This window comes from Polyergus mexicanus, unplaced genomic scaffold, assembly GCF_030449975.1.
Source record: "Polyergus mexicanus isolate NDT 795.1 unplaced genomic scaffold, iyPolMexi1.0 SCAF_28, whole genome shotgun sequence".
NCBI classification, from domain to species: domain Eukaryota; kingdom Metazoa; phylum Arthropoda; class Insecta; order Hymenoptera; family Formicidae; genus Polyergus; species Polyergus mexicanus.
Genome location: NW_027223348.1, coordinates 367,971 through 438,411, shown reverse-complemented (window position 1 = coordinate 438,411; position 70,441 = coordinate 367,971). Strand labels below are relative to the sequence as shown.

General features: G+C 47.7%; 7 protein-coding genes and 3 pseudogenes across 7 annotated transcripts; 3 read left to right on the top strand and 7 right to left on the bottom strand.

Annotated features, from left to right (window-relative positions):
- Positions 1-15,450: 15,450 nt before the first annotated feature.
- Positions 15,451-16,430, bottom strand: LOC138943623 (serine/arginine repetitive matrix protein 1-like). Its single transcript, XM_070314592.1, has 2 exons — positions 16,222-16,430; positions 15,451-16,180 (listed from the first exon to the last, which is right to left on the bottom strand). Exons 1-2 carry the CDS (start codon positions 16,428-16,430, stop codon positions 15,451-15,453), a joined length of 939 nt encoding a protein of 312 aa, XP_070170693.1.
- A 3,150-nt stretch (positions 16,431-19,580) lies between these two features.
- LOC138943622 (uncharacterized) lies at positions 19,581-20,405 on the bottom strand. Its single transcript, XM_070314590.1, has one exon. The coding sequence runs from the start codon at positions 20,403-20,405 to the stop codon at positions 19,581-19,583; it is 825 nt and encodes a 274-aa protein (XP_070170691.1).
- A 204-nt stretch (positions 20,406-20,609) lies between these two features.
- On the bottom strand, positions 20,610-21,587 carry LOC138943621 (uncharacterized protein DKFZp434B061-like). Its single transcript, XM_070314589.1, has 2 exons — positions 21,403-21,587; positions 20,610-21,339 (listed from the first exon to the last, which is right to left on the bottom strand). The coding sequence occupies exons 1-2, from the start codon at positions 21,585-21,587 to the stop codon at positions 20,610-20,612; spliced, it is 915 nt and encodes a 304-aa protein (XP_070170690.1).
- A 2,058-nt stretch (positions 21,588-23,645) lies between these two features.
- LOC138943620 (uncharacterized) lies at positions 23,646-24,482 on the top strand. Its single transcript, XM_070314588.1, has one exon. It carries the CDS (start codon positions 23,646-23,648, stop codon positions 24,480-24,482), a length of 837 nt encoding a protein of 278 aa, XP_070170689.1.
- Positions 24,483-32,883: 8,401 nt separating this feature from the next.
- LOC138943619 (uncharacterized) lies at positions 32,884-33,875 on the bottom strand. Its single transcript, XM_070314587.1, has 2 exons — positions 33,407-33,875; positions 32,884-33,146 (listed from the first exon to the last, which is right to left on the bottom strand). Exons 1-2 carry the CDS (start codon positions 33,873-33,875, stop codon positions 32,884-32,886), a joined length of 732 nt encoding a protein of 243 aa, XP_070170688.1.
- A 4,360-nt stretch (positions 33,876-38,235) lies between these two features.
- Positions 38,236-40,156, top strand: LOC138943618 (tropomyosin-like). Its single transcript, XM_070314586.1, has 2 exons — positions 38,236-38,974; positions 40,053-40,156. The coding sequence occupies exons 1-2, from the start codon at positions 38,236-38,238 to the stop codon at positions 40,154-40,156; spliced, it is 843 nt and encodes a 280-aa protein (XP_070170687.1).
- A 126-nt stretch (positions 40,157-40,282) lies between these two features.
- Positions 40,283-44,076, bottom strand: LOC138943617 (uncharacterized). The gene is made up of 3 exons (XM_070314584.1): positions 41,782-44,076; positions 40,885-41,088; positions 40,283-40,768 (listed from the first exon to the last, which is right to left on the bottom strand). Exons 1-3 carry the CDS (start codon positions 44,074-44,076, stop codon positions 40,283-40,285), a joined length of 2,985 nt encoding a protein of 994 aa, XP_070170685.1.
- Positions 44,077-49,947: 5,871 nt separating this feature from the next.
- On the bottom strand, positions 49,948-51,046 carry LOC138943616 (uncharacterized; annotated as a pseudogene).
- A 1,540-nt stretch (positions 51,047-52,586) lies between these two features.
- LOC138943614 (uncharacterized) lies at positions 52,587-53,915 on the bottom strand (annotated as a pseudogene).
- A 14,162-nt stretch (positions 53,916-68,077) lies between these two features.
- LOC138943613 (uncharacterized) overlaps positions 68,078-70,441 on the top strand; it is an 11,119-nt pseudogene continuing 8,755 nt past the window's right edge.

Genomic DNA, 70,441 nt, shown 5'->3' with positions numbered 1-70,441 from the left:
CCCTCGTTTTGTCTTCCTGGGTGCTTGGTACGCGATTTTCAGACGTTTCAGCAGTTTTTCTGCTTGTTCTCTGTCCTTTTCTGCTATCTGTAGCAGGTTGTGGCAGGTTTCTTTCATTTTTATTTGCCATGGTTTATCGTAGCATAGAGCTCTCGTCTGTGCCATATAGTTTTTCAATTGGTCATGTCGATGGTCCATTGCGGCGATGTCTAGTTTTATCACCATTTTCCATGTGGATTCGATTTGGCTTATCTTGCCCAATTTTTCGAAATAGATACCCGGTTCATATTTAAATTCTTTTATTTCTCCTTGGGTATTGGGTTTGGTTTCCTTGCAGGTGCTCCATGCAATAAGACTCCTGTAATAGAAAGCTTTGTATTATATTATAATATTTTCTTAGAATCATGCGGTGCACTTCCTTTTTTCTCTGGATGCATATGCAGCTACTTTTGTTTTACCTAACTCTCTCCAGGCTATTTATTCATCCCCTCCGATGGTGCACCACCTTGTCGTGGTGGAGGGGCTCCCCTTCCATTCCTGGAAGGGGTCTAAGAGTGCACCAACTCGATCGTCGTGTGTTTCTGCATTATTTTTCTTTATTTTTGGATGAATGTTTAATTGGATTGTATTGGGGTATTGTGGGGGGTTATTGGGGGGGGGGTTATTGGGGTTATTTTTCTGGGGGCTTGTGTGGGTTGAGGGGGGTATGTGGGTGTGTGTGGGTACTGGGGATGGGTGGGGAGGGTATTGGGGTTTCGTGGGAAGGGGGGGAGGGGGTGTGCATGGAAAGGGAAGGAGAGATCGAGCGAGGAGAGGTAGGTAACCTCGGTAAAAAATCCCGGGCAGGTCGGGCTCGTCAGGCGTGGTGAAGCCAACCGACCTAGGTGAAGGAAAACACCGAAATTAAACCGCCTTTCTTGATACTAAACATGGATAGTACAACCAAGGAGCATAACCTTACCGCCGCAGTGGGCCTCGGAACCCACAGCGGCCGGCGGGGGGGGGGATACAGTCCCGGTTCCCCCCTCGTCGTCATCACACGACGGGCCACCAGGGGTATTGCCGACGAGTGCCCCTGGCGAGTTGGCTATCGTTGAGGGTAAAAGGAGGAAGGGGGTCGCACGGGGGATCGACCGACCGGGCCCGGTTTCGTCGAAATCGGGACTCCGGTCGCGCTCGGTCTCGGCCGCTAAGTCGCACCCCTATAGTAGGGACGAGGCGGGTCGAGGCAAGAGCCTCACCCGCTCGAAAGAGAGGGAGGAGGACTCCTCGCGGGGGGGCAGCGGTTGCGCCACCCCCGCCCCCGCATCAAGGGCCTCGCTCGCGAGCGAGGACACGGAGGGGTACATGTCCCCCGAGGGGGAGAAGGAGGTGAAGGAGGAGGACCTCCCCAAGAAGCGGGGTCGCGGGCGGCCGCCCACAACGGGCGAATTTGTGGGCATTCGCGAGAAGCGCGAGGTAGAGGCCGCTCGCAGGAAGGAGAGGGAGAGGGAGCAGAGGGCCCTATCGAAGGATGCTCCCCTCCCACCGCCTAGTAGGGAATTGCGGGCCTACGAGGCGAAGTGCGCGGAGGAGGTGGAGCTAGCCCCCACTCCGGACATCGCGGCGCGTAGTCTGGAGCAGGCGGCCGCCGTCGACCGGATAGCCGTCTGCTCCGGCAATTTGCAGGGCGGCCTCCAGCGGGAGCTGAGGCGGGCCGCGGCCCTGATTAGGGTAGCGTCCGGCACCCTGGCGGAGAGGGCCCAGCGAGTTGAGGGGGAGGGGGAGCTGGCGGCTCTCCGTAGGGACATTAAGTCCCTCGGAGACCGCAACGCGGACCTCCAAAAAGAGGTCCGCGAGCTCCGGGGGGAGTTGGCGGCGGTTCGGGCCGCCAAACCTTCCCTCCAATTGGCTCTCCCCGGCTCGCCCGGGGGGTCCTCCCGCAAAAGGCGGGGGGCGCCCCGGGTGAAGTCGATGGAGAGGCTGGACGCCCCGGTGAGGGTGGAGCGTCAAGCGGGGCTGAAGGGACAGAGGTCCCCAACGTTGGGGGGGGGGAAGGGACCTACGTCCCCAGCGTTTTGCGGGGGGGGGGAAAGGGACGTACCTCCCCAACGTTCTTCGGGGGGGGTAAGGGACAGGGGTCCCCAACGTCCCCCCCGAGGGGGGGAACGGGACTGCGGTCCCCAACGTCGGCGGGTGGCCGGGGATCGGCGGTGATGAGGCCCCCCTTGGGGGGTTCCTCTGCACCGCTCCCCGTGAGTTACCCGCCGGGAATAGTCGGCGAGGGTGAGCGGGCCTGGTACGATTGGTACACAGAGCAGATCGCCATCCTCGTCGACATGCGGGCGGCATTAGGCCGGGGCGGACCCCCTAGGGGGCCCGCTTCGATGGCCGGTCGCCCGCCCGGGAGAGACTTCCCGCCTCTCCCCCCTGCCGGCGCCGGGGCAGGGGAGGAAGAGGAGGAAGCGGAAGAAGTCGCGCGGCGCGGCGGGGGGCGGGGGCACGAGGCCCCCGCCGCCCGCGCCTCGCAGCGCACCGGCTCCCCCGGGGGGGCGGAGCAGAGCCCCGCCCCCCCTAGCGATCCCAGGCCGGTGGCTAGGGATCGGGAGTTCCCTCCCCTCCCCCCCGCAGTCCCTCGCCAGGACGAATCCTGGTCGAGGGTTGTGGGGCGGAGGGAGAGGACGGCTCGGGGGAGGGCCGCGCAGGCGGCCCAACCCCCGGCCGGAAGAAGAGCCGCAGGAGCGGCACCGTCCACCCAGCGCGCTGGGGGACGGAAGCGGCCGAAGAGTCGCCAGCGAGGCAATGCCTCGAGGCGCAGGGTGCCCCGATCGGCGGCGGTCACGATAACGTGCGCCGACGGGGCGTACCAGGCGACCATGGCCAGGGCCCGGAGGGAGATCGATCTCCCGAAATTGGGAATAGACTCCCTCCGGGTCCGGGAAGCCGCGACCGGGGCCATGATCGTGGAGCTGGCCGGGTCGGGCGAGAAGGAGGGACCAACGGCGTCGCAGAGGGCAGATGCCCTCTACGCCGACCTCCACCGGGTCTTCGCCGGCGACGAGGGGGTCCGTCTCGCCCGCCCGATACGGAAGGCCGAGCTCAGGCTCCGGGGCCTCGACCGGTCCATTGCCGCCGCCGACATCGCGGCGGCCGTGGCCGAAACCGGGGCCTGCGAGGCGGCGGACGTGCGGGTTGGGGACATAAGGTTCCCAGCCCGCGGTCTTGGCACCGTATGGGTGCAGTGCCCAATTAGGGCCGCCAACAAGATAGCGGCGGCCCGGGCCATCCAAATAGGATGGTCCAGGGCACAAGCGGAGCTGCTGGACAAGCGCCTCCTCCAATGCTACAAATGCTTGGAGAGGGGTCACGTCCAGCAGCATTGCAGCAGCCCCATCGACCGCAGGGGCTGCTGCTACAGGTGCGGCGAATCCGGGCACCTGGCGCGCGACTGCGCCGGGAAAATCAGGTGCCCGGTTTGCGCGGGCTTGGGGCGCCCGGCCGACCACAGGGTGGGGAATGCACGATGCACCCCCCCCCAAGAAGCGGCCGGGCAGGCAGCGGGAGCCCCTCCCGCCGGCGGGCGCCGCGGGGCCGCCTCGGTCGGTCAACTTGGCCGAGATCACCGCGGCGCCCGACACCCGCAAGCGCGGGGCGGAAGACGTGGGGACCCCAACAGAGGCCCCCAAGGAGAAGAGGCCCCCTAGGGCCCGGACGACGACTGCCGTCACGCCCCCCGCCTCGATGGCGGAGGTGGTGATGGCGGAGTCCAGGGACACATAAATAAATAAATGTCCCTGGGCATATTACAGGCCAACCTGAACCACGCCCGCCGGGCGCAGGATCTTTTCCTGCACAGCCTGGCGGAGCGGGGGTTCGGGCTGGGGATCGCGGCGGAGCCCTATCAGGTTCCGGAAGCCAGTCCATGTTGGATTGGCGACCGGACGGGCTCCGTCGCGATCACTTGGAGGCACGACCCCACCCTCCCGCCTTGCACACCGGTCGAGGCCGGGGCGGGAGTGGTGGCGGTCAGGTGGGGCCCGTTTCCGTGCTGGGGGTATACATCTCCCCCAGCGTGGGCCTCGCCCAGTTTGAGGCGTTCCTGGACGGGGTGTCGGACTGTTTTCGCCGACAGATGCCCCGTCCAACTATCGTGGCCGGGGACTTCAACGCGAAATCGACGCGTTGGGGTTCCCGGTACACGGACGCCAGGGGCGAGGCCCTGCAGGATTGGGCGGCGGCACTCGGCCTGTGTTTACTTAACACGGGGTCGAGGAGCACCCTAGTGCGGCGGCGGGGGGAATCGGTCCCGGACTTGACCTGGGCCACTCTTTCCGCCGCACGTAAGATCGTTAGTTGGCGGGTAGCGGAGTGCGAAACACTCTCGGACCACCTCTACATAGAGGTGGTCCTGCACGCTGCCTGCCACGGGGTGCTCGGCCGCTCCCAAGGCCGGGGAGATGCCCGGCCACGGAGATGGGCCCTCACCAGGCTGAGCCCGGACAGGCTGAAGGCAGCCGTCCTTGCGGCAGACTGGCCGTGTCCCGGGGGGGAAGGGCGGGGGATCACCGAAGAGGTGAACTGGTTCCGGGGCGCGTTGCGCGACGCGTGTGATTTCGCGATGCCCCGGACCAGCCCCCGCCCGCGACGAGCCGCGTACTGGTGGAGCGCGGAGATCGCCGAACTTCGGCGATGCTCCGTCGCGGCCAGGCGCCGCTTTACCCGGGCTCGGCGTCGGAATGACGCCGAGAGGACGGCTGAGGCGTATGAGGGGTTCCGTGCCGCAAGGAACGCCCTCAGCGCCGAGATCAGAAGGTCCAAGGCCCGAGCGTGGGACGAACTCCTACGCTCGCTGGACGCAGACCCATGGGGGCGCCCATACAAGCTTGTGATGAACAAGCTGAGATCTTGGGCGCCTCCAGTGACGGAGTCCTTGGAGCCCCAGGTCCTCGAGGATGTCTTGGGGGCCCTCTTTCCAACCGAGGGCCCCCCCTTCGACGCGGGTGGCCGCCAGCAGGAGGCGGCCATCCCGTGGTCGGAGGACCTGGAGGTGACAGAGGACGAAATGGCCGGAGTGATCCGTCGATTGAGGCTCAGGGGCAATATGGCCCCGGGCCCCGACGGGATCCCCGGCCGGGTCTGGGTCCTAGCCTTGGACCACCTGTCCGGGCGCCTGAGGCAGTTGTTCAACAACTGCCTCAGGCTGGGTGTATTCCCCCCAGCGTGGGTGAGGGCCAGGTTGGTCCTCATCCCAAAGGGGAGCAAGCCTAGCGGCGCCCCTTCTGCCTATAGGCCGATATGCCTGCTGGACGAGGCGGGAAAGCTCTTGGAGAGAGTATTGGCGGACCGCCTCGTCCGGCACCTGTCTCGGGAGGGTACGGACCTCCACCAGGACCAGTATGGGTTCCGCGGGGGACGATCGACCGTGGACGCGATCTTGCGTGTGCGGTCCCTCGCGGAATCCATGATGAAGGAGGGCAGGGTGGTGATTGCGGTGTCCTTGGACATCCGCAATGCTTTCAACACCCTGCCCTGGAGTGGGGTAGGGGAGGCCGCTGCCACCTTCGGCCTCCCTCCCTACATGGTGGAGGTCCTGAGGAGTTACTTCCGGGACAGGTGGCTGGAGTACCCGGACAACAGGGTACTCCTGCGCAGAAGGGGCGTGTACTGCGGGGTTCCGCAGGGGTCAGTATTGGGCCCCACTCTGTGGAACCTCGCGTACAACAGAGTGCTGGGCGTTGCTCTCCCCCCCCAACGGCTGCAGGGTCGTCTGCTATGCAGACGACACTCTGCTTTTGGCCGGGGGAAAAAGCTGGGGGGATGCGGTATACACCGCCAACGTAGGGGTAGCGTGCGTTGTCCGCGCCATCCGTGGCATGGGCCTGCAGGTGGCGCCTCACAAGACTGAGGCGCTATTCATGCACGGGGGGAGGCGTAGAACCTCCCCCCCCGAGGCCTATGTCACGGTGGACGGCATCTCCGTCCGGGTGGGAGACCACTTGAAGTACCTTGGTCTCTACCTGGACGCGGTCTGGAGCTTTGGCGAGCACTTTCGGCGCCTGGCCCCCAGGGCGGAGTCGGTGGCATTAAGCCTTAGCCGACTCCTGCCCAATCTTGGGGGCCCGGACGGCCGGGTGCGTCGCCTATATGCGAACACCGTCCGGGCGGTGGCCCTGTACGGGTCACCGGTGTGGGCGGACGCCCTGATGGCCGACAGGCGCGGCAAGATGCTGCTGCGCCGAATATTTCGGAGGGTGGCCATCAGGGTAGTCCGCGGATATAGGACGGTGTCGCACACGGCGGCCACATTATTGGCCGGGACGCCGCCCGTCGAGCTCTACGCCGACATGTACGCCTTCGTGTACAGGCGTACGCGGGAGCTCGGCGGGCTGGGCGTGACCTTGACTCCCAAGGTCAAGGCCGCCGTGAGGCTTCAGGCTAGGCGACGCGCTTTGGAGAGGTGGGACGAGCACCTCTCCGACCCCCGTGATAATACGGGGAGGCGCGTCGTCGAGGCCATCCGCCCCCACTTGATCAAGTGGGTCACGAGGGCGGGTGGCGAGATGTCGTACCGTGCGACACAGGTATTTATGGGCCATGGATGCTTTGGCGCGTACCTGTGTCGCATCGGGAAGGAGGACAGCGCACGCTGCCATCATTGCGGGGGGGGACGAAGACACGGCGCAGCACACGCTGGAGGTGTGCCCAGCGTGGGCGGAAGAGCGCCGTGTCCTCGTCGACTTAATAGGGGTTAATGACTTCTCGCTCTCGAGCATCGCGGGTGTTATGCTCGAGAGCGAGGAGTCCTGGGGGGCGGTCTCCTCCTTCTGCGAGGCAGTAATGCTGCAGAAGGAGGAGGCCGAGAGAGAGCGGGAGCGACTCCCCGGCGGGCGCCGGGGAGCTCGCGACCGAAGTGGGGCAGCCGTGGGATCTGGGGGGGGGGACGCGGGAAAGGCCCATTATGGGCGGGACCCTCGGACCCCCCGCACCCCCCGGACAGAGGGGCGCGGCACGTCAACGCCGCGCTCCACGGACCTCCCGGGATAGGGCGACGGGGGGGGCCGGGGCCACACCGGCCCCTGGCACCCCCGGAAACCCGCCCCAGACAGGGGGGAGGGCGCGGAGGGGGGGGCGGGCCACGATCGGACCCGGCCCCACCGAAGACCCCCCGCGCCAGCGCAGGGCCCCGACGAAATCGGGGGGCGTCCGCTGACTCGTCGCGGACGTCACCCCCGAGGTCGGGCCCGGTGGTCGGAGCCCAGGTGGGGTACCTGGGCCCGACCACGCCCCCCCCGGGACTAACAACGGGAGGGAGGCGAGAGGGGCGGTGGTCCCCCTCTCGCCTAGATAGGGAAGCCGACGCCCACGTCATTAATGTGGGCACTGGGGGAGAAACACCTGCTCCCCCAGCGGGTTAGGCTTGTGGGCGGGGGGCCTCCCTGAAGTAGTGCACATGCCAGTTTCCAGGGAGGCTCCCAGAAACGCCCGAGAAGACCACCCGGAGGGGTTTTAGTGGGTATTCCCCGGCCGTTTGTTTAGGTCGGGGTGAGCCCCACATAACCCCGCCTCGAACCCCATCGAGGCGGGGTATGCGTAAAAGCATTTCCCCTCCGTCACAAAAAAAAAAGGCTATTTATTCATTCTTTTATTTAGTCTGTCTTTCGACGTCGTCCTGTCGTTTTTTACGAGCGTTATATACGATTGGTGTTGTGCAGAAGTTGTTTTTTTTTTTTTTTTGTTATGGCTCCTAACTGCCACGAGCTGTTCTTTAGCGCTGCTCAGGCTTCTGTTAGGGGTCAATATCCTTTAGTGGACGTGCCAGACTTGTCAGACCATTTTGCTCGTTCCTTTCGCGATTAACTCTCGGCGCCCGCGCTTGTTCGCGACGTCGACTTGCTGGATCTTCCAGATTTGGTAGTCGATCATGACGTTGCGTTTGTGCCGGAAGTGCCAGTGGACGCGCCGCCGCCCCATATCAATCGAGGTCGCGGACTTGAGTTCCGTTGGGATCCGGCGCCTCGTTTTATGGGTCGCGGTCGTTTCCTTAACCTTGAGCCTCGTCCTGCAGGTCGTGGTCAGGCCCTCCTTCAGGCTATGCGGGAGTGGAATCTGGGTCGCGGTGCTGGACGTGGTCGTGGAGGACATTAAGGTAGGAACTTCTTTTAATTTTTTTGTTTTTTGTTTCCCTTATCATCTACTCTATTTTTATTTTATTCATGCGTTTTTCTTTTTTCTTATCCTTCTTCCTCCTGCTTTTTTTTTTAATTTTCGATGAACGGTTTCAGTCGGTTTATGTGGACGCGTATGGTTTTCCTTCCCCTTTTTATCGTGTAGTTCACTTCCGAATTCTTTTCGATTATTGTGTAGGGTCCGGTCCATAGGGAATCCAATTTCTTTGATCGTTCTCGGCGAACTGTTTCGTCGTACAAGAGGACTTTTTCTCCTACCTTAAGTTTAATTTCTTTCGTCTTTTTATCATAGTTTTCTTTGGTTTTTATTTTTTCATTTCTTAGATGCTCCTTTGCAACTTGCTGTGTGGCGCGTAATTTTTCTTTTAATTCTTGCGCGTAATCATCGTATGTATACGAAGGCTTAGGCGGTTGCGACAACGTCGTCGGTAATGTTGCTCGGTGCCCGTAAATTAATTCGAAAGGTGTGAACCCTGTCGCCGTGTGTGGTGTTGTATTGTACGTAAACATCGCGTAGGGAATCCATTCGTCCCAATCCGTTTGATCGGAATTTATATAATGTCGGAGGTATTCGGCTAGCGTTCGGTGAGATCGTTCTAGCGCTCCGTTGCTTTCCGGATGATACGCGGTTGTTTGAATCTTTTCGATTTTTAATAGTTTACATGTGTTTTTAAATATCTCACTTAAAAAATTTGTTCCTTGATCCGTTAATATTTTTTCTGGGATACCGTGTTCAAAGATTATTTTTGTCGCGAATTCTTTTGCGATTGTCGCGGCTTCCTGGTTCGGTATCGGAATTGCTTTACTAAATTTTGTTAGATTATCTTGGAACGTTAAAATATATTTATTTTCATTATTAGTAATCGTTAGTGGACCTACGATATCTAAAGCACATTTTTCAAAAGATTTGTCGGCAATGTCCGTTATTTTTAGCGGTGCCTTAATTTGTTTTTTTTTTTGACAAAATTCGCATTTTGTTATATAGTCTTCGACATCTTTTGTCAATCCTCGCCAATTGTGCACTAGGCGAATTCGATTAATCGTGCGTTCTTTTCCTTGATGTCCTCCCACAGGTGCATCGTGATATTCGTATAGAATGCGTCGCTTCTCGTCTTCCGTGTATTTTCGCGTTATCTTCATGTCGGGGCTCTCATCCTCCTCGACGCTGTTGATATCCGCCATCCGCCGTCGACTTAGTGCGTCAGCGTTTCTGTTCGCTGTCCCGGCCTTGTGTATGATCTCGTAATCGTATTCTTCTAATTTTAGCCTCCATCTAATTAATCGAGATCCAGGGTCGGTTACATTAAATAACCATACGAGCGATTTATGGTCTGTGACTATCGTAAATTTTGTCCCGTATAAGTACGGTCGAAAATGTTTAACGGCCCATACTATTGCTAATAGTTCCTTTTCGGTCGTATTGTAGTTTTGTTCGGCTTTTGCTAGTATTCGAATGGCATAGGCTATTGGTTGATCCTGGCCTATTTTTCCTTGCGATAATATCGCTCCGATTGCATAGTCTGATGCATCGGTTGTTACTATGAATTCCTTTTCAAAATCTGGATATTTTAATAAGGGTGCCGTCATTAATTTTTCTTTAAGCATTTCGAATGCTTGTTGTTGTTCCTGAGTCCACTCGAATTTATTTTCCTTTTTCGTTAGCTTCGTTAGTGGTTTCGCAATCTTTGAGAAATTTTCAATAAATTTTCTATAATATCCGGCTAATCCTATAAAAGCTTGGATATCTTTCATTTTTCTAGGCGTCGGGAAATTTCACACGGTTTCCAGTTTAGATGGATCCGGCGATATTCCGTTTTCCGTAATTATATGACCTAGGTATGTTACTTCTTTTCGTAGGAATTCGCATTTGTCAGGCTGTAGCTTAAGATTATTTTCTCGCAATCTTCGTAGGACTTCGATGAGTCTCTTGTTATGATCTTGTAAGCTCGCTCCGTAGATTACGATGTCATCTAAGTATACCAAGCATTTTATTCCTTGTGTGCCTATCAGTATTGAATTCATTAGCCTTTGAAATGTGGCTGGCGCATTTTTTAATCCAAAGGGCATTCTATTGTATTCGTAATGTCCGTGAGATGTGGAAAAAGCAGTTTTGCCTTTGTCACCTTCTTCCATCGGAATTTGGTGGTATCCGGATGCTAAATCCAGTATTGTAAAGTACTTGGCGTTTCCCAGCTGTGATCTAATATATCTGTTATATTCGGTAGGGGAAATGAATCTCCTATAGTTAGATCATTTAATTTTCTGAAATCTACGACTACTCGTAATTTCGGTTTTCCTGACGCATCGGCTTTCTTAGGGACTACCAATAACGGTGCGTTCCATTGACTCGTGCTTGGTCGGATTATTTTATTTCTTAACATTTCTCGGACTTGTCGATTTACTTCCTCTTTATGCTTCTCCGGCAGGCGATAAGGCCGTACATTGACCGGTGAGCTATCTGCTTGCGTTGCAATCTTATGCGCGACGGTATCTGTGCATGTCAGTGGTTCTCCTTCGATATGCATCACGTCGCTAAAATCCTGGCAGATTTCCATTATTGTTTTCTTTTCTTCTTTATTTAAATGTTGTGTACGTAATAATCGTAATACCTTTTCACTACGCGGAATTACTTCCTCTTTCTCTGGCGTTCGTATTACGTTAATTTCTTCTGTTTCACTTCGTTTGATTTCCTCTATACTTACTTGCGGCATTAGCATTTCGATTGTATTATCCGTTGTATTTATAATGCTGGCTGCACATAGGTAATTCGTAGGTTCTACTAGACAATTACTTATGAATATTCCTGGTATCGTTTCTTCTGCCTTTATCACGCCTATCGTGTTCTTGTCAGTAGCGACCTGTATTATAGTTTCGCTACGTGGTTTCAGCGTCATTTTTAGATAGGGGTAGAGCTTTAAGATATGCTGTCCTACCTTTAATTGTTTTGTTTTATAATTGCAAGTGGCTTGATGTTTTCGTAGGAAATCAACTCCTAGTATTCCGTCATATTCTATCGGAAAATCATCCTTAACAACGTACATAGTGTGCTTAATTCGGCGCTCTCTCAGAGTTATTGTCGCCTTAAATTTTCCAAGTGTACATATCTTATGTCCCGTTACGCCGGTGAGCGTTATTTTTTCTTCTTCTATTAACGTTTCGCCTTTTAAATGTTTCACTTTAATTAATGAGATTGCGGCTCCTGTATCGAATAGTAAGTTTATTTTTTCGCGTTTCGCTTCTCGCATTGGTAATGTGACGAGGTCCAATCCTGTCTGTATATGCGGCGTATTTTTGAAGTGTGATACTTGATATTCCATTGCAGGTCGGTGCGACTTTCTTTCGTTCCTTTCCTCCTCATCGCTATTTTGCGCGGAGTTAAATTTCTTTTTTCTTGCTCGCTATTCTTGCGGTTTTTATTTTCCGGTCGCGAATCATATTGTTTGATTCGGCTCGATTGATCTCTATTGGATCGTCCGTGTAATAATCAACATTCTTCGCGATCATGTCCGGATTTTTTGCAATAGTGGCAATATTTATTTACCGTATTTACGCGGGGTTGTCTATCGGGTTTCGGCAATGAGAATCGATTTGTATATCGGGTAGTTCGACAATCTCGGCCGTAATGCCCAATTTTTCCGCATTTTTGACATTGCACGTTTATTTTATTTTCTTGTTTATAGGTCGGTGTGAAATTTATTTTGCTTCGCGTACCGATCGCGGGTGGTCCTTTAACCTTTTCTTCCGCGCTGGCCGCTGCTATTGCTTCTTCCAACATAGCATATCCTCGCGATCGAACAATTGTTTTAATTTCGTCCTGCAATCCTATCTGGAAATTCTCTAAGGCTTGTTGTTGTATTATTTCCATTATTGCGCGTTTATTATCTACTGTATGATGTCGTCCTTCCATCATTGATTCGTATAGCTCCATGGCTAATTTGTCTGCTCTAAGTCCGTAAGTTCGTGCGCTTTCTCCGTTTTTCTGTTTTAGCGTATTGAATTCAATTTGTAGATGTGTCGTACTCTTTTTACTCGCATAGCAGACCTCTAATTCATTTTTTAATTGTGCGAAGTCTCGAATTTTTCGCGTTTGGAAATCTAGCATCGCTCTGCCTTTTAATTTCGTGCATAATACTGCTTCTAATAGCGTTACTTCATCTAACGGGTCGATGTGTTCTACTGCATATGTAGTCGCGCTCAAAAATTCTTGTAATTTATTGGGTGATCCGTCGAATTCCGGAATCATTCCACGAGCCTCTTTTAATGGTAAAAATCCGCGTCCTCTTCGATGTTGATCGCGTCGTAACCTTGAGATGACCGTACGCGCGATGAGATGAAAATGCCGGGACCGCCCAGCGCTGAGCGCGGAGTGCGCGTAACACGATTCCGCAGAATCGTTGGAGGACAGACGATCACAAACGGAAAGAGAAAGAAAAGAGGCAGGATTATGCACTCAACTGAACCCTCTAAGTTTATTTCAGGTCACAAAATTAACAATAGCTGGACACTTGGTCGTGATACTCGACACGCAGCGGAGAACGAGATAGCGATGGCCGACTATATCGTGCGAGATTGACGGCTTAGACGATCATCGGAAAGCTTCCGTTTCGTGTCCTTTTCACTGCCGAGTAATAGCGCGACAGAGATCTTGTCGCGAAAGCGATTGATGAGATTCTTCGCAATTAGCGCGAACTGGATTAGCGCCCGTAATAACAACTACTTTCGACGCTGAGACGAACCTAGGCCGATAGACGCGGGCACGAGACACAGCGAAAATGTGTGGTCGGCAGGCGAAATCGGGCGCAAGACTGACGAAACGATGGGCAAATTTTTACGGCATGGAATTCCGCCGGTTACTGTCGCTAAATTTCGATGATCTCATTGGCGGTGAGAAACATCGCGCGATCGTCTCGGCGTATTGCTAATGATACGAAAAACCGGCAAAATCGTGAAAGGAATAGCAAAAAAAAGGGGGGGCCGAATGCGAAAGAAAGCGAACGCGGGTTAGTTGTTTACGCGCTCGCCCGCTACCGAATTTCCGATCCAAAATATTTGCCTTAGCTATCGCGATATAATTTTGATGAATGTTCGAGAATAATTTTTAACGGGCAAGTTTGAACAGATGTCGTACATCCTCGGGTGTGAACTCGTATACGGTCTCGGTTCTTTCTTCCGGCGGAGTTCTATGCCCGTTGTTTTGTCGGGGTTGCGGTCCTTTAATTTTCAAATCGTATATCTCGGCATGCATACTTCTAATTTCTCGTCTAATTTCCTCTTACATTTCCCGCAATATTTCCCTAAAGTCGTCGGTTGCTTCGTCCGTTTTTTTCTGCGGTTTGTGTTGAGCTCGCGCGGTTGATTGTGTCGCGTTTCTAATTGCTTTTTCTTGTAATCGCTTAATTCCCTCATCGATATCTTCTGATGTGATAGGTTGCGATCCGGAAGCGTTTGAGTTATACATGTCTCGAATGCGATAGATTTCGTCGGGGTCAAAGATACTTGAATCGTATGACGTTAGTGAGAATTCGCGGCGGTGTGTCCACTAGACGCGCTTATTGATGATTCGACCTCAACATCTAGTTCTATATTGTTCGCTATTAAACTGTTATCTAATTCGCCAAATGGAAATTCGCGTTCGATTACAACGTTTGCTCCGAGTTCTGGTTCGGACAAATTCTCGCTTGAATTTAATGCGCTTAGATTTCTTCGTACGTTATCGCGTATATCCCGGAGTGCTTCTACTGCTTCTCTTATAGGGCTTACTGCGCTATTTCTAATGGCTCTATTCGCTGGTTCGCTAAATAGCCACGATTTATTCGCTACGCTTTTCTGTGGTGCGTTTCGGTTTTCCGACATTCACGCGTTTACAAATTTTTATTTCTCGACTTACAACAATACGATGAGCAGCATTCTCTCGTTCGATGTCGGTCGTCGGGCGTTGATCGTCGCGTGCCGTTGAGATAGGTCGGTGCACCTTCTCAGGTTGCGCTTCTCGTTGTCGCCTCGATATACCGGGTGTCTCGAAGTTCCTGCTAGACTTCCTTTTCCCTCGGTTGTAGGTGTCGACTGTCTGACGGAGTTATCCTTGCTGTCTCTCGTTCTGTCGATTCCACGGAATTTTCTGCTTCGTGGACCTTTGCCGGTGTTGATCTTGTTAGAGCTGGCGTATCCCACCGCTGCCACCAATTAATGTTGTGCCTCTAGCCGCTAAGGAAGAGGTCTTTTGGAATTTGTACGCCCAAAGGATTAGAATCCACGCCCGAAATAAGACACTCCCGGACGTTAGGTATAATTTAGTATATTTTGCAAGATTTAATACACTTTCACTTATTCGCGATTATAATAGTCGGGCGCGATACGTACGGTACTTCGATAATATTGGGCGAGCGAGTAGTCTGCGAGTCGTCTCGCGAGGTGCATCTCGCGCTTATTATATCTCTTAATTAATTAGGTCGTTGATTGGGGAGGAGTGTGGTGTCCCTGACCGGAGCATGTCTCGTGCTCCGCTTGTCGGTCTGTCTCGTCAGCTGCTTACTCAGCTTCCAAGAACTTGACCGTGACTTCCTTCTCTTTAGTCACGTATCTTACTTTTATTTTATTAATATTCTTTTATTACTTTACTCTTTCCTAATTTTCCTTGATCTCTTTTCTAATTTTAATGCTTTGCTTTACTCAGCTCTTTCTTACATTTTTCTGTTTAACTTTATTGTTTTATTCTTTAATATATTAAGAAATTGGTCGGGTTACGACAAGGGTGTCCTAGATCACTCAAGAAGTACTTAATAAAAATATACTTTATTATAGTGTTTTGAAAAGCTCTCGAGATAAGCTATAAGAATATGCAATAAAAAATAAGGGTTTCCATTTAAGAAATTAAAGGTGTCCTTGACTTGACCTTAACGATGCCATCTAAAATCAAACCAATGACACCATTTTATGTTCCCCTTCAAACCATACAATTTTTATTCAAACGTTTTTCTCTAAAATGCTTAGTTTTTGAAAGAAAAGGGGTGTACGAGTGATCTAGGACACCCTGTATATATATATATATATATATATATATATATATATACAGGGTGTATATAGGACACCCTGTATATATATATATTTAGTGCCTTTTGTGTGTACGGTCACTAATTTGCTTATTCATAAGGAGTGGTTTTGAGATTGAAGACTCGTAAGTGGAGTGACTAGAGTTATTTATTTGATTGCCAATCTACAGTGTTCTGCGTTTTATTTTTGGTGGCCCTGAAAAGGGCCGGTTTGTTGGAGCCCTTACAAGAGCTGGTTATCGCGGTAGCCTTTCGCTCCACGTGATGGATGGTGTGGAGCGAGTTTGTTGCAGCGGTCCCCACTGTTCGTACCGCGCGGTCTTCGATGGCCTTCGATGCCCTGTGGACGAGGCCTTAGGCTGAGTGCTCGGTGCTCGTGAGCTCGGCTTAAGTTCGTGCTGCGGCGTCTTCCGACTCCTCGTGGATGAGGCCTTAGGTCGAGGACTTGGTTGCCGGGAACTCGGCTTAAGTTCAGTGGTTGTCGCTGTCGATCGTGCGGTGTCTTCCGGATCCGTCTGCGTGCTGGAAACGCGGGTGGTAGGTTCCCAGTCGCTGTCTGACTGTGATGCCTGATCGACTCCGGAAGGTGGCGCTGCTTGGACGCCTCGATGTACTCGGCTCGGTGGTAGCGTCTGCGTCTCCCGTGTCACCGATCGTGTTGGTGAAGCGGGGAGCGGCGATAACAGCGGTGGCGCTGTCCAGGCTTCCCTGGGTGACGTGTAGCGTCTCAAGCGTATGTCCCACGTCTTGAGGAAGAACCGTGTGGGCCGCGTTAGTCGAGGCGGCTCCAAGTCCAGCGGGATTAGCCTCCAAGGAAGTAGGCTCCACCCTACGTGTCTCTCCTTTGGAAGCGGCTCCGGCGACTGTCGACTCTCGGTTCCTCCTGTCCGCTCGTTGCCCGGTGATTTGGGCGGCGGTATGGACCGTGGAAGGCTGCGTGGTGTTTTTGCCCTCGGTGTCAGTCTTCTGTGGACAAATGCTTGGTGGCGGATTTCTCCGCTCTATACGTGTCTTTTTGCTTCGGGATATGCTCTCCGTCAGCTGAGCGACGATTCTGCGTCTGGGCCTCCTGCGCGGCCTTATAAACCCCACTCAACGGATCCCACTCACTGGTAGCGGCTCGCGATGGTCGCCGCGTCGCGGTGAGCTCTTGCGGCTTGTTTTGTTCCTGCGCGCGAGCTCCGCGCGCCCTGCGCGTCGGAGTTCGTCGGCGCATATACCGGGTGGTTGTTTCGATCTTGTGGTGGTTCGTCGAACCGCCACAGGACCCCCCTGGTTGATTTAGAGCCCTCCTATTGTGGTGCGAATCGGACTGGTAGTCGTGTTTGTCGTCCACTTCTTGTTCGTGTGGCTTCTGGGATGGCTTCCTTTGTTGTCTCTGTGCTGGGGTTCTCAGCTGTTGTGTGGTCTGTTAGAGTATAGGCTGGTTTTAGCCGGTCTATGGAGACGTTCACTGTCTTCCCTCTGATTCGTAGCTTGAATGTTTTGTCGCCCCTGTTGAGTACTTCGTACGGCCCGTCGTAGGGTTGCTGTAGTGCCCCTGCAGGTGCGTCATGTCGTACGAATACTCTTGGCGTGCTGTTCATGTCCTTAAATACGAACGTATTTGTCTGTCCGTGTCGCTTAAGCTGTGGTCGCAACTTCTGCATTACTCTTCGTAATTGCTCGGCGAAGTCGCTTTGGTCTGTTTGTGGTGTCCTTCCTTGGTCTTGCAGGAACTGTCCGGGTAGGCGGATTGGTTCCCCGAAGACTAATTCTGCTGCTGTGGCGTTCAGGTCCTCTTTGTGTGCTGCCCGTATGCCCATTAGCACCATTGGAAGTACCTCGGTCCATGCATCTGTCTGGTGGCACTTTATTGCTGCCTTGAGCTGTCGATGGAAGCGTTCGACCATCCCGTTTGCTGCCGGGTGATACGCCGTTGTTCGGAGATGTGCTGATCCTGTTAGCTGTGCAAGGCGTCGGAAGAGATCGGCTTCAAATTGTCGACCTTGGTCCGTTGTGATCCTTGCTGGTGTCCCGTATCGTGTGATCCATTCTTTGAACAGATATTTTGCGATTGTTTCTGCCGTTATGTCCGGTATTGGTGTAGCTTCTGGCCACCGTGTGTATCGGTCTACGATCGTGAGGCAGTATTTGTATCCATTCGATGGTGGTAGCGGTCCGACTATGTCCATGTGTATGTGTTCGAACCGTGCTGTTGGTTTCTGGAACGTTCCTAGTGGTGCTGTGTTGTGTCTTGTTATCTTTGCTCGTTGACACTGCACGCAGGTTTTTGTCCATGTGTTGCAATCTTTTTGGATTTGGGGCCAGACGTATCGTTGCGAGATCAATTTTGCCGATGCTTTAGTTCCCGGATGTGCTAAGCCATGCAGGGCCTGGAAGACCTGCCTTCTTAGTGGTTTAGGCACGTATGGGCGTGTTATCGGTGTGGCTGTGTCGCAATAGATGTCTGTCGCCGTGCCAGGAATCCGTATCTTGGTTAGTTTCAGTCCCTGATTGTTGGCTAGAATTATTTGCAACTCTTCGTCGTCTTTCTGTGCTGTTGCTAATTCTTCGTTTCCGACCGTTTTGTGTATCTCCTCTACTCTTGATAGTGCATCTGCTACTGTGTTGTCTTTGCCGGATACATGTCGGATATCGGTGGAGAATTGTCCTATGTACTCGAGGTGGCGAGCCTGTCGTGGAGAGCTGCGCAGTGGATCTTGGTTGAAGGCGTATACGATGGGTTTATGGTCGGTGTAGATTGTAAACTGTCTTCCTTCTACCATGTGTCTGAAATGTTTAATTGCCGTGTATACTGCTAATAGCTCTCGATCGTATGGGCTGTATTTTGTTTGCGCTTGGTTGAGTTTTTTGCTCAGAAATGCCAACGGTTGCCATCCTTCTTGTGTCCGTTGCTGTAGTACCGCTCCTATTGCTGTATCCGATGCGTCGGTTGTCAGCGCTAGCTCTGCTGACGGGTCCGGATGTATCAGAAGAGTGGCTCTAGCGAGGCTATTCTTGCAGTTGTCGAATGCCTGTTCCAACTCATTTGTCCATATGATCGGAATTTTTCCTTTTATTTTTGGACCCTTGAGTACGTCGTTTAACGTGGCCTGGTCCTTTGCGGCCCCTGGGATGAATCGCCGGTAGAAATTAATTGTTCCCAGGAATTGTCGTAGTTGTTTGACGTTGGTTGGTTTCGGGAAACTTTGTATGGCTTCTACTTTTTCCGGTAAAGGTCTTGTTCCTTTTTCCGAAACGAGATAGCCGAGGAATTTTACTTCGTTGTCCCCAAAGATGCATTTGCTCGTGTTTATTTGGATGCCATATGCGTCTAGCCTTGTGAAGAGTTGTCGTAGGTGCTCTTCGTGTTCCTCTTGCGTGGCTGATGCTATGAGTATGTCATCTATATAAGCGTAGCAAAAATCCAACCCGTGTAACACTTCGTTTATGAAGCGTTGAAATGTCTGCGCTGCGTTTCGTAGGCCGAACGGCATGAATACGAATTCGAATAATCCAAACGGTGTTGTTATCGCTGTTTTTGCTATGTCCATCGGGTGTACGGGTATTTGGTTGTATGCCCGCACAAGATCGATGGTCGTGAAGATTTTCTTGTTATGTAATGTTTGTGCGAAGTCCTCGATATGCGGTATTGGATATCGGTCCGGCGTTGTTCTTGCATTGAGCCTTCGGTAATCCCCGCATGGTCTCCATGCATTACTTTTCTTGGGAACCATGTGTAGTGGTGCTGCCCATGGACTTTTCGATGGTCGTATGATTCCTTCTTGTAACAGCAGGTCGAATTCTGCTTTTGCGGCTTGCAGCTTGTCCGGTGCTAGTCTGCGTGGACGGCATGCTTCGGGTTGTCCCGTTGTTGTTTTTATATAATGCCTTGTGGTATGTTTTGCCGTCTTTCTCATTCCCGTTGGTTGTGTTATGCCCGGGAACTCCGATATTACGTGGTGATACTTTGTGTTGCTCCGTACTGCTTTTATGGAGCCTGTCTCGCCACTGCTGGTTGCTCCTGACACGATCAGTCCGGTTTTTCCGTCGATCAATTTCCTTCTTCGAATATCCGGGAGCAGGTGGTAATGCGAGAGGAAGTCTGATCCTATAATCGGTTGCGTGACGTTGGCAATGATGAACCGCCATGGGAACTCCCTTCGTAGGCCGAAATTGGGTTTTATTGTTGTGTAGCCATACGTTGCGATTTTTGTGCCGTTTGCTGCGTAGAGTTCATAGGCCTCTTCTCGCTGTTTCCTTTGCATCATCGTGTGTGGGTAGACGCTGACGTCCGATCCGGTGTCTATGAGGTATCTCGTTTTTGAGATATAGTCTGTCACAAACAAGCGGCTTGGTTTCGGGCTAGCGTCGCTGGCCGCCATTAGCGACTGCCCTCCTCGTTTTTTTTATATGTGCATGGTTGTGTGCATTTGCGTGCTTTTTCTCCGAAACGTTGGTGGTAAAAGCATACGCCTTCTTGCCTGGGGGTTTTGCTTCGTGCTCTGTTTCCTGAGCGGTTTCTCTGCCGGCTTCTGCCTCTTTCTCGGTCCCATCGTTTCGTTGCGTTTGCCATCTGCGTAGTCAGTGCTGCGACTTGTCTGCTCAGAGCTTGTATTTGTTCTTCCCACGGTTTTTTGTTTGTTGTTTCCGTGGATGTTGCGAATACCAACGCCTTGTTGTTGCCGATTTCGTGGATTCGATCTGCTTGCTCTGCTACTTCCTCTAAGTTGTCGTTATTGCGTGTCGCTAATATGGCCTGCATGTGTTGTGGTAGTCGCCCGAGCCAGAGAGTTCTTAGCAGCTCGTTTGGTACTGTTGTGCCTGCCAGTGTGCTGAGATGCCGGAGAAATTGTGATGGCCTGCGGTCGCCTAGCTCTTCGCGTTCCAGTAGCTGCTTTATTCTGGTTTCGTGAGAGTCTGTCAGCCTTTGTATGAGTGCTTTTTTTATTGCCTCATATTTGTGATGTGCCGGCGGGTGTGTTATTACGTCTTTAATTTCCCGTGCTTGTCTTGGCTCTATTTTTGATAGTACGTATGCGTATTTGGCTTCGTCTTGCGTCACTCCGCATAGCGAGAATTGCCCCTCTAATTGTGCGAACCATAATTCTGGTTCTTCTGGCCAGAATGGTGGAATTCTTACTGCTATCCTGTTGACTTTGCTCTCTTCATCGTCGACGATTATCGTCGCTTCTCTTTCTTTTGGCATGTTCTCCTTGTCGGGGTCACCACTTTAGTGCCTTTTGTGTGTACGGTCACTAATTTGCTTATTCATAAGGAGTGGTTTTGAGATTGAAGACTCGTAAGTGGAGTGACTAGAGTTATTTATTTGATTGCCAATCTACAGTGTTCTGCGTTTTATTTTTGGTGGCCCTGAAAAGGGCCGGTTTGTTGGAGCCCTTACAAGAGCTGGTTATCGCGGTAGCCTTTCGCTCCACGTGATGGATGGTGTGGAGCGAGTTTGTTGCAGCGGTCCCCACTGTTCGTACCGCGCGGTCTTCGATGGCCTTCGATGCCCTGTGGACGAGGCCTTAGGCTGAGTGCTCGGTGCTCGTGAGCTCGGCTTAAGTTCGTGCTGCGGCGTCTTCCGACTCCTCGTGGATGAGGCCTTAGGTCGAGGACTTGGTTGCCGGGAACTCGGCTTAAGTTCAGTGGTTGTCGCTGTCGATCGTGCGGTGTCTTCCGGATCCGTCTGCGTGCTGGAAACGCGGGTGGTAGGTTCCCAGTCGCTGTCTGACTGTGATGCCTGATCGACTCCGGAAGGTGGCGCTGCTTGGACGCCTCGATGTACTCGGCTCGGTGGTAGCGTCTGCGTCTCCCGTGTCACCGATCGTGTTGGTGAAGCGGGGAGCGGCGATAACAGCGGTGGCGCTGTCCAGGCTTCCCTGGGTGACGTGTAGCGTCTCAAGCGTATGTCCCACGTCTTGAGGAAGAACCGTGTGGGCCGCGTTAGTCGAGGCGGCTCCAAGTCCAGCGGGATTAGCCTCCAAGGAAGTAGGCTCCACCCTACGTGTCTCTCCTTTGGAAGCGGCTCCGGCGACTGTCGACTCTCGGTTCCTCCTGTCCGCTCGTTGCCCGGCGATTTGGGCGGCGGTATGGACCGTGGAAGGCTGCGTGGTGTTTTTGCCCTCGGTGTCAGTCTTCTGTGGACAAATGCTTGGTGGCGGATTTCTCCGCTCTATACGTGTCTTTTTGCTTCGATATGCTCTCCGTCAGCTGAGCGACGACTCTGCGTCTTTGCCTCCTGCGCGGCCTTATAAACCCCACTCAACGGATCCCACTCACTGGTAGCGGCTCGCGATGGTCGCCGCGTCGCGGTGAGCTCTTGCGGCTTGTTTTGTTCCTGCGCGCGAGCTCCGCGCGCCCTGCGCGTCGGAGTTCGTCGGCGCATATACCGGGTGGTTGTTTCGATCTTGTGGTGGTTCGTCGAACCGCCACATATATATATATATATATATATATATACAGGGTGTCCTATTTTAATCTCCTCAGGCAAATATCTCAAAAACCAAGTCCGGAAGAGAAAAATGTTTCAGACAACAGTTATTTGGTTTCGAGGGGGCCATAAGATGGTATCATTGGTTTGACCTTGGAAAATCATTTAAAGGTCATGTGAAGGTCAACTTTAAAATCTTAAATAGAAACCCCCATTTTTTATTTAATATTCTTGTAGCTGACATCGAGAGCTTTCCAAGACACTTGAATAAAGTATTTTTTCATTAAGTACTTTTTGAGTTTATTACAATATTAGTTATACATATGCGAAGAAAGTCAAAGTATACATACGTAGTATTTATTATTCTCAAAGTGAATCTTATTGCAACAAAATTTTAATCGCTTTAATTTATTAATCCGTTTGTCAGCATATATACGTAGTATATGTATATTTTGGCTTTCTTTGCATACATATTGAAAGACAGAAGGAGGAATTAAGTGTGACTTGAAAAGAACTATATTTAATTATAATGAATATACATATATTTCACATTACACATATATCTCGCAATTGTACAACATGCTATTATAATATTAGTTATATGTATGCAAAGAAAGCCAAAGTATATATATACATAGTATTTATTATTCTCAAAGTGGATCTTATTGGAACAAAATTTTAATCTCTTTAATTTAGTAATCCGTTTGTCAGTATACATAGTATATATACTTTAACTTTCTTTGCATACATATAACTAATATTATAATAGCATGTGGTACAATTGCGAGATATATGTGTAATGTGAAATATATGTGTGGCGGATAATCCACCACCAAGTAGAAACGCATGCCATATAAGGCGCGCGAAATACTCGCGGGAAATAAAGGTCCACGCGCTAATCACGTGCCACGCGCACAACAAGAACCGCGCGCTAAGCACGTGCCGCGCGCAGGACGAAGACCACGCGCTGAGCACGTGCCGCGCACAGGACGAAGAGCACGCGATAAGCACGTGCATAACAGCTCAGGTAGTCAAATACCTAACCGCGAGGCGGCGAATTGGGCAAACCAAAATCTCGCTATCAGAATACCATCAACAACAGTATATAAGGTAGCGAAGCGACGAGGCAGAACAGTCTGCTCACGCTTTCGAGAGCGCAAGCAACAGATACGTGAGCACGACTCTTTTGATATACGCTTAGAGCGTCAAAAAGCTGTTAAACAGCGCCCTAACAGGTTCGCCTTCACGACCGCTGCCGCCCCGTTCACCAGGGGCCGACCTACGGCAGAGAGCGGACCAGGAGGGCACACAGCGAACTAGCGAACCACCAGCCAAGCGGGTACAGTGGTCATTACTGCCCTGGAAGCTGGAGCCGCTGGAGATACCGGCCGTCAACTGCACACGTCCTCCAAGAAGCCTGCTCGCTACCTGGGACATACGACTGAGGAGGTATACATCACCCTCCTATCCAGGAACGGTGCCAGCACTCCTGACACCACCGGCGCTGACACCTCCCAGGAGCGACGCAAAAAGAGGCGACAAACAGGAGCGGGCCACCCAGACGGATCGTCGCAGCCTGGTACATCGCGGCACGCAACACCGACAACCGCAGAAACAGGAGCGGGCCACGCTGTCCTCCGACTCCGACTGGGAGGCCACCACCAGGACGACGGCCACGCAAACAGAGGCAGCATATCACCAGGCCTCCACACGTATCCGGCGAGCGGTTTCCACACCGGCGAAGCCCAGGGGCACGTCCGGGCAAGGACCCTTGAAGTGGACTCGAACCACACCACACATCTCGTGGCGAGAAAACCTCGCCACGCGTAGAAGTCGCTAAACGCGACGCAATCGGCCCTTTTTAGGGCCACACAAAATTTAACACTTGTGCATATATAATCAGGAGAATATATTTATTGTCGATACATAGACCACGCATTCTACCTTTCAATCGACATCCTATCTTCGAACACATCCAAGCAACCTCCACATTGGTGACCCCGACGAGGAAGGATGCCGAGAAACCCGAAGGATAGCACGATACTCGTCGACGACGAAGACCAGCCAACAACCAGGATGGGACTACGCATCCCACCCTTCTGGCCGGAAGACCCGGAGCTGTGGTTCGCGCAGCTAGAAGGACAGTTCGCGTTGAGCAGCATCACAGATGACAACACGAAATACGCTTACGTTCTCTCACGGATAGAACCTAAGCAAGCAAGAGAAATCAAAGACGTCATCACGCAGCCACCAGCAACTCGCAGATACGAGGCCATCAAGAAGGCCCTCATACAGCGCCTAACAGATTCACAGGCGCAAAAGATAAAGCAACTCCTTGAGCACGAAGAACTAGGCGACAGGAAACCGTCGCAGTTTCTACGACATCTGACTACCTTGGCCGGAACGACGGTATCAGACGAGCTGCTAAGGACCTTGTGGCTAGGGCGATTGCCTCCACAAATGCAAGCAATACTAGCTACACGAACGGAGGACGAACTGAGCAGCGTAGCAGAGCAAGCAGACCGAATACACGAGGTCAGCAACCGGACACTCGTGGCGGCAATCGGACAGCAAACGGCAGCAACACAAGTAGCCAACCCATGGACAGCACAGATAGAAATGCTGACAAAGCAGGTCGCAGCACTCACGACACAGATGACAAGGTTCATGAAGCAAAGGAACACCCGAGGCAGCACGAGAGAACGCTCAAGAAGTAGGAGCCGAAATTATCAAAGAACACCTAAACAAGAGGGCATATGCTATTATCACAAACGCTTTGGAGCAGAGGCACGCAAATGCACTCAACCATGCACGTACAAGAAGCCAAAAAACGAGGAAAGCAGTCATTGAGGGCGGCCAATGACGGCGACACAGAACCTCGCCGCCTGTACATAAAAGACCAGAAATCAAAAATAACATTTCTGATAGATACAGGCTCCGACATAAGCGTCTATCCACGCAGGTTTAGGCAGGGAAATCAGCAGAGACAGCCATTCGATCTATTCGCAGCAAACGGCACGAGGATCGTAACGTACGGCATGATAACCCTGCAACCAAACCTGGGATTGAGACGAGCATTTCCATGGCGCTTCACGGTAGCAGACGTAGCACAACCAATCATCGGCTCAGACTTTCTGGCTCAATATCACCTATTACCAGACGTCAAGAACCGAAAATTAATAGACGGGAAGATCGGACTGGCCACGCCAGGAACGGCAAAATACAGCGAAGTCACCTCGATAAAAGTTGTGAAAGAGGAAACACTCTACCACCGTATAATAGCAGAGTTTCCGGGAATCACACAGCCCGCAGGAGAGCAGAAGATAGCAAAACATAATACAGAGCACCATATAGCGACAACACCAGGACAGCCGGAAGCAAGCCGACCACGCAGATTGGCACCCGATAAATTACAAGCAGCAAAAGCGGAGTTCGACCTCTTGCTACAAGAGGGAATTATAAGACCATCAAAGAGTCCTTGGGCATCACCGCTACACATGGTGCCAAAGAAAGAGAATAACTGGAGACCATGCGGAGACTACCGCAAACTAAACGCGAGAACGATTCCAGACAGCTACCCAATTCCGCACATAGAGGACTTCGCGCAAACGCTGCATCAGAAGCAGATCTTCACAACAATCGATCTAGTACGGGCATACAACCAGATCCCGGTACACCCCGCCGATATCGTAAAAACGTCAATAGCAACACCATTCGGACTCTACGAATTTCTATACATGCCGTTCGGATTGAGAAACGCTGCACAAACATTCCAACGTTTTATAAACGAAATCCTGCACGGACTGGATTACTGTTATACCTACATAGACGACATACTGATAGCCTCAAAAACAAAAGAGGAACACAGTAAACATTTGAGAGAAGTTTTTACCAGATTAGATACATACGGGATCAAAATAAATCCAGCCAAATGTGTTTTCGAGGCAAAATAAGTAAAGTTTCTCGGATACCTCGTGTCACAAGAAGGTACTAGGCCACTTCCTGAAAAAGTCGAAGCCATAAGAAACTTTCCAAAACCTAGCAGCATTAAACAAATGCGCCAGTTCTTGGGGATAATAAACTTTTATAGACGTTTTATCCCCGGGGCTGCTAAAGAACAGGCAACCCTCAACGACGTGCTGAAAGGTCCAAAGAAGAAAGGAAAAACACCTATCACATAAGACGACAGAACTAGAAGAAGCATTCACCAGCTGTAAAAACAGCTTAGCTCGAGCAACACTACTAGCACATCCAGATCCAGCAGCAGAATTAGCGGTAACAACAGACGCCTCAGACACCGCAATCGGAGCTGTAGTCCAACAACGAGTAGACGGACAATGGCAGCCACTCGCGTTTCTAAGTAAAAAACTTAACAACGCACAAAAGCAGTATAGCCCGTATGATCGAGAGCTACTAGCGATCTACGTTGCTGTAAAACATTATAGACACTTGCTGGAAGGACGAACATTCACAGTATACACGGACCATAAACCGATTACGTTCGCCTTCAGACAAGATCCACTGCGCAGCTCACCACGACAAGCCAGACACCTCGAATTGATCGGACAATTTACAACCGACATTCGACACGTCTCCGGAAAAGAAAACGTCGTGGCAGATTCTCTTTCTCGCGTAGAAGCTGTAGAAAAGGCAGTAAACTACGAAGCACTCGCTCGAGCACAAGAGGAAGACCCAGAGTTACAAAAGATCCTGAAAGCGAAGAAAGGATTAAAACTAACAAAGATACCTCTTCCCGGAACAATAACCGGATTGTATTGTGACACGGAAACGCCAATCACACGACCATACGTACCAGAAGCGCTACGGCGACAAATCTTCCTGTCACTACATAACCTGGCACACCCAGGAAGAAAGGCAACAGTAAAACTCATCACACAACGATACGTATGGCCACAAGCACAAAAAGACTGCACAAGATGGGCACAAGCATGCATACCATGCCAAAAAGCAAAAATCTCAAGGCATAATCAAACACCGTTGGGAAACTTCCTAAATCCCACACAGAGATTCCAACATATACACATGGACATTGTAGGACCTCTACCAATTTCGAAGGGATACCGATATTGCCTAACCATCATAGACCGATTTTCGAGATGGCCAGAAGCCATCCCAATACGAGACATAACCGCAGAAACAGTCGCACAACACTTATACACAGAATGGATCACACGCTACGGCACACCAGCAAAAATTACAACGGATCAGGGCCGACAATTTGAAGCAGATTTATTCAAACAACTAACACAGCTAACCGGTACGACGCACATAAGGACAACAGCATACCACCCGGCAGCCAACGGAATGGTCGAGCGCTTACACAGACAATTGAAGGGCGCAATCAAATGCTATCAAACCACCTCATGGACGGAGGTACTACCAACAATACTACTAGGCATTAGAGCCGCATGGAAGGAAGACCTGCAGGCAACCCCCGCCGAAATGGTTTACGGAGAAACAATCCGGCTCCCTGGACAATTCCTATGGGAACAACAGGGACAGGAGAGAGAGCAACAATCAGACACAGTAGTCGAGAAACTACGCAAAACTATGCAACAGTTAAGACCCGTAATAAAAAGGCACGGACAGAAAGCAGTATTCATATTCAAGGACATGGCAACGACACCACAAGTCTTCGTACGCCATGACGCCCCAACCGGAGCGCTACAACAACCATACGACGGACCATACGAAGTACTGCAAAGAAATGAGAAGACATACAAGGTCAAGGTCAACGGAAAACCAGTCAACATATCAATAGACAGACTGAAACCAGCATACGTCCTAAAAGAAGAACCAACGCCAACAACGCTAACATCGCCAACAACGCCAACAACGCAAGAACAGAAACAGCCAATAAAAAAGGGATACACCCGATCCGGAAGACCAATACGACCACCGGTCAGATTCAACATTGACCAGTAAAGGGACTTCACCACAACCAAGGGGGTCCTGTGGCGGATAATCCACCACCAAGTAGAAACGCATGCCATATAAGGCGCGCGAAATACTCGCGGGAAATAAAGGTCCACGCACTAATCACGTGCCACGCGCACAACAAGAACCGCGCGCTAAGCACGTGCCGCGCGCAGGACGAAGACCACGCGCTGAGCACGTGCCGCGCACAGGACGAAGAGCACGCGATAAGCACGTGCATAACAGCTCAGGTAGTCAAATACCTAACCGCGAGGCGGCGAATTGGGCAAACCAAAATCTCGCTATCAGAATACCATCAACAACAGTATATAAGGTAGCGAAGCGACGAGGCAGAACAGTCTGCTCACGCTTTCGAGAGCGCAAGCAACAGATACGTGAGCACGACTCTTTTGATATACGCTTAGAGCGTCAAAAAGCTGTTAAACAGCGCCCTAACAGGTTCGCCTTCACGACCGCTGCCGCCCCGTTCACCAGGGGCCGACCTACGGCAGAGAGCGGACCAGGAGGGCACACAGCGAACTAGCGAACCACCAGCCAAGCGGGTACAGTGGTCATTACTGCCCTGGAAGCTGGAGCCGCTGGAGATACCGGCCGTCAACTGCACACGTCCTCCAAGAAGCCTGCTCGCTACCTGGGACATACGACTGAGGAGGTATACATCACCCTCCTATCCAGGAACGGTGCCAGCACTCCTGACACCACCGGCGCTGACACCTCCCAGGAGCGACGCAAAAAGAGGCGACAAACAGGAGCGGGCCACCCAGACGGATCGTCGCAGCCTGGTACATCGCGGCACGCAACACCGACAACCGCAGAAACAGGAGCGGGCCACGCTGTCCTCCGACTCCGACTGGGAGGCCACCACCAGGACGACGGCCACGCAAACAGAGGCAGCATATCACCAGGCCTCCACACGTATCCGGCGAGCGGTTTCCACACCGGCGAAGCCCAGGGGCACGTCCGGGCAAGGACCCTTGAAGTGGACTCGAACCACACCACACATCTCGTGGCGAGAAAACCTCGCCACGCGTAGAAGTCGCTAAACGCGACGCAATCGGCCCTTTTTAGGGCCACACAAAATTTAACACTTGTGCATATATAATCAGGAGAATATATTTATTGTCGATACATAGACCACGCATTCTACCTTTCAATCGACATCCTATCTTCGAACACATCCAAGCAACCTCCACAATATGTATATTCATTATAATTAAATATAGTTCTTTTCAAGTATAGTTCTAAATACGTTATTTTATAAAACAAAAAATTTATGAATATATCTCGCAATATCGTATTAAAATATATGGTCCCAGATTTGTATCATACAATATTTCATGTTATATGAAAATTATTGCATATAATATATTTTTAGAAATTAAAATAATTTTATATATTTATAATATATACACGTCTTAATGCGACCCGGGGAACGTCAAGTTTTTATACTTTGCTTTGGTGTAAGTTTGTTTTATGCGACTTTGTGTTTACGAAAAATTTTCTTTCGAATTATACATCCTATAAGATATACTTTGCAAATCAAAGGAATTTTAATCGCACTTAACATCAACAATATGATTTGATATTATAGCATATAATACCCTTAATAAACTCTATAATAGTGTAATTTGTAATATACAATATTCAAAATTGTTGAACTTATTTTGAAAATCAGATTTCTGTCAATAAAAATAAAATGTGTTTTAATTTCATAGAAACTCATAAATCTGTGAATCTGTCTATAACATTTCTATAAATACAAGATTGATTTTATGACAAATACTATTTCAAATTACAAATTTTTATAAACTGAATTGCTTCTAAATACTTGGCTAGTTAGCTATTGATTTCATTTAGTTTTGATTTTTGATTTTTTAAAGGTTTTTATTTTTTAGTCATTTTTTAGAGGAAAATCTTTTTTTAATTTTTTATTTTGTATAAAAATTATTTTTGAAGGAAAAACTTTCTTAAAAGTTATTTTGTAGGGATAGATATTAAACTTTTTTTTGCGTACATGTTGGAATTTTTTTGTATACTTGGCGTATTTTTTTTTACCTTTGTGAGGTTTTTTTTAGGTGATTAATTATATTTTAATAAATTTGAAGTTACTATTACATATACACAAACATATCACACATGTAGATAATATATAACACACATATAGTATGCTTGGATAAAAAAGAGATGGACAGAGAAGAATGGGCAAAAAGAAAGAGGATATGAGTGTAAGTGAGCAAGTGTCTATACAAGTGCCAAAAGTAAGAAAAAAAAGGAAATAGTTGGATCTTTCTCCGTAGCAATACTTCATGCTCACTAATGTTTAGCGACTGATGTGAATCGATATATCGTTGTACAGCCATTCCCTCGCTTACTCATTCCTATTTTCTCTCTCTCTCTCTCTCTTTCTTTTTTTTGCCCATATCTATCCATTTCTTTATAACAAAAATACTATATGAGTATTAAATACTATATATGTGCATCATATACATATAATGTGTATGTTCATGTATTGTAGTAATTCTAAATTCTATTTAAAGATTAATTTTATGTTACAATTTTTTTATACAAATGTCTTTATGTTGTTTTCTATTTAGGAATTGCTTTAAAGATATAATCAAAAAATAAAAAAAAATTTGAAATATTACATTTTTATATAATATTACATTATCATACTTATATTTTTGTGTAAACTGGAAAAAAAATTCAATTATATCTAGCGACATATTAGTATATAGTATACATTAAAACAATTACTTCTAGAATTATGGTATATAAATATACTAATCTTTTGACCCTTATTCTTTTTAAAGCAAATCTGCGGGCAAAGCGAGGCAAGCGTTTCTCATTACATTTTCGCCCCATTATATGAACACACTATAACTACACAAACACAACACTCGTTTTTTAAATTCGATGCGTTATAACGCGTTATAACGGTTGAGCACACTTTTGCGGTTATCTCTCGTTACGCGTATGTACACAACACGCGCGACTGAGACTGAGACTGAGTACTGCCGCGCACTGATATTATCGCATGTGCCTGGCTGTGTGCGTGTGAATAGTACAGTCGACTTATTCCCCGATACGTACATACATACTTTTACTTACTTTTGTATTTTAGACAAGAAATAGAGGGCTGTATAAGAACGGCGCGAGAATCGCTCTACGATTTAATAACTAGAACGAGGACTATGCTCGCACAGGCGCAAAACGTTTATAGCGCGAGCCTCCGAACGGTTCGACTTAATCGGTCGGCTTCACGAGCGCGAGCGCGACTTCGCCATCCCCGAGTTAATCGATCTGCTACGCGAGAGCGAGCGCGACTTCGCCGTTCCCGAGGTTAGGCGAGTCGTCGCATCGCCGATCGACGAGGAGCCCGAATCGCCGCCGATCGACGAGGAGCCCGAATCGCGACCGATCGGCGAGGAGCCCGAATCGCGGCCGATGGAGGACGAGGCCGAACCGGCGACGGTCGACGAGGGTGAATCGCGGGCGGGTGTACGATTGGCGAATTACGAGCCCGAATCGCAACTGTTCGACACGGAGTAATTTTACGCGTTAGTGAAACTCGCCCCTCACCCCCCCCCCCTCAGAGGACCTGAGTTAGAACTCTCCTAGATATACTACTATTTGTAAGATATGATTTTTACGAATAAACGCTATACGTTAAACGAAGCGTCGATTCTTTACGCTTCTCTTTCCTTCTCCCGCATCCTCTCGCTCTCGCGCTTCTCGTAGTAAACGTCGGCGCTATCTTTCTTTCACGCCTCTGGTAATAAACGTCGGCGCTATCTTTCTTTCACGCCTCTCGTAGTAAACGTCGGCGCTATCTTTCTTTCACGCCTCTCGTAGTAAACATCGGCGCTATCTTTCTTTCACGCCTCTCGTAGTAAACATCGGCGTTCTCTTATCGCGGAAGGATACGCGTTTGCGATAAAAATAACGTTCGTTTAATATGTAGAGAGATAAAGCTATTTTATAAAAATATGTGTATAATAAAATATGTATAATAAAATAAATAAAATATGTATAATAAAATATACAGCGCGTTATAAGGTTGTCGATCTAAAACTAATTCGATTAATGATGGCATTTTTATCTTTCTGACGAACATCGGTATAAACGTTTTAAAATAGAAGATGTGCGAGCTATTATCGCGAGGAAGGATACGCGACCGCGATAAAGGAAAAACGCGGTTCGTTCGTATAGCGTGTATTTTGCGACAGTATAAGTATAACTAATATATTCATGATTAAATTTATAGATTATATAATTGACTCCATACATTATATATAAAGCTTAAAATATATAATTAAATTTATAGATTATATAATTAACTCGATACATTATATATAAAACTTAAATTTATAGATTATATATAATATACAATAATATAATATACAATAATGTAATATAATTTATAATATAAAATCAATCGCACATATCGCGCAAACGATCGCGCCGCTCGAACCACCAATCGTGCAGTTTGCACACGTTCTCTAACGCGCAATTCTTCGCGTGATATCCGCAGCGAAAAGCCCGCGAAGCGTTCAGAGTCTCCAAACATTCGATGTCTTCGTAATCGGCGTCGATATTCTCGACGGAGACGGCTATGTCGCGATCGTCGGCGACGTTTCCCAAGATCTCGATCAGCCACTTTTTCTTCTCGTGACCTTTGACGTAGATCCGCACCGTCGAATCGGGGCTAGATCCTCGACATACGGCGTCTCGAACGAGTCTCTTCATCGACCCGTAATTCGCGTGTCCATCGTTTCACTTTAGCTGGTGATGATTCGATATCAGCCAACACGCTCGCGATTTTTCCGCTCTCGTGAGCAGATCCCACGACATCGGCGGACGAAAGATGTGATGCGTCAATTCCACGCCATTTCTTAACACGGCTACTTCTTTCGCGACGAATTTTTCGTTAACTACGAAACCTTGAAGATCGACGAAGATCGGCGCGTCCATCGTCGTTGTTAGCGATACTCGAAGTGTTCCCTTCTAGATTTTTTTCTAAGCGCTTTATTCTTTCTCCGTACTTTTTCGAATATCGTTGCGCTTACACGATTCTGCGCACGACGTTAATGAGCGGATTGTACTCTACCACTCGATCGTGAATGATAAGACAGTAGGCTGTGGTGTTAGAGGGGATGTTCTCCTTGCAGTCGAACTCTATGCGAACGTCCACGGTGGCGTTCTTGATCGACTCGTTCTATCAAGAACAGTCGATGACTACGAGCGGGCCGTGAGTTAAAAATTTATTTAGATTTAAGAGCGCTTCGTCATTGTCTCATCCGTAGTACGTTTTTCGAAATTTCGAATACATATCGTATAACACGGCGACTTTATGCTTATCGAAATCTAGATTCATGTCGTCATAAGGATAAAAATCGGAATTAAGATACAGTTTGACATTAATTAGTTTGCAATCGTCGAATAAAGAAGGCTCCTCGGACAGAACGTTCTTCTTTCCGGATTGTAGCGCGAAGATAACGTATCGCGGTTTCTCGAGTTGCGTCGCCGCTTTGACGGCCCACGAGGTTTGGTCGTGCTCTGTCAAAGCGGAAACTCGTAGAGATCCCACGAGCGAAAAGCGACGCTCAGGTATCGTCCGCTATCCAACGTGCGCAATAATCTTAATTTATTAACATCATTTAATACTATATGAGGCATTCGTCATTGTATCTTTAACAAAACGATTTTAGGTTCTTGCGTTTCGCGCGATATGACGCAATTGTTATCGTTGCGCGCTCGTATTAGAATAAGTTCGTGTCGCGCGTTGATCACAACGCGCTTGTAATCTTCGCAAAAACCTAATAGCACGTTGAGAGGTACGCAAAAGTTAAAATCCCCGATTGACGAATGAGTTGTCGCTAATAAATCCCATCCAGCGTTTTTTAATATTTTGCTTCTCTCGACCGTCAGCGACGCGTAATTCTTAATCGTGCTCGTTATTCCAACGTTTCTGTTTCGATCGATCTCCACGCCATCGAGCTCGTAGCGAATCTCCTCGAACATAAACGCTGCGCAATTGTTCACTAGTCTCGTCACCGATGCGATTTCCCCTTGCGCGCTCGGCGTCTCCTTCGACTCGAGTCTGCCCTCGACGTAGAGAAAACTATCGCTAGGCAACGTGTACAAATCCTGCTGTTGTATAGGAATTCGTATCTCGTCGCTATTTCCGAACGTAGTATTGGCGTAAGGGTTGTACGTGTGAGTCTCGATCTTGACGATGCGATCGTCGAAGATCGGCTCCCCACCGATACTTAGAATGTCGCACATTCCGCTTTTTACGAAGAAGCGGTCCTCGGCACGACGAAACCCAAAGAGCGCAGAAAAGCCGCGTTGGCGACGGTCAGTCTTTTTCCCTTCTTCCTTCTCTTTTCCACGTTTAGAGGCGACGCGACAGCGATGACGGGCGCGTTTCTCGCGTTCGATCCTACGAGCATCGCGCGCTTCTCTACCGTTTTCGCCGCATGTATAGACGAATCATGATCTCCTCGCCGCGAAAATCGATCAATTTTCCGTTTTTGTCCACAACACGCACGTTTATATCGGTAATGGTCCGCGCGATGATCGGAAGGTAAATGATCTGCGTTGGAATCTCCGACACTTTATATCCGGGTGGAACGTTATGGTGCGAATTCGTGTATAGTATGCGCGGATTTGTCGTTATGATACGCCCCTGTCGTGACGTTGCACTCTACTCGAATGAGGTTAATGGCCATAATATTTATCGGCTTATCGGACGCGTACCATTTATTCGGTTGTAACACGCGAGACGAGAAACCCAGGAGCGAACCGATATTATCGGGTTTTATGAAATTTACTCGATATGCACACTTAATTTCGCTTCTTATAGTGTTATCGTTACCGCGAAGCGTTATAGAATTTTCACTTTTATCGCCATTCTCATCGTCTTCGAAATAGTCGTCGCCAACATTGTATATGTAATCGTCATCGCTCGTTTCCGGTTTTTCGTTTTTGCGCTCTCGTTCCTCCTCTCTCGCTCGTCGTTTGTGACAAATCGCTGCTTTTAGATACGCGTTTATAGCGCTTAACTCATAAGATCCTACCGGAATCGCGTTAATCTCGTCATTATCGTCGAAGTAAAATTTATTATTCGCGGAATTTATATTCGGTATCGTATTATAAGTTTCGAAATTGGTTAAACCTAATTCGTAATCGTCGTCGTTTAAATCGAGAGGCGGAAAATAACTCGCCGCGAGAACGCTGCTTCGTCCGGAAAGAGTGAGAGTCAGCGACATGATCGACGAGAGCGATCGAACTGCGCTCGATCGACGAATAACGGCCGATATTATAGTCGACGATTCCTCCAATCGACTCCTCGGAGAAATCGAAGACTCAATTGTCCGCAGATATTCTGATCGCGCGTCTGCTCGGAGCGACGATTGTATCGAATGTTCGCGTCGCGCCCGAGATAACGCGCGAGTTCGCGCGGAGGACGAAGATCGCCGAAACCGTCGTAGTAAATCGCGTCGCCCCCTTTTTCGCGTACGCCACCCAATGAGTACCCTGTCCGGATGCGTCGTCTAAATTTACAATGCCACTCTCGTCGCGGCGCGCTCGCGACAAAAGCGCGTCGCGCATAAACCTCTAAAGTGAGGCACGCGCGAGAGTATCGCCGCGCGATTTAACTGTTCGTTCGTCGTTGCTCCGACGGATGGGAGGATCTCTAGCGTCTGTTTACGCGAAGTTTTTTTTAGCTTTTCTTCTCGTCGAGGACGCGCCACTCCTGCGCTTGTACGGCGCGAGATATAAACCGCGACCCTCCATCGCGCGATCGTGGCGCTGCAACTCCTCCAACTGTCGTCGCGCCGCTTTGCGATCGTTCACCGCTTTCGCGATTCCCGCCGCTCCCCCGGCCAAAGAACCCAGAGCTCCCAATAACGGTAGCAGGGGCAAAAAGCCGCCGCGTTTCGCTATCGGAAGCGTTCTTTTCCTCGTAACGATTGTTCTCCTTTTGCTCTTCTTTCTCTTGATTCTCGTTGCACCCATTCCAAGTTTTGTCTTCGATTTCATAGCCATCCATACAGCCGCCGCGGCGGCTCTCTCGCCGAGAGTCGAGTCTTTAGCCGCGACGCGCTCGCGCGCTTTCTCGGCGAGCGCGTGGTCGGCGACGTGTCGATCGGCGAGCTCGCCGCTCCGCGAGTATGCGATATCGTGCTCGCGGCAGGCCGCGTCCAGAGGATTGATGCCTCGATCGCCTCGCGCGAGTCGTTTCGCGAGACGGGTACCCGGCCCGCAAAATTGATATCCAGGTATATGTAGTTCGAAAGGGAGCGCGTTTATCGCTCTATTTAACAAGCCAGCGCTACGGCTCACATCGTACCGCCGTTTCGCGAATTGCATTCGCCGCAATCTTTAACGAGCGGCGCCGGACCGTCGATGTGCGTTCGTTGCCAAGGGTGATTATAATGCTCTAGACATCGACGGTAGCGCCGCACCTCCGGATCCACTCTTATATATTCGGGCAGTTTCTCCCACAATTGTTCCACGTAGCGACCAAAATGCTTTAGTAAAATTATTTTCGGAATATACCGCAATTGATCGGTGGTGAAATCGAGAATATCGTCGCCATCTATTAGTAGGATAAACATCTCGATTCACCGCGCGCGATTCGCTACTGCGCGATCGGTGGCGATCTATTCGTATATAAATAAAAAGGTCTCGCCCTGCCTCGCGCGAGTGTACCGCGCACACGCGCGGCGAGAGGAATGCGCTTCGTGCGGCAACCGATCGCAATAAAGGTGACGAACCTCGACAATAGGACGCGACCGTCGAAAGAAGCGCGCAGACACGGTCGTCTATTACCGAGCGCTATTCGCTGCGTCATTTGCGGGCCTTCTAGTTGCGGCAAAACGAACGCGTTGATAAGTTTGTTGGAGAGTCCGCATGGCGTACGCTTCGAGAACGTTTATGTTTACTCGAAGTCGTTGCAGCAGCCTAAATATCAATATTTAGAAAATTTATTAACACTGATGGAAGATATAGGTTATTTCACATTTTCTAATAACTTTGACGTTATTCCACCCAACGAAGCTCTCCCGAATTCGTTATTCGTGTTCGACGATGTAGCGTGCGACAAACAAGATACTATCAGGGAGTATTTCGATATGGGTCGACACTCGAACGTCGATTGCTTCTATCTGTGCCAAACGTACGCTAAAATACCGAAGCATTTGATTCGAGATAACGCCAATCTGTTAATTCTCTTTAAACAGGACGGCACTAATTTACGTCACGCGTACAACGATCATGTGAACACGGATATGTCGTACGAGAATTTTCACGCGTTATGTCGCGCGTGTTGGCGGTATAAATATGGTTTCTTAGTGATCGACAAAGATAGCGCGCTTCACGCCGGTAGATACAGACGAGGGTTTAACGACTTCATTGTACCGTAGAGCGATCAGTCGTCGCGGATACGTCGAACGCGCCGATCGCTCTCTCCCGCGAGCTAGAAGAAGTCGCAATGGCCTCGACGGATATCGGTGAACGCGAAAAGACAGCGAAAGAGATAGCTAAGACGCGCGCGTCGATTCGTAAAAAACACGGAGCATTGAAGACCGGCAAAATGGAAAACGAGATCGCGATAGAGAGTCGTTTCAAACCGATCGTCGAACCGCTGCGGCGCATCGCTGATCGCGCCGAGCGAGACGAGATAGAGCGAGACGAAATTAAGCGCAAAACGATAAAACGAGACGCGATCGACGCCTCGCCCTCGACGACAAGCGTCGAGGAAAAATGGAAGGACGAAGCGCTGACTCCCGTTTGGAAAAAACCTAAGGCGAAACGAATACGCGCGCGACGACGATTGGACGCCGTCTCTACTCAATTAAACGAGTATTCCGTCGAGAGAGATCCATTCGCGCGAGACGAAACCGAGGAGTACGAAACGTTCGAATCCGAGAGTCTCGAATCGCCCTCGACGCTCGAAATACCCGTTAGACAAATTCCGCGAATTTCTCAAGATCGCGAGATATCGCACGGTCGACTAGGACCGTTAGGGCGAAAATATATGGGGACTCTTCTCGGCGGAGAAGCGCCGAACGAGATCGATCACGTTTACGGAGTTTACATCGGCGAGAAAAGCGCGATGCTCGGCGATAAGCGATTCGACGTAGACGCGAATGATTCCATATTCATAGATGAAATTAAATATATCGGTACTCCCGGTTTGTACGAATTAATCTTTATGAAAATTCCTAATAGTCTCATATATACAGAAAAGGATAAATTAACATACAGAAGTATATTGTTAACAACGAACGCTCATAGACGCGATCATGACGCTAAAAAGTCTGTCTTAGGAAATAAAGAATACAAATACAAATTCATTATCGCTCCGCTTATTCACGGCATCGGCGCGAAAAAAACAGGCGCGGGTCGCGTACCGTCGACTATGCGTGTCACGAACAATAGAATCGATCACGTCCATTGGGACGATCCGAACGAATTAGTGGATCGTCTGCGATTGTTAGACGCTTCGCGTCGAGCCGGCAACAACGCTCACGAAAACGAGATTCTATCGATAATCGAGGAGCTTCGCGAGACAGGAGCGATCGTATAAATCGAACCGTCGCGTCGACGACCGTCGCAGTCGTACGCGGAATTCGCGATGTCCGTGAGCAAATTCGGCTCACCTCTAAGAAACCGAGGCTACGACGCGAGAACCGGAAGACTACGTCCGGCTATTGAGTCTCTGCGAAATTACATGCGCGATAACGCGCTATGTCTAAGCTCTTCCATCGAGTACGACGCGAGAGAGCGCAAGATAAAACGCTTGGCTCAGCCTGAGGAGGACGCCGACGCGACAAGCAAAAGTTACGTCGAGGGAATCACATCGCAATTGAGAAAAGACGCGGACGAGGCGGGGCAGGGCGTCATTCTACTATTTACTAGACTCGCTCAGCTCGATAGCGCTTTGGGTAAACGAATAGACGTCGCGGAGAGTTTCGTTTCCGAGATAAAAGCGCGCGACGACGCTCTAAATAAACGAATAGACGCTACGGAAAATTCCATTTCGAGAATAGAAACGAGCGCTAACGCTCTAGATAAACGGATCGATGTTTTGGATAAACGAATCAAAGATTTAAGCGATCGAATCGATGCCACGAAAAATACTATATCGCTCAACGCGGCGGAGTCCTCGATAGGAAACGCGAGCGATCGTAAAATACTGTTCAATCAAGGTAAAATAATACAGGAACTAACCCAAAAATCGCGCGTCGCGGCGAATTCCGCGGCGAAATCCGAGACAAAGATACGAGAATTGGAAGATTCAACATTGCGATTGAAGAAAGACGCGGACGAGCTATCGGAAAGAGTGAGGGAACTGGCGAAGATTAGCGGGAGCGGCGAGCCGCTCGAGAGAGAGATTCCACCCAACGTTATTCTCGAGAGAAAGAGAAGAGAATTATGAGCGTCGAAAAACGAAGACTAGTCGAGGAATTGCACGCGCCCGCGAGAAGAAACTTCCCGCGTCGTCGCGTTGCGGTGCGCGGGTACGACGACCTATGGCAAGCGAATGTGGTCGAGATGCGTCCTTACGCGAGACTCAACAAAGGCCACAACTACATGCTCACCGTTATCGACGCGTTAAGCAAATACGCATGGGCTGTACCGCTTAAGAGCAAAAGCGCGAACGAGGTTACCCGAGCGTTATCTAAAATAGTGCGAGACTCTAAGCGGTGTCCGAAAAATCTGCAGACCGATAAAGGAAAGGAATTCTACAATGCCGATGTGCGAAATTTCGCAAAGAAGCGCGGAGTGAATTATTACTCGACGTACTCGGTGATAAAGGAGTCGATAGTCGAACGATTCAATCGTACTGTAGCCGCGCCTTCGATTTACACGTCCACATTAACAGGATTTATTTGTTTCGCCGATCGGAGAGATAGGACGTAATTGATTTGTCCGGGTTTAGTTTGTTGAACAGTATTTATTCCTTTCGACACCAACTCCCGGACCGTCTTAGGTAATCGCACGCGACAGCAAGATATGAGCGGACACGCGAATTATCGTTTAATTATAACTTTATGAGCGTGAGGCGTTCGGTGTGCTCCCGGTGAAGGCTTGCGACGAAGTGTCTTAACGAAAAACCTTCTCTGCGATCCACGTACAATAGTCCTGGTTGATACGGGTACTACAAAAAAGGAGGAATTTCGATCGTTCGATTCCAATCGGCTATCGACAACGAGGTGTTTGTCAGAATCGAACAATACGAAGAAACCGCAAAAACGGAATGAAAACAAGGCTTCGCACGTAACGTCTCGCTTTAGAACGTTCGAGAAACAAAATTAATAATATAATTTATAAAACGCTTACTTTCTTGAACATCCCGCTCGCCTCGTATACCGGGTAGGTTACGAAATAACTGGTTAAATTCTACCACCATAATCGATACACGGCATCTTAATGATAATTCTCGATCAGACGGTCCGAAGAGCTCTACAGCAAATTTTTCAACATACAATAATAGGAAAAGAGTACAGATAAAGATCGTTGGTGATTCAATCGAAATACATGAGTTAACTTAATCAGTAAATTTTAGCATAGGGTTATTTACATAGGCGTTCTTAGAATAGATATATGTACATATATAGAGCGTGACGATAATTAAAGTCAAACTTAATTATTAACGCATAAAGAAAACGCAAATTAATTTAAGAGCCAGTGTCACTTGATATCGGTAGCTGACAGATCTGCGTTATTGGTCGCTTTAGAGTGGTTTTGGCAGTACGCAATGTAACTACTCGGACATGCCCATCCGATCCCGGATGTACGTCTAATATTCGGGCAAGTTCCCATTTTGAAGGAGGTGCCAAATTATTTTTCAACAATACCAGCTCGTTAATTTTGAGCTCCGGTTTGTTTTCTCGCCATTTACGCCTTTGTTGCAATGTATGCAAATAATCAGAAGACCAAGAACGCCAGATCTGCTTTAAAATCGCTCGCACTTGCTGCCAACGAGACAGCCGATTCGAATCGATATCTAAAACAGATTCTTCAGGCGGGCTTACTAACGGGCGACCGACTAAAAAATGACCCGGAGTTAACGCGGAAAAGTCATTCGGATCATCATGTAACGCGGAAATCGGGCGGGAATTTAGGCAAGCCTCGATTTGACACAGCAGCGTAGCGAACTCGATCTGCGATAACGTTCGGGAACCAATCGCTCGTTTCAAATGAAACTTTAATCCTTTGACACCGGCTTCCCAAAGTCCGCCGAAATGCAGAGCAGAGGGAGGTATAAATGCCATTTTACGTTATCATTAGCTATAGCGTCTTGTATTTGAGGGTCGGCGACAAGTCGCTGAAAGGTAGTGTTTAATTCGCGGTCCGCGCCTTGAAAATTAGTGCCGTTATCACTGTACATGTCGGATGGAAGACCGCGACGGCTTGCAAATCTCCGAAAGGCGGAGAGAAAACCGTTAGTAGCGTAATCATCTACGTATTCTAAATGGACGGCCTTTGTCGAGAGACAAATAAAAACAGCAACATAATATTTTTTGGATCGTTGGCCGCGACCGACTGACGGAATAATATTCATCGGCCCGGCGTAATCGACGCCTGTGTGCGAGAACGGAGCCGAAGGCGTGACGCGGGGCTGGGGGAGATTCCCCATCAGCTGTTGCGAGGTACGTGCGCGTTCGCGTACGCACTTTACACAACTACGTATAAGAGATTTTACACTGGTGCGCGCTGAAATTATCCAATAATTTTGGCGTAAAATTCTTAACATTAATTGAGTGCCTCCATGAAGAGAGGCTTTATGAGCTTGAGCGATTAATAAATCCGAAATTCGATGTTTCGGTAAAATTATAGGGTGCCGTTCATCATAACTGAGTGACGAATTGTCAATCCGCCCGCCAAGGCGAATTAATTTATCTTTCCCAAGAAAGGGGTAAAGCGATAACAAAGAACTGGATCTTGGCAGTAAACTTTTATCGTTTAACGCTTGAATTTCGGATGGAAAATGACGTTGTTGCACGTAACGGAGCCAAAACAAGGAAGCTTCTTTGAGTTCGGCAGTGTACACATAACGAAACTGACGCCAACGAAGGATAATTGAGGACAAATCGCGTTGTAATTTAGGCCTGGTCATTAAATGATTATTTAATGTAGAATCATTGCTCGTTTTGCACGACGCGTTAAATACTACGCGAAGTTTCGTCGAGCTGCTAGACTCGCGTAGTACCGGATGATGCGGTATATACACCGCTTGGTTAAGCGTCGGATTTTCGTCGGAGACAGGTTCCATATGACCCATAGATTTATATTCATTTAAGAAAGAATGATAGGGTTTCGCGAGATCCGGATTTTTTCGTAGGCGTTGTTCTAATTTCGAATAAAGAAGCGCGGCAGTTTCGCGCGAAGATCCTATATCGAGCGGAGGGTTGGTTTTAAATGGTAACCGTATTATATAGCGGCCGTCTTCGGCACGCTGATGTGTTTCGATAAAATGTAGTTCGCATTTTTTATCTTCTTCCGACAACTGAATTTCGGAAGAAATTTCCTCGATCTCCCAAAATTTTTGAAGGAGAGAATCGAGCGAAGGAATTGTTATGCAATTTAATGAAGTCGCGGAACCGGTAATTGAATTAGAAGTGCCGGTAGGACCGGATAATATCCATCCTAAAGCAGTAAGCTGGGCCGTCGGAGTTCCGGTCGGACCATGTTTTACCTTTTGCTTCAATAACGATCCATATAAATCTGATCCGATGAGCAGATGGATCGGATGATTGCTAAACGGATCCGGATCCGCGAGAGATAATTTCCGTAAATGCGGCCAACAATCTACGGTTTTAGTCTTTGCGCCAGCGTATGACGTAATTTTTTGATATACGAAAGCAGTCAAAGAAAAGGTTGAGGAACCTCGCCCATTACAAGACTCGAAAGTAAGAGACACCTGAGATTTCGCTACGCCACTGTATCGTTCGCCGAAACACTGTACGTGGAGGCTCGCGCGGGAACGTTTCGTGCGCATAGTTTGACACAACGATTCCGAGATAAAGCTAACAGCCGAGCCTTGATCTAACAACGCACGAACTTTAAATTTACGTCCTTCGTTGGTACGAAGTATTACCCATGCGGTGGCTAGTAACACGTTCGGCGGATTTTTCAGCGGCGAATGAATCGTTTGAACGGAAGCGACAGCGGTCTCGTTCTTTATCTCAGGGGCGGCTGAGCCGTTCGGTTGAGCGTTAAGCGTTTTGTTTTCCGAAACAGAATTTTCACTAATCTTCTGTATTGGTATATTCGAGTCACGATGCAAGAGCGTATGATGTGCTCGTCGGCACAAATTACAGCGTTTTTTACTCTTGCAAGAGGTCGGGAAATGGCCGACTTTTAAACAATTAAAGCAACATTTGTGCGATTTGAGAAACTGAGTTCTCTGTTCGACGGATTTACGCTTAAACTCGTCGCATAACATCAAATTATGATTGCCGGAACAATTCAAACATTTTTCGGTGGCTACGTTATTCACCGATGCCCGATTAGAGCCTTTATTTTTATGAGACGAAGTATCGGCATTTAACTTAGAATGATTGGTTAGTCCTCGAATTCGCAGCGTCATAAAATCTCGAATCTCTTCATACGTCGGAGATGCGATTGATTTACCGCGTTGCAGATTCCACTCATTACGTGTGCGTGGACTAAATTTTTGCGACACAATATAGACTAATAAGTCATCCCATTTTTCAACAGGTCTGCCTAAATTCGTTAACGCGGCTAATGACGCGGCAACGGTATCGCGTAAACCTTTGAGTTCGACAGCGGATTCCGTTTTCATAATAGGCAAATCAGCGAAAGCATGAATATGCGCATGAATAATCGCGTTTTGATTATCGTACTCTTCGATAAGTAATTTCCACGCACCATCGTAATTTGTGTCTGCAATCTTAACATGATTAATTAATACAGCGGCTTCGCCCGTGACACTGGCTTTTAAATAATGTAATTTCTGCGTATTCGACAGCGATTCTTTCGAGGCGACGAGCGATTCGAATATGCCGCGGAAGTTTTCCCATTCCGCGAAATTACCGGAAAATTTCGGCAACGGGATTCGTGGTAATTGCAATGAAACCGCACCAGACAATTCGCGAGAAGAAATGTCGCTTACCGATGATGCCGCAGTCGGGTCGCACCGAGAGAATTTACCTATCATGTCTGCGAGGTAGTCCGCCGCTTCGTGGTAGACGTCCTCGGCCGTAAAGAATTCCTCCTCGGTGAAGTATTGGACTGTACGCTGTTCGTCGGCCGTTGCTATTTGCTGAAGCTGGACGTTGAGACGTTGACACCTTTCCCATAATGTCTCCAAGGCGTCCAGTCGACTCTTCGCCTTGTATTGCGTGACGTTGGCTTTGCCCATTTTCTTAAAGTTGGGGAACACTCGCTTCATCGAGCTTATTGTAATAGATTGCTCGATGAGGAGGCCCTGCAGCGAGTCCGTCATGACGGTAGGCCGATAAGATGAAGCCTTTCAGCAACAATTTACCACCTGGTGGTTGTAGAGATGCTGAAGCGTGACGACTGGTTCGTCGCACGCGGATGTGCGAAGACGCACTATAATTTTCACTTAACAGTGCAGCGCGCTAAAGCGTGCGACAACTATGTGTAACTGCGGATTACGCAGGTCGCACTCTGAGGTGCGGAGTGCTAAAGAGCACAAAGATTGCACTTAAGCTGTGCAAAGCGCTAAGAAGCACGAGATTTGCGCGGCACTGCGGATTACGCAGGGCGCAAATAATAATGATACGTTGTGCTTAAGAGCACAACTTTAATAATGCAAAGGGATGCAAAGTTGACTTCGCGCACTTTATTTTCCCGGATGTCCTTTCAACGCGCTCGCGTTATTATTTACGGCAGCGGAATGCGGATAGATGTTTTGATATCGCGCACCGTCTCCGTCTCGCGATAGTTTTTATAAGTGCTGTTACCTTAGCGTGTCAGCGTTCTCACTCGCACTCCGCGAACTGATTACCGAATCACTATCTGTTTTTCCAACATCCGGCTCGAAGGACCATTTAATGTAGCCGCGCCTTCGATTTACACGTCCACATTAACAGAATATATTTGTTTCGCCGATCGGAGAGATAGGACGTAATTGATTTGTCCGGGTTTAGTTTGTTGAACAGTATTTATTCCTTTCGACACCAACTCCCGGACCGTCTTAGGTAATCGCACGCGACAGCAAGATATGAGCGGACACGCGAATTATCGTTTAATTATAACTTTATGAGCGTGAGGCGTTCGGTATGCTCCCGGTGAAGGCTTGCGACGAAGTGTCTTAACGAAAAACCTTCTCTGCGATCCACGTACAATAGTCCTGGTTGATACGGGTACTACAAAAAAGGAGGAATTTCGATCGTTCGATTCCAATCGGCTATCGACAACGAGGTGTTTGTCAGAATCGAACGATACGAAGAAACCGCAAAAACGGAATGAAAACAAGGCTTCGCACGTAACGTCTCGCTTTAGAACGTTCGAGAAACAAAATTAATAATATAATTTATAAAACGCTTACTTTCTTGAACACGTACGCTCAAAAATTCTATGTGGAAATACTTCACGCTGAACGGAACGTACAAGTGGATCGACGAGTTATCTCGACTCGTCGAGGAATATAACGCGCGAAAACATCGCACTATAGGTATGAGACCCGTCGACGTGACTCCAGCGATCGCCGATAAACTTTTAAATACTGTATACAGCAATATAAAGATCCCGGCTCCGGCGAAATTCAAAGTAGCCGATCCGGTACGCGTCAGCAAATTTAAGACGATCTTCGAGAAAGGCCTCACACCCAACTGGACTACAGAGATTTTTCGAATAACTAAGATACAACGGACTAATCCCGTAACGTATCTGTTGAAGGATTCGCGCGGCGAGCCGATCGCCGGAGGATTTTACGAGCACGAGTTGCTGCGCGTCGGCGATCCCGACGTGTATCTCGTGGAAAAGGTGCTGCGTCGAAAGGGCGACGAGGTTTACGTGAAATGGTTAGGAATGGACGAATCGCACAATTCTTGGATAAATAAAACAGCTGTATTATGATAAAAATGTATTTTTATTAAATAAAACTACATATATTAAATATAACTACATATATTAAATATAACTACATATATTAAATTATTATCGCGTTCCATGCGAGTTCTCTCTCGCGCTCCATATAAATTCTTTCTCGCGCCGCTACGCGGCCGCCATGTCCTGCGTTCTCTCTTTCGCGCTTTATACGGACTCTTTCTTACGCTCTATATACGTTCTTCATCGTGTCGTTAAGCGAACGTCGTATCTCGCGGTAACCTTTTTTTCGCGTTGCTCGATATATAACACTTTCGAAAACATAATAAAGAGTCATGGAAATCATCGATCTGTCTAACTCGCGGCTAATCTCGACCCGATTTGTGGTAAGCTTCGTTGCGTTCTCTCGCTTGCATGTAGCATGATATATGCTCTATGCGAATGAGAGAGAACGCGAGAATTTGCCAAATCGAGTCCAGATTAGCCGAGACTTAGACTGAATAGTGGTTTCCATGATTTTTTACATCGCAAAAGCACGCGCGAGTTCGTCTTTTTGACGTTATATACGAATTTTTTCTCGCGTTCTATACGAGTTCTCTCTCGCGCCGCTACGCGGCCGCCGTATTCTGCGTTCTCTCTTTCAAACTTTATACGTACTCTTTCTCGCGCTCTATATACATTCTCTATTACGTCACTATGATAACATCAGAACTCGCATTAACATTTTTTTCACGTTATTCTATATAAGACACTTTCGAGAGCATAATAGAAGGATCGTGAAAATGTCCGATCAGTCCTATTTATAATAGATTTTAACAAAATCTATTACATATAAGACTGATCGAACATTTCCGCGATTTCTTTATTAAAATCTATTATAAATAAGACCGATCGAATATTTCCATTTTTTATTAAAATCTATTATAATAAACTATATTAAAATAAACTATATTAAAATAAACTATATTAAAGTAAACTATATTAAAGTAAACTATATTAAAGTAAACTATATTAAACGCGAATATTTATCGCATTTTCGGATATACAAATTATATTATTTATAACAACAAATTATATTATTCGCGCAAAACGCACGTTCTTCGAGACGATTCGTAGAACGTCCACCGATGTTTCGAGTCTCGAAATTCCAAATCAAAGAATACAAACCTATGATGTAAAATTTGTATACTTTGATGTGAAATTTAGAAACGCGTCTCTTCGCGATAATTCGTAGAATGTTAACCAACGTTTTCTCATCGCGCGTTCTTCGAGACGATTCGTAGAACGTCCACCGATGTTTCGAGTCTCGAAATTCCAAGTCAAAGAATACAAGCCTGTGATGTAAAACTTGTATATTTTGATCTAAAATTTAGAAACGCGTCTCTTCGGTATAATTTTTTCTTTTTAAGTTAAAAACATGTGTTTCAGTTAGAAATTCTTCTCGAACTATTATCTTCGGCACGACCGCGAAATATTATATCGAAAATACGATGGTAATATATTATTTATAAAATATGTTCATACTAACAATAAACTACTAAAGTTTAAATGTTTTAAGAAACGTTTCCGATAGCGTCGTAGATAGAATAGCAAACGCGCCTCGCAATATTACGAAACGCTCGCGAGTTCGATCCTCGCGAAACGCGCGCTCGTTATTCTCTTCTATCGCGCTCGCGGAGTATTTTATTAAACGTAAATAGTATTTTTTCGATATACTTTTTTTGCTCCTTACAGCGGTATTTTATAATGTCCCCACGATAACGTATCCGTAGTTCCCGATATTGCGTATCGCTTGTCATCGTGCGGACTGAGCGCGATCTTCAACTCCGACACTGTATACATCTCGTGTAACTCGAATCTTATACAAAACTGCTCGCGCTTCATCTCGATCCCCCGTCGAAAACAGCGCGCGTAATCGTCGAACGTTATCGTTCTCGCGACGACGCCGCTCTTAACACCCTTGATCCTTTTCGTATCGCTTCTACCATCGACTCGCAGCGCGTACATCTTCGCTCTGAGTCCGATAAATTCGGTCATAATCGCGCCAGCGTTCTCATCCTTCATCGTACCGGGTATTTTCTTATTAGCGAGAGGCATACCGTACGCGTTGTCCGTCGCGTAATCGCTCGTATCGAATCTGTCGATATCGCGCTTCATATTCTCGTACACGTCCTCGCACTCGACGCGATAAATGAAACTATCCGTGTCGGTGTACATTATTCTACACTTATCTCGATACAATGGTAGCATGTACTCGTAATGAAATTCGTACAAACAAATCTTAGATATGTCGAGAATGCACATACCCACATAGATCGGTTTGTTGAACTTAACTTCGAGTTTGCGCAATTCCACGGCTACGAGATCCTCCGCGAAGACGCTTCTACTGTGAAAGTTCGGCTTCGCGATCATCGCCTCCGCGCCGTATCACCCGTCCCATCGAGTCACGAGTCGAACATTCGAATGATTGCGCACGTTCTCCATAGTTTTGCCGAACACGGCGTTATTCATCAATTTGTATAGATTTTTCTCGAACTCGTTTTTCGCGTTAATTCGTAATCGCGTATTCAGTTCGATGTATTCGCGCAGCCATGAAGATTGCGCGAATCGCAATATTCTGTATATTTTCGTAACGCGTAATCCGTGTCGAACGCATTGCTGCAGATTGCGATAATATATTACGTAACGGCTCTTATCGTACAGCGTGGCGAGAAGCTTCTCGTCTCGTTTTCCGGGCGGCTTATCGCGCGTCGGGCAGAATGGCAAGTCAGCGTGAGAATCGTGAAGGTCGGACGGATACGCAAGGTCGACCTCTAGAATGTAACCGATAGGCGAGTCCGATGTCACGGACGTTAAGTCAACGCTCGTAACGTCATCGACCCATTGAAAATTTTCGTAAGGCAACGATTGACACATCGCCCATCCATACAAATTATTTATATCGAAGTACATGAGATACGACGATGGTTCCGAAGGATCGTACGACTTTAAATACTTGTTATTAGCGCGCGCGTATCTGTTGGAACATTGACTTAGCCCGCCGCGTATTCCGCGTTCCACGAACATCACCATATCGATGTCGGTTAACAATTCGAATCGCACACCCATATACTTTAACATAGCGTCCCATGTGTATTCCGGTAACGTGTAATAATACGCGGGATCTAAATTATAACTCCTCATACACGCGTCGCGAAAATTTTCGAAGACATCGGCCAATAGAAGAACGTCGGTCTTTAAATACAAATCGCTATAATCGCCCAACGTTTCGACGCGAAACCGCTCTCAGACTCTTATCGCGCGCGCGTAATCGCTCTCGGATATCGCGTCACCGGTTAGCGAACTGTGAAAAGTCTCGCGCGGCGGTAGACGAGTCTCCAGCAATTTATCTACGTCGTCGACATACTCGTACGGAAATACGCCCTTTCGCGCGAGAAGCTCGAAATCGGCGTCGCTAAGATCGGAAAATTCCGAACGCGCGATCCTCGACTCGCTCTTGTCTAGATACGACGCCAATTTTTCGAGACTCGCGCTTAGAAATTTGAAAGAATCCACGAAACGCAATTTCAAGCGTCTCCCGAACCATCTCTCGTCCCACGCATTCTCGACGTTCTTCGTGAAAGAGATGTACGTTTCTTTCGTTATCGGCAATACTTCCACGTTGCCGGGAAAAGCGTTAGCTACATCTTTAATGATAAAATCGATTGCGCCGGACCTCTGTACCGTCCGGTCAGATGACAGTGATCGCGCACGCGAGCGTCTCCCGATTCGAACGGTTTCTCGCATACGCTGCAGCGCGTCGCGTTTACGAATCTCTCCCACTCGTCTGGTGTAAGATGCGTCATAGGAGCATCGGTATCGAGAATAGTCTTCGCGCGAAGCGCTAGATCGTGCAGTTCTTTAACGAACCACAATACGCAATCCTCGCCGCGATAAGCTTTGTAGGTCGAGCTAACGCCATCGAGCGCGCATCGCGCGTAATATCCGGCGCTATAGACTTCGTGATGCTGAACGATAGATGTGTTCGACGTTCTCCTCTCCTCTTTCTTCTTCAGTACACATTCGAGATCGGCGTATACCACGAATGGAAGCCGCTCCTTTCTACTATAGTTGCGAAACTCTAACCATTTGTCGTCTTTGGTAGGAAGGACTATAACGCACTCGTTCATCCTTCCGCAGTCCACGCTGTGAGCCGATAACTTATCGCTCGTTCGAAAATAGGGCATGCATCTGCGACATAACGCACATTTTTAAATCGCGCGCATTATCAACATCGCGCGACGATTCTTTTAATTCGTACTCACCGATCGCATATATGCGATTTATGTCGACTACCGCTCAGTTGCGAGCCGACGAGTCGCGACAGATTCTTGATCCACGCGAAATGTGTCGCGTTATCTCGTCGCGTCGTATCGTCAAAATACAGCAGATTAATGTGTCTGTCCTTTTTATCGTCAGTGAGACGCAGAGGAACGACGCGACAGGTTCCCTCCTTTTTATCTCGAACGGTGTACACATTGATAGATATGTCGTTAATACGCTGGAATCTAGTAATTTTGTTCAAACTCATAGGAAATTTAACGTCCTCTAGATTCAGCACTGTCGTGTAATGCGGGTACGAAAATTCCCGACCCGCGTTTTTTTCGGCTGGATACAGAGCGGCGACCACCGCCCATGCGAAACACGCATTGTCATTAGATTGCACGTTTATTACCGCTCTCTTCAACATGATCTCTCGCGGTAATTTGACGTGGCACCCCGCGCGCATAGGATTGTATCTGTTCACGTTCACCGTTAAATTGAATATTCGCGATAACGCCCATCCGCTATCGCGCTCCTGAAATTCCTCCAACGGCTAGAGTAGCGTCGACCATTCGCTTCTCGTACCACTCTCGCAAGTCGAAAAGAGGTAGAAGCGGATAATTCTTCGTGACGATAGTCTTAACACCGATCTTGTCGCCCGAGACGAACTCGCCGATGAACGCGGTATTGACCTTAACACTGTTATATCCATCCATAACATCGCGTATTCGATCGAGCACGGTATCTCTAGCGTTCTCGAGAAATCGCAGAGGTTCGATATAATCGAAATTAATAACCGTACCGGTTAAAACGCGTCTAGAGAAAGCCGTCTCGATCTCGGACCACGAGAATCCCTCGCGTCTCTCTACACCGCCTCCCACGCGTTCGAAACGTCGACGCAGATCGTCACGCGCGCCCGTCAATCGAACGATTCGAGCGATAAGAGAATTGATCGCTCCGGTCGATCTCCCCCGGCGCTCGCCTCGACACCTCTCCCTCAGAGACTCGAGACACTCGTCGCACCGTCGCGCCCACGCGCGATACGCGTCCTCCGTCGCGACGTTCCGCACGCTATCGAGAAGATCGCGCGCCTCCATCGTTTCTCGATTCGTCACTCGTCGTCTAACGAACGCCAAGATTTTTTACAAATAAACCACGTCTCTTCCTCGTCGTAATTCTCGATATAGAACAAAGCTCTCGTCTCGCAGCCGGCGCACCAATTATTCGACACGTCGAAAACCTCGTCGACGAGATCGCAAGCGGGTACTATTTCGCTATACACCGTTTTCGTCACGTGCGTCGATACGCTTTTCGCGAAACTCGAGCTACGCGCGCAATAAGTGCAATATCTCTCGTCCTCCTCGAAATAATTTCCGTTCTCGAATCGGCAACCGAACTTAAAGAAACAATGCACGACGTGATTCACCTCCCACGAAAATTTCGGAATTCCGTATCGCCGTTTCCAATTGCGATAAAGCAAATAGCCATCGGCTCCGACATTCGCGAAAGGCTCGTCGAATCGCGTCTCGCTCGCCTCTCACACGAACTCTTCCGCGAAGCCGATCTCCTCTATACAGTACAAACGGTGCTCCATATAACGTTCGCGTAGTTCCTTCTTCAAACAATTCGGTATCTCCAAATTCCGTATATTCTCGATACTTCCGATTCGAACATTCACCGCTCTTCCGGCTAATCTCGTTAAAGCGCTCGGCGCGCGCTTCGTCGCGCCGCGAAATATTCTTGAACGTACTAATACCTCGAGACCGTCGCAGCGTCCTTTTATAACGGGGAAAAATAGCGAGGACCCGCCCCGATTAACCGAGCCGGATATTCGCTCTCGGACGCGTCTCGCCACCGGACGCGCGACGTCGCCGGAAAACGGAAAAAAACTCGCCTCGAAACGCAATAAGCGCGCTCGTATCGCCGCTAACGCGCGCCTCGAGAAGAGGAGAGCGACGAGGGACGCCCCTCCGTCCGCTCGACCGCCCACCGACGATCCCCCGCCCCCTCGACGCCGGGCGCCCGCCGTCCGCTCGCGGATCGCGCGCTAGAAGCGTCGCGCGCGTCCCTAAAGAATCGCGACAGCGGATCGCGCGCTTGAAGCGGCGCGCCCCCCTAAAGAATCGCGACAGCGGATCGCGCACTAGAAGCGGCGCGCGCCCCTAAAGAACGAGTCGCGTCAAGGTCGAATCGGGAGGAACCACCCCCCGAGCGCCATCTCTCGAGCGCTCTCGGCGACTCGTACCCACCGCTCCCCCCGGCCGCGCTTCCCCTCTCACCCTACTTACCCCCCCATACACCCGCCCAGCCCGATCTCCATCCCTCGGGCGCCTACAAACTGCTCCGAAACTATCTCTCTCTCTTACTATCTCTCTCTCCCCAACGGTAACCTCTCTCTCACACTCACAACAAACTGAGCCAAAAACGGCCATACTATCCTACTAAAGCAAAATATAAATATAACAGAAAATATTACAGTATTTTCTCTCACCACTTTTGAAAAAAATGTAAGAGCGACAAAATTAGAAAGCAAAAGAGAGAAAAATATGAAAGAAAGATGCAAGAAAAAGAGAACATATGTTCCCTGTATGCATCCCTGTAAAAATAAAAATAAACAGTTTACAGCATAGATACATCTTACATCTTCTCGCTGTGTATAATAACAGCGACAATATATTGCAATGTTTCCAAATTATTTTCTCCATCACTGTCGCTATCATCCGTCGATGTGCTTTTGGGAAAAGGCATCCTGTAACATTTTGCATAGACTTGATCTGGATGAACATACAAAATTTCGCTGTTTAACGTAGCGCACTTATATATTTGAAAAATAGAAGATACCATGTCAATGTCATAAAAATCATGAATCTCCAAAAATTTTTTAACACCCAAACGAAAGGAGTTATTATCCACAACAATATTAAAGACGATACAGATCGATCCATCACGTAAGATGCAACAATTGTCACGTACATCTATACCTAATGATATGTTATTAAATTTAATTTTACGATATTGAATACAATTATTATCATTATTATGCGGCATAGATACACGAATAGACGAATCAACATCTTGATTATTGCTTGTTCCATGAACTTCTATCTCTGTCATTCTATTAAAAAACTGTTGGAGAGGTACACCTGGTTTCCTACAATATTTCTTGAAAATTGACATATTATTTTTATAAGGAAATGCGGAAAATGAATCTAAACAAAACGTCTCACATCGCTGATAAGATGTAGAAGACCGTGAACATTGAAAGTATTACATGTTGGTCCATATAGAGCTTCACTTCTATAAACAAATTTTTGTAGCGCAAGTTCTGCAAAGCTTAAGTGTTGTCTAGGCGATGAATTGCAGACCATGATTCTTATTGCTGCGTGTAAGAATAAAAAATGGTTCCTCTAATACACCGTACGTTACAACTGGGCCTGTATAAAGAAGAAATTGGCGAAATTTTGTCGCTTTATACTTGGAACATATATCGAGAGATCTGGGACGTCTTGCAAAATTAGATGGACAATATTCTTTAAGATTATTTAGTCTTGTAGACATAATATAGATGGATCTTCCTGATAACTTCGACAGACGTGAATATTTTCCGTATATCCATGCAGACAAGAGTTTTTTCATTACGCCCAAGCATATAAGGTGCATGTACTCAAAAGGAACTTGTGAAATCATACCAATTGGAAGCATTGATAATGGGCTTCTACCCTCTTTATGATGATCTTCATCTAAACACCTGATATATTCTTCATCTGTACGAAGAGGATAATTAATGCCATTGAAAACATAACGATCTTTATGACGTATCCCAGAGACTTTACACTTGGAACAAGGCTGGCACGATACATGACTACGATGATTCAAAATAAAAGCTCGAGCAGGTGCGTCATCTATAAAACATCTTAATCGTATTGGTATCTTATTACCATGAAAATTAATACCTCCATTATACATGATTTTTTTAATATCCGCAATGAATTTTTCCAGGAAAATATTGGGATCAATTAGCTTATGTGTACCTTTATAAATTCCAACTACTATTAGCCTTGCATGTTGTATATTTGCAACTCTACATTGGATTGGCCAGAATTGAATGCTGTCTGATTTATCTAAACTACATCCGTCAATATTGAAATCTAGTTCCAATTGATTAACCATAGATGTAATGGAAATATGTGAAAGATATTTAATAATACCTGCTTCTCTCTACATCAAAATGGATATATTCTCCTGGTTCTACATTAGACACGACAGCACGTGTACGTGGTGTATCGAGAAGCGTTCTAACATCTTTCGGTAATTTATTAAAATAGGGATGTGTTCGAAGAAGAGATAATATGCTATTAGTAGGATAGTATGGCCGGTTTTGGCTCAATTTTGTGTGAGTGTGAGAGAGAGGGTATCGTTGGGGAGGAAGAGAGAGAGATAGTTTCGGAGCAGTTTGTAGGCGCCCGAGGGATGGAGAGCGGGCTGGGCGGGTGCATGGGGGGGGTAAGTAGGGTGAGAGGGGAAGCGCGGTCGGGGGGAAGCGGTGGGTACGAGTCGCCGAGAGCGTTCGAGAGATGGCGCTCGGGGGGTGGCGGTTCCTCCCGATTCGCGACCTTGACGCGACTCGCGCTTCTAGCGCGCGATCCGCCGTCGCGATTCTTTAGGGGGGCGCGCCGCTTCTAGCGCGCGATCCGCCGTCGCGATTCTTTAGGGGGGCGCGCCGCTTCTAGCGCGCGATCCGCGAGCGGGCGGCGGGCGCCCGGCTTCGAGGGGCGGGGGATCGTCGGTGGGCGGTCGAGCGGACGGAGGGGCATCCCTCGTCGCTCTCCTCCTATCGAGGCGCGCGTTAGCGCGAGCGCGCTTGTCGCGTTTCGGGGGGCGAGTTTTTTTCCATTTTCCGGCGACGTCGCGCGTCCGGTGACGAGAGCGAGTATCCGGTTCGGTTAATCGGGGGCGCGTCCTCGCTATTTTCCCGTTATAAAAGGACGCCGCGATGGTCTCGAGGTATTAGTACGTTCGAGAATATTTCGCGGCGCGATGAAGCGCGCGCCGAGCGCTTTAACGAGATTAGCCGGAAGAGCGGTGAATGTTCGAATCGGAAGTATCGAGGATATATGGAATTTGGAGATACCGAATTGTTTGAAGAAAGAACTACGCGAACGTTATATAGAGGATCGTTTGTACTGTATAGAAGAGATCGGCTTCGCGGAAGAGTTCGTGCGAGGGGCGAGCGAGACGCGATTCGACGAACCTTTCGCGAATGTCGGAGCCGATGGTTATTTGCTCTATCGCAATTGGAAACAGCGATACGGAATTCCGAAATTTTCGTGGGAGGTGAATCACGTCGTTCATTGTTTCTTTAAGTTCGGTTGCCGATTCGAGAACGGGGAGTATTTCGAGGAGAACGAGAGATACTGCGCGTATTGCGCGCGTAGCTCGAGTTTCGCGAAAAGCGTATCGACGCACGTGACGAAAACGATGTATAGCGAGATGGTGCCCGCTTGCGATCTCGTCGACGAGGTTTTCGACGTGTCGAATAATTGGTGCGCCGGCTGCGAGACGAGAGCTTTGTTCTACATCGAGAATTACGACGAGGAGGAGACGTGGTTTATTTGTAAAAAATCTTGGCGTTCGTTAGACGACGAGTGACGAATCGAGAAACGATGGAGGCGCGCGATCTTCTCGATAGCGCGCGGGACGTCGCGACGGGGAACGCGTATCGCGCGTGGGCGCAACGGTGCGACGAATGTCTCGAGTCTGCGGGAGAGATGTCGAGGAGAGCGCCGTGGGAGATCGACCGGAGCGATCAATTCTCTTATCGCTCGAATCGTTCGATTAACGGGCGCGAGAGACGATCTGCGTCGACGTTTCGAACGCGTGGGATTCTCGTGGTCCGAGATCGCGGTGTAGAGGAACGCGAGTGTAGAGGAACGCGAGGGATTCTCGTGGTCCGAGATCGAGACGGCTTTCTCTAGACGCGTTTTAACTGGCGCGGTTATTAATTTCGATTGTATCGAACCTCAACGATTTCTCGAGAACGCTAGAGATACCGTGCTCGATCGAATACGCGATGTTATGAATGAATATAACGGTGTTGAGGTCAATACCGTGTTTATTGGCGAGTTCGTTTCGGGCGACAAGATCGATGTTAAGACTATTGTCACGAAGAATTATCCGCTTCTACCTCTTTCCGACTTGCGAGAGTGGTACGAGAAGCCAGTGGTCGACGCTACTCTAGCCTCGTTGGAAGAATTTCAGGAGCGCGATAGCGGATGGGCGTTATCGCGAATATTCAATTTAACTGTGAACGTGAACAGATACAATCCTATGCACGCGGGATGTCACGTCAAATTGCCGCGAGAGATCATGTTGAAGAAAGCGGTGATAAACGTGCAATCTAATGACAATGCGTGTTTCGCATGGGCGGTGGTCGCCGCTCTGTATCCAGCTGAAAAAAACGCGGGTCGGGAATCTTCGTACCCGCATTACACGACAGTGCTGAATCTGAAGGACGTTAAATTTCCTATGAGTTTGAATAAAATTACTAGATTCGAGCGTATTAACGACATATCTATTAATGTGTATACCGTTCGAAATAAAAAGGAGGGAAAAGACGGTTGTCGCGTTGTTCCTTTGCGTCTCACTGACGATAAAAAGGACAGACACGTTAATCTGCTGTATTTTGACGATATGACGCGACGAGATGACGCGACGCATTTCGCGTGGATCAAGAATCTGTCGCGACTCGTCGGCTCGCAACTGAGCGGTAGACGACATAAATCGCATATATGCGATCGGTGAGTACTAATTAAAAAAATCGTCGCGCGATGTTGATAATGCGCGAGATTTAAAATGTGCGTTATGTCGCAGATGCATGCACTATTTTCGAACGAGCGATAAGTTGTCGGCTCACAGCGTGGACTGCGGAAGGATGAACGAGTGCGCTATAGTCCTTCCTACCAAAGACGACAAATGGTTAGAGTTTCGCAACTATAGTAGAAAGGAGCGACTTCCATCCGTGGTGTACGCTGATCTCGAATGCGTACTGAAGAAGAAAGAGGAGAGGAGAACGTCGAATACATCTATCGTTCAGCATCACGAAGTCTATAGCGCCGGATATTACGCGCGATGCGCGCTGGATGGCGTTAGCTCTACTTACAGAGCTTATCGCGGTGAAAATTGCGTTTTGTGGTTCGTTAAAGAACTGCACGATCTAGCGCTTCGCGCGAAGACTATTCTCGATATCGATGCTCCTATGACGAATCTTACATCGGATGAATGGGAGAGATTCGTAAACGCGACGCGCTGCAGCATATGCGAGAAACCGTTCGAATTGGGAGACGCTCGCGTGCGCGATCACTGTCATCTGACTGGACGGTACAGAGATTCGGCGCATTCGAATTGTAATTTAAATTATAAGGATACTTATGTAATTCCCGTATTTTTTCACAATTTATCGGGTTACGACGCGCATTTTTATAGTTTACTTTAATATAGTTTATTTTAATATAGTTTATTTTAATATAGTTTATTATAATAGATTTTAATAAAAAATGGAAATATTCGATCGGTCTTATTTATAATAGATTTTAATAAAGAAATCGCGGAAATGTTCGATCAGTCTTATATGTAATAGATTTTGTTAAAATCTATTATAAATAGGACTGATCGGACATTTTCACGATCATTCTATTATGCTCTCGAAAGTGTCTTATATAGAATAACGTGAAAAAAATGTTAATGCGAGTTCTGATGTTATCATAGTGACGTAATAGAGAATGTATACAGAGCGCGAGAAAGAGTACGTATAAAGTTTGAAAGAGAGAACGCAGGATACGGCGGCCGCGTAGCGGTGCGAGAGAGAACTCGTATAGAACGCGAAAAAATTCGTATATAACGCCAAAAAAACGAACTTTTTGTGTTTTTGCGATGTAAAAGTCGTGGAAACCACCATTCTGTCCAAGTCTCGGCTAATCTCGACTCGATTTGGCAAATTCGCGTTCTCCCTCATTGGCATAAAACATATATCATGCTACATGCAAACGAGACAGAACGCGAGAATTTGCCATAAATCGAGTCGAGATTAGCCGCGAATTGGACAGATCGATGATTTCCATGACTCTTTATTATATTCTTGAAAGTGTTATATATAGAGCAACGCGAGAATAAAGCTACCGCGAGAATAAAGCTACCGCGAGATACGACGTTCGCTTAACAATGCGATGAAGAATGTATATAAAATATAAAAAAGAGTCCGCATAAAGTGCAAAAGAGAGAACGCAGGATGTGGCGGCCGCGTAGCGGCGCGAGAAAGAATTTATGTGGAGCGCAAGAGAGAACTCGTACAAAATTACGATTGTTTTATAATTATACGATTTAAAGATTAATAATGGTAATCACTCTAATCGATTATTTATTAACCGATTTTAAATCGATTTTCACAAGTCTTAATTTTAATTGTATTGTGTTATTATTTTTTTCTTTGTTTTATAATTATACGATTATTTTAGTTTTAACATATCTACAATTTTTTCTAAGATTTTCTTTGTTTTATAATTATACGATTATTTTAGTTTTAACATGTCTACAATTTTTTCTAAGATTTTTTTGTTTTTGGTAACACGAGATTTAATATTGTATCAGAAATTAAACTAATAAAAAATAATTAAAATGTCATTAATTGTATTTTATGTATAATATGTATAATATGTATAATATGTAGTTTTATTTAATAAAAATACATTTTTATCATAATACAGCTGTTTTATTTATCCAAGAATTGTGCGATTCGTCCATTCCTAACCATTTCACGTAAATCTTGTCACCCTTTCGACGCAGCACCTTTTCTACGAGATACACGTCGGGATCGCCAACGCGCAGCAATTCGTGCTCGTAGAATCCTCCAGCGATCGGCTCGCCGCGCGAATCCTTTAACAGATACGTTACGGGATTAGTCCGTTGTATCTTAGTTATTCGAAAAATCTCTGTAGTCCAGTTGGGTGTGAAGCCTTTCTCGAAAATCGTCTTAAATTTACTGATGCGTACCGGATCGACTACTTTGAATTTCGCCGGAGCCGCGATTTTTATATTGCTGTATACAGTATTTAAAAGTTTATCGGCAATTTTTGGAGTTACGTCGACAGGTCTCATATTTATAGTGCGATGTTTTCGCGTGTTATATTCCTCGACGAGTCGTGGTAACTCGTCAATCCACTTGTACGTTCCGTTTAGTGTGAAATACTTCCACATAGAATTTTTGAGCGTACGATTGAATCGTTCGACTATCGACGCTTTCATTACCGAATATGTCGAATAATGATTTACTTCGTGCTTCTTCGCGAAATTTCGCATATCGGCATTGTAAAATTCTTTTCCTTTATCGGTCTGTAGATTTTTCGGACACCTCTTAGAGTCTCGTATTATTTTAGATAACGCTCGAGTAACCTCGTTCGCGCTTTTGCTCTTAAGCGGTACAGCCCATGCGTATTTGCTTAATACGTTGATAACGGTGAGTATGTAGTTGTGGCCTTTGTTGAGTCTCGCGTAAGGACGCATCTCGACCACATCCGCTTGCCATAGGTCGTCGTACCCGCGCACCGCAACGCGACGACGCGAGAAGTTTCTTCTCGCGGGCGCGTGCAATTCCTCGACTAGTCTTCGTTTTTTAACGCTCATAATTCTTTTTTCTTTCTCTCGAGAATAACGTTGAATTGAATCTCTCTTTCGAGCGGATCGCCGCTCCCGCTAATCTCTCTTTCGAGCGGTTCGCCGCTCCCGCTAATTTCTCTTTCGAGCGGTTCGCCGTTCCCGTTAATCTCTTTTTCGAGCGGTTCGCCGCTCCCGCTAATCTTTGCCAGTTCTCTCACTCTTCTCGATAGCTCGTCCGCGTCTCTCTTCAATCGTGACATTGAATTTTCCAATTCTCGTATCTTCGTCTCGGATTTCACCGCGGAATTCGCCGCGATACGCGATTTTTGACTTAGTTCCCGTATTGCTTTACCTTGATTTAACATTACTTTATAATCACTCGCGTTTCTCGTCGAGGACTCCGCCGCGTTGAGCGATATAGTTTTTTTCGGGACTTCGATTTGATCGCTTAAACTTTTAATTCGTTTATCTAAAACATCGATCCGTTTATCTAGAGCGTTAGCGCTCGTTTCTATTCTCGAAATAGAATTTTCCACAGCGTCTATTCGTTTACTTAGAACGTTATCGCGCGTTTTTATCTCGGAAACGAAACTCTCCGCGACGTCTATTCGTTTATCTAAAGCGCTATCGAGCTGAGCGAGTCTCGTGAACAGTAGAATGACGCCTTGCCCCGCCTCGTTCGCGTCTTTTCTCAATTGCGATGTGATTCCCTCGACGTAGCTTTTGCTTGTCGCATCGGCGTCCTCCTCAGGTTGAGCCAAGCGTTTTATCTTACGCTCTCTCGCGTCGTATTCGATGGAAGAGCTTAGACACAGCACGTTATCGCGCACGTAATTTCGCAGAGACTCGATAGCCGGACGTAGTCTTCCGGTTCTCGCATCGTAGCCTCTATTTTTTAAAGGCGAGGCAAATTTGCTCACGGACATCGCGAATTCCGCGTACGACTGCGACGGTCATCCACGCGACAGTTCGATTTATACGATCGCTCCTGTTTCGCGAAGCTCCTCGATTATCGATAGAATCTCGTTTTCGTGAGCGTTGTTGCCGGCTCGACGCGAAGCGTCTAACAATCGCAGACGATCCACTAATTCATTTGGATCGTCCCAATGGACGTAATCAATTTTATTGTTCGTGACACGCATAGTCGACGATACGCGACCCGCGCCTGTTTTTTTCGCGCCGCTGTTGTGAATAAGCGGAGCGATAATAAATTTGTATTTATATCCTTTATTTCCTAAGACAGATTTTTTAGCGTCATGATCACGTCTATGAGCGTTCGTTGTTAACAATATACTTCTGTATGTTAATTTATCTTTTTCTGTATATATGAGACTATTAGGAATTTTCATAAAAATTAATTCGTACAAACCGGGAGTACCGACATATTTAGTCTCATCTATAAATATGGAATCATTCGCGTCTACGTCAAATCGCTTATCGCCGAGCATCGCACTTTTCTCGCCGATGTAAACTCCGTAAACGTGATCAATCTCGTTCGGCGCTTCTCCGCCGAGAAGAATCCCCATATATTTTCGCCCTAACGGTCCTAGTCGACCATGCGATATTTCGCGATCTTGAGAAATTCGCGAAATTTGTCTAACGGGTATTTCGAGCATCGAGGGCGATTCGAGACTCTCGGATTCGAACGTTTCATATTCTTCGGTTTCGTTTCGCGCGAATGGATCTCTTTCGACGGAAGATTCGTTTAATGGAATAGAAACGGCGTTCAATCGTCGTCGAGCGCGTATTTGTTTCGCTTTAGGTTTTTTCCAAACGGGGGTTAGTCCTTCGTCCTTCCATTTTTCCTCGACGCTCGTCGAAGGTGAAACGTCGATCGCGTCTTGTTTTATCGTTTCGCGCTTAATTTCGTTTCGCTCTGTCTCGTCTCGCTCGGCGCGATTAGCGATGCGCCGCAGCGGTTCGACGATTGGTTTGAAACGACTCTCTATCGCGATCTCGCTTTCCATTTTTCCGGTCTTCAATGCTCTGTGTTTTTTACGAATCGATGCGCGCGTTTTAGCTATCTCTTTTGCTGTCTTTTCGCGTTCACCGATATCTGTCGAGGCCATTGCAACTTTTTCTAACTCGCGAGAGAGCGATCGACGCGTTCGACGTATTCGCGACAACTGATCGCTCTACGGTACAATGAAGTCGTTAAATCCTCGTCTGTATCTACCAGCGCGGAGCGCGCTATCTTTGTCGATCACTAAGAAACCATATTTATATCGCCAACACGCGCGACATAGCGCGTGAAAATTCTCGTACGACATATCCGTGTTCACGTGATCGTTGTATGCGTGACGTAAATTAGTACCATCCTGTTTAAAGAGAATTAACAGATTAGCGTTATCTCGAATCAAATGTTTCGGTATTTTAGCATACGTTTGGCACAGATAGAAGCAATCGACGTTCGAGTGTCGATCCATAGCGAAATATTCCCTGATAGTATTTTGTTTGTCGCACGCTACATCGTCGAACACGAATATCGAATTCGGGAGAGCTTCGCTGGGTGAAATAACGTCAAAGTTATTAGAAAATGTGAAATAACCTATATCTTCCATCGGTGTTAATAAATTTTCTAAATATTGATATTTAGGCTGCTGTAACGACTTCGAGTAAACATAAACGTTCTCGAAGCGTACGCCATGCGGACTCTCCAACAAACTTATTAATGCGTTTGTTTTGCCGCAACTAGAAGGCCCGCAAATGACGCAGCGAATAGCGCTCGGTAATAGACGACCGTGTCTACGCGTTTTTTTCGATGGTCGCGTTTTATTATCGAGGTTCGTCACTTTTATCGCGATCGGTTGCCGCACGAAGCGCATTCCTCTTGCTGCGCGCGTGCGCGGTACACTCGCGTGAGGCAGGGCGAGACCTTTTTATTTATATACGAATAGATCGCCATCAATCGCGCAGTAGCAAATTGCGCGCGGTGAATCGAGATGTTTATTTTACTAATAGATGGCGACGATATTCTCGATTTCACCACCGATCAATTGCGGTATATTCCGAAAATAATTTTATTAAAGCATTTCGGTCGCTACGTAGAACGATTGTGGGAGAAACTGCCTGAATATATAAAAGTGGATCCGGAGGTGCGGCGCTACCGTCGATGCCTAGAGCATTATAATCGCCCTTGGCAACGAACACACATCGACGGTCCGGCACCGCTTGTTAAAGATTGCGGCGAATGCAATTCGCGAAACAGCAGTACGGTGTGAGTCATGGCGCTGGTTTGTTGAATAGAGCGATAAACGCGCTCCCTTTTGAACTACATATACCTGGATATCAATTTTGCGGACCGGGTACTCGTCTTGCAAAACGACTCGCGCGAGGCGATCGAGGTGTCAATCCTCTGGATGCAGCCTGCCGCGAGCACGATATCGCATACTCGCAGAGCGGCGAGCTCGCTGATCGACACGTCGCTGACCACGCGCTCGCCAAAAGAGCGCGCGAACGCGTCGCGGTTAAAGATTCGACTCTCGGCGAGAAAGCCGCCATGGCGGCTGTATGGATGGCTATGAAATCGAAGACAAAACTTGGAATGGGTACAACGAAAATCAAGAGAAAAAAGAACAAAAGGAGAATAATCGCTACGAGAAAAAGAACGCTTCCGATAGCGAAACGCGGCGGCTTTTTACCCCTGCTACCGTTATTGGGAGCTCTCGGTTCTTTGGCCGGGGGAGCGGCAGGAATCGCGAAAGCGGTGAACGATCGCAAAGCAGCGCGACGACAACTGGAAGAGTTGCAGCGCCATGATCGCGCGATGGAAGGTCGCGGTTTATATCTCGCGCCGTACAAACGTGGCAGTTGCGTGTCCTCAACGAGAAGAAGAGCTAAAAAAAAACTTCGCGTAAACAGACGCTAGAGATCCTCCCATCCGTCGGAGCAACGACAAACGAACAATTAAATCGCGCGGCGATACTCTCGCGCGTACCTCACTTTAGAGGTGTGTTTATGCGCAATGCGCTTCCGTCGCAAGCGCGCCGCGATGAGAGCGGCATTGTGAATTTAGACGACGCATCCGGACCGGGTACTCATTGGGTGGCGTACGCAAAAAAGGGGGACGACGCAATTTACTACGACGGTTTCGGTGATCTTCGTCCTCCGCGCGAACTCGCGCGTTATCTCGAGCGCGACGCAAACATTCGATACAATCGTCGCTCCGAGCAGACGCGCGATCAAAATATTTGCGGACAATTGAGTCTTCGATTTCTCCGAGAAGTCGATTGGAGGAAGCGTCGACTATAATATCAACCGTTATTCGTCAATCGAACGCAGTTTGATCGCTCTCGCCAATCATGTCGCTGACTCTCACTCTTTCCGGACGAAGCAGTATTCTCGCGGCGAGTTATTTTCCGCCTCTCGATTTAAACGACGACGATTACGAATTAGGTTTAACCAATTTTGAAACTTATAATACGATACCGAATATAAATTCCACGAATAATAAATTTTACTTCGATAATAATGACGAGATTATCGCGATTCCAGTAGGATCTTACGTATTAAGCGCTATAAACGCGTATCTAAGAGCGGCGATTCGTCATAAACGACGAGCGAGAGAGGAGGAACGAGAACGCGAAAATAAAAAACCGGAAACGAACGATGACGATTACATATACGATGTTGATGACGATTATTTCGAAGACAATGAGAATGGCGATAAAAGTGAAAATTCTATAACGCTTCGCGGTAACGATAACACTATGAGAAGCGAAATTAAATGCGCATATCGAGTAAATTTCACAAAACCCGATAATATCGGTTCGCTCCTAGGTTTCTCGTCTCGTGTATTACAACCGAATAAATGGTATGCATCCGATAAACCAATAAATATTATGGCCATTAACCTTATTCGAATAGAGTACAACGTTACAACAGGAGCGTATCATAACGACAAATCCGCGCATACTATACACGAATTCGCGCCTAACGTTCCACCCGGATATAAAGTGTCGGAGATTCCAACGCAGATCATTTACCTTCCGATCATCGCACGGACCATTACCGATATAAACGTGCGTGTTGTGGACCAAAACGGAAAATTGATCGATTTTCGCGGCGAAGAAATTACGATTCGTCTACACGTGCGACGAAAACGGTAGAGAAGCGCGCAATGCTCGTAGTGAACGGATCGAACACGAGAAACGCACCTATTATCACTGTCGCGTCACCTCTAAACGCGGAAAAGAGAAGAAAAAAGGGAGGAAGACTAACCGCCGCCAACGAGACTTTTCTGCGCTCTTTGGGTTTTGTCGTGCCGAGAACCGCTTTTTCGTAAAAAGCGGAATGTGCGACATTCTAAGTATCAGTGGGGAGCCGATCTTCGACGATCGCATTGTCAAGATCGAAACTCACACGTACAACCCTTACGCCAATACTACGTTCGGAAATAGCGATGAGATACGAATTCCTATACAACAGCAAGATTTGTATACGTTACCTTGCGACAGTTTTCTCTACGTTGAGGGCAGACTCGAGTCGAAGGAAGCATCGAGCGCGCAAGAGGAAATCGCATCGGTAACGAGATTAGTAAACAATTGCGCGGCGTTTATGTTTGAGGAAATTCGCTACGAGCTCGATGGCGTAGAGATCGATCGAAACAGAAACGTTGGAATAACGAGTACGATTAAGAATTACGCGTCGCTGACAGTCGAGAGAAGCAAAATATTAAAAAACGCTGGATGGGATTTATTAGCGACAACTCATTCGTCAATTGGTGATTTTAATTTTTGCGTACCTCTTAACGTACTATTAGGTTTTTGCGAAGATTACAAGCGCGTTGTGATTAATGCGCGACACGAGCTTATTTTAATACGAGCGCGCAACGATAACAATTGCGTTATATCGCGCGAAACGCAAGAACCTAAAGTCATTTTGTTAAAAATACAATGGCGAATGCCTCATATAGTATTGAATGATATTAATAAATTAAGATTATTGCGCACGTTAGATAGTGGACGATACTTAAGCATCGCTTTTCGCTCATGGGATCTTTACGAGTTTCCGCTTCTACAGAGCACGACCAAACACTCGTGGGCCGTCAAAGCGGCGACACAACTCGAGAAACCGCGATACGTTATCTTCGCGCTACAATCTGGAAAGAAGAACGTTCTGTCTGAGGAGCCTTCTTTATTCGACGATTGTAAACTAACTAATGTCAAACTGTATCTTAATTCCGATTTTTATCCTTACGATGACATGAATTTAGATTTCGATAAACATAAAATCGCCGTATTATACGATATGTATTCGAAATTTCGAAAAACGTACTACGGATGCGAAAACGACGAAACGCTCTTAAATCTAGATAAATTTTTAATTCACGGCCCACTCGTAGTCATCGACTGTTCTCGACAGAATGAGTCGATTAAAAGCGCTACTGTGAACGTTCGCATAGAGTTCGACTGCAAGGAAAACATCCCCTCTAATACCACAGCTTACTGTCTTATTATTCACGATCGAGTGGTAGAATACAATCCGCTCACTAACGTCGTGCGCAGAATCGTGTAAGCGCAACGATACTCGAAAAAATATGGAGACAGAATAAAACGCTTAGAAAAATCTAGAAAGAAACACTTCGAGTATCGCTAACAACGACGATGGACACACCGATTTTTGTCGATCTTCAAGGTTTCGTAGTTAACGAAAAATTCGTCGTGAAAGAAGTAGCCGTGTTAAGAAATGGTGTAGAATTGACGCATCACATCTTTCGCTCGCCGATGTCGTGGGATTTGCTCACGAGAGCGGAAAAATCGCGAGCGTGTTGGTTGATATCGAATCATCATCAGCTAAAGTGGAACGATGGACACACAAATTATGGGTCGATGAAAAAACTCGTTCGAGATGCCATATGTCGAGGATCTAGCCCTGATTCGACGGTGCAGATCTATGTCAAAGGTCACGAGAAGAAGAAGTGGTTAATCGAGATCTTAGGAAACGTCGCCGACGATCGCGACATAGCCGTTTCTGTCGAGACTATCGACGCCGATTACGAAGACATCGAACGTCTGGAGACTCTGAACGCTTCGCGGGCCTTTCATTGCGGATATCACGCGAAAAATTGCGCGTTAGAAAACGCGTGTAAATTGCACGATTGGTGGTTTGAGCGACGCGATCGTTTGCGCAATATGAGCGATTGATTTTATATTATATAAATTTAAGTTATATATATTGTATCAAATTAATTATATATTTTAAATTTTATATATAATTATAATGTATTGAGTCAATTATATTATAAGTTTAATCATGAATATGTTATATTGTTGCAAAATATACGTTACACGAACGAACCGCGTTTTTTCTTTATCGCGGTCGCATCCTTTATCGCGATCGCGTAACAAACTTAATTATAAATTTATAACTGTCCATAGATATTATTTTATCGCGATCGCATAATAAACTTAATTATAGAGAATTTAAATCTATTTAAATCTATTTAAATATACTATTTAAATATACTTAATGCGGACACAGATGGTTATTACGAGAAGCGCGAAAACAAGAGGATACGGAAGAAGAAAAGAAAAGCGTAAAGAATTAACGTTTCGCTTAATGTATAGCATTTATTCATAAAAATTATATCTTACAAATGCGCTTTATTAACGCGTAAAATTACTCCGTGTCGAACGGTTGCGATTCGGGCACATAGTTCGCTAATTGTACATTCGCCCGCGATTTACCCTCGTTGACCGTCGCCGGTTCGGCCTCGTCTTCCATTGATCGTAATTCGAGTTCGCCAATCGGTCGCGATTCGGGCTCCTCATTGATCTGTGATGCGACGACTCGCCTAATTTCGGGAACAGCGAGATCGCGCTCGCCGCGTCGACGAGCGTCGCGCAATGCGCTATGAACGCTTTGCGCCTGTGCGAGCATAGTTCTCGTTCTATTTATTAAATCATAGAGCGATTCTCGCGCTGTTTTTACACAGCTCTCTATTTCTTGTCTAAAATACAAAAGTAAAAATTAGTAAAAGTAAAAATTAGTAAAAGTAAAAATTAGTAAAAGTAAAAATTAGTAAAAGTAAAAATTAGTAAAAGTAAAAATTAATAAAAGTAAAAATTAATAAAAGTAAAAATTAATAAAAGTAAAAATTAATAAAAGTAAAAATTAATAAAAGTAAAAATTAATAAAAGTATACTTACATTAAACGTGCGATATCTACGTCTTCGTTTAACTGAAAAGCGAGTCTAAACGAATCCGGACTATTCTCGATAACACCTTGCGCTTCCACACGCAAATCCGTGGCGAGGTCTCCCAGAACATAGGACTTTATCGCGATTAAGTCCCCGTTTACATTAATATAATCGGCCGCGTTAATTATCTGTTCGATTCGTTCCATATCGAACAGTTCACGACCGATTTTAATTCTCGTCACTTCACATTCCGTCGTTTCGCGCTTCGTTATCTCGCGAGCGAAAATACTTTAACGCTTCTCGAAACGATCTCGCGTTTTATAAAGATCGACGCGCGGGATGTTGCGGTACAATTTATCGATCGCGCCGCATCTTCCTTCCGCGACCGTTTCGTTGCCGGAAAGGAGATATCTCTACTCGCTCATCGAGTGTCCTTTTTAGAGGACAAATGAATAATAAAAATAGAAATAACAAAAAACATCCGTTAGATAATGCGCATTCCGAATACTCTGCGAACAATGAGATCATTATCGCCGGAAAAAAATATCTAGAAGGTATTTAAGAGTATCTCTAATTTATCGTTACCGGAAGGAGATATCTCTAATTTATCATTACCGGAAAGAGATATCTCTAATCGCTCATCGAGTGTCCTTTTTAGAAGACAAACGAATAATAAAAATAACAGAAAACATCCGTTAGATAACGCGCATCGTTGAAAGTACGCCTTCAACGAATTTACAAATACCGTAACCTCGGCGGGTCCTTTCGATCTACACGCGCTCGGCATCGAGTGTCCTACGGATGGACTGCTAAGGCAATTGCGCGATCTACTTAGTCGCGTCTATCGTCTCAGCGACACGATCGAGAAAGAGAGAATCGACGATGAGAACGACTAGAGCGACCCTACCGTTATTTTTTAAAAATAGAATATATAAGAGAAAACGCGCGAAAGGGGAAGAAGCGATCTCTACGCGAGTATATAAAGACCGTCCATCCATTAAGCGCTTCATTATTGACGGAGAACACCAAAGCTAACGCGCGAAAAAGAACAAACGAGAAAAAACGAGCGACAATGTACGCGACAATGGGGGGACAACCGCAGCAGCAACACTCATTCGACGATCGATCGAGACTAACCGAGCGAGACCGCGAAGATAGCGCGGAATACGCTAAAAAAGCTAAAATGGACAATGGGTAAGACTATCGAACATTTATTCGAACTAATAATTCGATAACACCGTTTCTCTCATCGCTCATATCTATTTTTTAGACGAGATCGCGATCGAACGCCAAGACACGACGCGGACGTCTCGATCGCGCGACCGCTCAGAATCTTAGGAAGACGCTATCCATTGACCAAAACCGCATATAAACATCTGGAAATTAGCGTTAACGTCAGCCGACCCTCTTTCGTAGAAATCGTCCTCGGAGATTGTCACGGCAAAGAGATCTCGCTAACGCCGGATACGTGGAAAGAACTGCTCGATCTACGACCCACGCTCCTGTCGCACTTTCGCTCCGACGAGCGCGACGAGGCGCGCCCGACGCCAATACACATCGGACAATTGACGCTACGATTCGGCAAACTCAACAATCTCCGAATACTTCGTCTCGAAACGCCTAAAATTCGCCTAGCCGTATCGAAGAACACCGTCGTAAATATATTAAATCTGGAACTTTGCGTCAACCGCATCGTTGCATCTTTAAGCGGTTTAACCGCGCGCGTGGACAACAAGCTAATTCGTTTCCTTGACATCGCGGCAGGCGCTCGCGATAAGGCGCTTATTCCCGCGATGATACGCGAGAGCGATAACTTCGACCGCAACGATATAATCGATTGCGAACTGCAGGCTCTGCTCTTCGGAGAATCGTGATACGCTCACTCGCGTACTCGTATCATCGTATTATTAATATATTAAAAAATTTGTAAAAAAACAATAAAAACACCTCTCCTCTTTCGCTAGAACGACGATATCTCTTTATTTCACGACCTTTCGAAGATTCGCCATCTCGCTAAAGCGACAAGCGCGCTCGCGCTAACGCGCGCCTCGAGAGGAGGAGAGCGACGAGGGACGCCCCTCCGTCCGCTCGACCGCCCACCGACGATCCCCCGCCCCCTCGATGCCGGGCGCCCGCCGCCCGCTCGCGGATCGCGCGCTAGAAGCGGCGCGCCCCCCTAAAGAATCGCGACGGCGGATCGCGCGCTAGAAGCGCGAGTCGCGTCAAGGTCGCGAATCGGGAGGAACCGCCACCCCCCGAGCGCCATCTCTCGAGCGCTCTCGGCGACTCGTACCCACCGCTTCCCCCCGACCGCGCTTCCCCTCTCACCCTACTTACCCCCCCATGCACCCGCCCAGCCCGCTCTCCATCCCTCGGGCGCCTACAAACTGCTCCGAAACTATCTCTCTCTCTTCCTCCCCAACGATACCCTCTCTCTCACACTCACACAAAACTGAGCCAAAACCGGCCATACTATCCTACTGCTATTACCTTGCATATGCGTTAGATTATTATTTACAAAGCAAGACGCTAAACGTTCGCGGAAAGATTCCATGGAAGTAATTTTGAAGGATGATGAAACTGTATCACTGGCATCAGAAACAGAAGAAAAAACTCCATCATCTTCTATATTAATATCACGCCTGTAATTGCAAGTATCATTTATAATATTTGAAAAAGAGCTACAACATTCAGTAATTGATG

What these genes read in the sequence shown, in the direction of transcription:
- LOC138943623 (XM_070314592.1), bottom strand. Translation starts at nt 16,430, where the DNA reads ATGCGCCGACGAACTCCGACGCGCAGGGCGCGCGGAGCTCGCGCGCAG. An exon ending in ATCCCGAAGCAAAAAGACAC is followed by an intron (nt 16,181 to 16,221) that starts GTATAGAGCGGA and finishes ATTTGTCCACAG; the next exon opens with AAGACTGACACCGAGGGCAA.
- LOC138943622 (XM_070314590.1), bottom strand. Translation starts at nt 20,405, where the DNA reads ATGCCAAAAGAAAGAGAAGCGACGATAATCGTCGACGATGAAGAGAGC.
- LOC138943621 (XM_070314589.1), bottom strand. Translation starts at nt 21,587, where the DNA reads ATGCGCCGACGAACTCCGACGCGCAGGGCGCGCGGAGCTCGCGCGCAG. An exon ending in CGTCGCTCAGCTGACGGAGA is followed by an intron (nt 21,340 to 21,402) that starts GCATATCGAAGC and finishes ATTTGTCCACAG; the next exon opens with AAGACTGACACCGAGGGCAA.
- LOC138943620 (XM_070314588.1), top strand. Translation starts at nt 23,646, where the DNA reads ATGCCGAGAAACCCGAAGGATAGCACGATACTCGTCGACGACGAAGAC.
- LOC138943619 (XM_070314587.1), bottom strand. Translation starts at nt 33,875, where the DNA reads ATGTGCGACATTCTAAGTATCGGTGGGGAGCCGATCTTCGACGATCGC. An exon ending in ACCTCTCAACGTGCTATTAG is followed by an intron (nt 33,147 to 33,406) that starts GTTTTTGCGAAG and finishes CCGCTTTGACAG; the next exon opens with AGCACGACCAAACCTCGTGG.
- LOC138943618 (XM_070314586.1), top strand. Translation starts at nt 38,236, where the DNA reads ATGTCCGTGAGCAAATTCGGCTCACCTCTAAGAAACCGAGGCTACGAC. An exon ending in GGCGAAGATTAGCGGGAGCG is followed by an intron (nt 38,975 to 40,052) that starts GCGAGCCGCTCG and finishes ATTCTCGATCAG; the next exon opens with ACGGTCCGAAGAGCTCTACA.
- LOC138943617 (XM_070314584.1), bottom strand. Translation starts at nt 44,076, where the DNA reads ATGACGGACTCGCTGCAGGGCCTCCTCATCGAGCAATCTATTACAATA. An exon ending in GCAGCTCGACGAAACTTCGC is followed by an intron (nt 41,089 to 41,781) that starts GTAGTATTTAAC and finishes CTCTCGACAAAG; the next exon opens with GCCGTCCATTTAGAATACGT. An exon ending in ACGCTATAGCTAATGATAAC is followed by an intron (nt 40,769 to 40,884) that starts GTAAAATGGCAT and finishes ACGTTATCGCAG; the next exon opens with ATCGAGTTCGCTACGCTGCT.